Below are 71,833 nucleotides of genomic sequence, written 5' to 3'. Positions count from 1 at the left end.
TAGCTTCTCGCAGTTCATAGACAGATTACTTAAACCTTTGGATATCTCACTTTTCTTATACAAAGAAAAAGGAAGGAAGGAAGGAAGGAAGAAAATAATAATATTACCTTCCTAAAAGTATGTTAAGTCACTCAATCCTCACAACAACTCCATGAAGTTGATATAAGTAAGCCCATTTTTATAATGAGAAAACTTTTCTAGGTTATATCAAATTGTTTACCATAAAGGTTGTACCAATTTTATATATGTCCTTTTTGCTTCACTTGAAATGATCAGACTTTTACATTTGCCAGTATGGTAAATGTGAAATAAAACCTCTTTGTGTTTTACTTTGCATTTTCCTGGTAATGAATGAGGTTGAATATCTTTTCATATGCATATTCTCTATTCTTGGTTCCCCTGGTCTAAAATGCCTGCGGGTGTATTTTACCTATCTTTAAATGGGCTATTTGGCTCATTCCCATTGATTCATAAGTTGCCTTTATATATTCTGGACACATGTGAGAAGTAGTTTCTCCTACTTGGTTTTTACTCTTTTTGTTCTCTTTGTACTGATACTTGATATAAACAAGTTTCTAATCTATATATATAAACAGGGAATAAGAGTCTCTGTGGCAAGTTTTATTCTCCTTTTGTGTTGAGTGGTAGTTTAACTGAGTATGAATTTCTAGATTGATGGTTATTTTGCCTCAGTACTTTTGTAATATTATTCCTTTGTCTTCTGACATCTATTATTTCTTACGAGAAACCATTTGTTCATTATATTGTAATTTTTTGTAGATAATATGTCTTTTAATATTTTCTACTTTATTATTTTCTCATTATCTATTATGCAATGTGCCTACTGTGTGGATTTATTCACATATATACTGCTTGGTATTTGGAATGCGGTTTCATTTAAGAAATGAAATGAATGCAATTTCATGTACATCTTTCTATAGTTTTAGAATTTTTGAAAATTATTATCTCATCAGATATTGCTTGTTCGTAATTTCTTCCTTTCTTTTCTTCTGGAACTCTTATTAGATATGCCTAAAGCCTCCAAAATGTTCCCTTCACATCTTTAACTGATTGTTTATATTTTTCTTTACATAGGGTCCTGGGTGAATTCCTCACCACTATTTCCCAATTTATTAATGCTCTAATTCTTTCTCATCTAGATTTTGTCCAGCTATTGACTTCTCTTTATAGAATTATGTCTTTATTTATGCTCATTTTTAAAATGAATATTGTTTCTTAATTTATCCTTTTGAGTAGATGATGTTTAAGTTGAGAAAGTAAAAGCCACATAAAGTGGCAGGTGTAGAGCATTCTAGGCAGAAAGAATGCTTTGGGAACTTGACATAGTAATTTTCCCTTGAAAATCTGTCTGCTCCTTAGCCAGCATTTATTTTCAACTTATAAGCACAACTGATTATAACCCAATATGGTGACTGAATCTGGAGGCTTCTGGTACCTAAGTTTAGGATGTGAACAATATGATGCACAGAACTTTAGAGTGGCTGACTGAGATAGTCTGAGCTATGCTTATACTAATGTTTTAGAGCAGTGGTTCTCAACCTTGGCTGCACATTAGAATCACCTGGGAATCTTTTTAAATCCTGATTTCTGGGCCTCATCCTCCAGAAATTCTGTTTCTTTGTTACTAATGTTGTGGCCCCACCCCATAGCAAAGAAACAGAATTTCTGGAGGATGAGGCCCAGAAATCAGGATTTTAAAAAGATTCCCAGGTGATTCTAATGTGCAGCCAAGGTTGAGAACCACTGTTTTAGAATATGATTTAACTTTCAAGAAAAAAAAAATATGTAACCCTGGTTAAATTTAAAGATCCCCAGTTAACTATTGCTCTCACTCCCTACAGGTGGGGAAAGTATTTGGGGTGGTGGTGGTAGTAGACAACCTTGATGTTCTTTTCCTCATGCCCCATCACCTTTGATGATACAGTCGATCCATTTATGCTTCTTCTCTCCCTCTTCCCCTCCTCCTTCTAGCCAACTGCCATTCTTACAGCTGCCTGTTTTGAACCAGGGTCTAGTCTTGTATTTCCTGTCTGGAAAACTAACATGTTCCCATATCTTGCATTATCTAATGAATTGAGCTTTACCATGATCCTGTTACACTGTTACTGATGCACAGGTAGGTAAGGAAGGCCCTCTCCTTGGTACAACCACACAGTGTGTCCAACATATCATAGCACAGTGGGCTCACCATAGAGTCACACCGAACAGGTTCCTTTTATAAACTTAGCAGTGTTGCTTTTGTGTAGCTTTCATTGTCCTCATTTCTTTTTTCTTTTTTTAAAAATATTTTTTATTGATTTTTTTACAGAGAGGAAGGGAGAGAGAAACATCGATCAGCTGCCTCCTGCACACCCCATACTGGGGATGTGCCCGCAACCAAGGTACATGCCCTTGACTGGAATCGAATCTGGGACCCTTGAGTCCGAGGCTGACACTCTATCCACTGAGCCAAACCGTTCAGGGCACGTCCTCATTTCTCACCATGCTTCTTCCAAAGTAAGAAATATTTAGATCAAAAAAGGCTGACTACTCTACATTGGGCTTTCAGTTTGAAACTTGCTTCTGAAATTTTTTGACAAAGTATAAGTGATCTTAAGTTTTTCACATTGCAGAAGAACTATCATATTTTTGGCTTGGCTAATTCTAGTAAGTCTTCTTTTTTGGATGAGGCAGATCAAATATGGAAGTCAGGCTCATGAAAAGAGAAAGCTCTGTCCAGTTTCTCCCCAGGAGGAAGCCAGTCCTTGAATGTGATGTTCACTTCCTTAGAGAATAATATCCCACGTAAGTGAAAATGTTTTTCAACAAAGAACCTGCTGTTCTAATTCAATATCCTGTTCCAATTCCCTCTAAATGCCCGTACAGAAAGAATGTTTAGTGCCAAGGAAATACATGGTCTGATGAGCCAACAGATCAAATCAGTTATTATGAAACCAAATTCTCATTTAAAAATATCTCTCCCATTATCATCGCTGAACTCTTGATGGCTTTTGAGGTTGCCCATGGCCTACAAGGGCTGGCCCCTGCCATCTCCTTCAACTACAACTCATGCCTTATGTTACTTGCTAATTTTGTTCCAGTTGTGCCAGTCTTCTGTTAGCAACTAGAGCAGGCCAGAGTCTTTCCCATCACGCGGCCTTTTCACTTGTTGTTCGAGCCCTGAATATTCCTCTGCCTTATCTTAACTTTCACGTCTTCAAAAATGTCTTCCCTGACCACCCTGTCACAACATCTGTTACTTCCTGCATAGCACTAATCGGAGGCGGCAACTTTCTTATTTGCTGTTTTCCCACACTAGAAGGTAAGCCCCATGCGGGCAGGAATCTAATTTGTCTTACACTCCACCCTCCAGACCTTATGTGCCTGGCACAGAAGTCTGCTACCCAATGGCATCTTCCTAATGCAGCCAACTCAGATTTACAAATATCATCAATGCGATTCAAACAGTAAATGCCTATAGGCCTATATGGAGTTCATGTAGAACTTATTTAAACACTCCAAGTCGCAAACCCTAGCTTTAGGGATATGAGATTTTTAATTCATTTTTGCTAATTCTGCATAATGGCCACTAGAGGGAGATATAGCCAAATACTAGACTCTCAAAATGTTAAGATTTTTTTTTTTTTCTGTTAGAATTTTAGAAGCCCTGAAGCCTCAGTTTCCCTGAAAAAATGCCATCCAACTTCTTTTTAAACAAATCAAAAAAAATCGTAGTGGAGCATCACTACCCCATGGGACAGACTATTCTACAGCTGGGCACCGCTCTTACTGAGAAAGTCATCCTCCTTGTGATCTCTCGGTATCTGCCCCTCCTTGCCCTCCTCCTTGCTAGCTCAGGCCCCAGTCTGAACCTCATTATCTAGAATGTTATTTGGAAACTTACAGCCAGCCAATCCCAGCTTGCTTCACACCCTCTCCTCCTTGGCCATCACTCCATGTGGAAAGTCCCTGTGTTTTCTCTCCTTTGACCCACTGCTCCCTCCCTCAAGCTTTACACCAGTGGTTCTCAACCTTGGCTGCACATTAGAATCACCTGGGAATCTTTTTAAAATCCTGATTTCTGGGCCTCATCCTCTGGAAATTCTGTTTCTTTATTACTGGGCGAGGCCGCAACATTAGTAACAAAGAAACAGAATTTCCGGAGGATGAGGCCCAGAAATCAGGATTTTAAAAAGATTCCCAGGTGATTCTAATGTGCAGCCACGGTTGAGAACCACTGCTTTACACTAATAGTACAGTTTGATTGCCCTGCCTGGAGTCCTGCTAGGACACCGCAGTTTGACCCAACACCAGTACATATAGCAACAGAGTGAAAAAGCAAAATGTCCCAGTATTGTTATGAAAATAGTTTTGACTTCATAGATCTCCTAAAGGCCCTTGGGAATCCCCAGGGATCTGCAGACAACACATTTTGAGAACTGCTGAACTAGACTATAAAGCAAGTCTCAACAAATTGAAAGGAATAGGTACCAATAATACAGACCACAATTGCTGCCCCATAATGTAGTTAAATTGAGACTCAATTACAAAAAATATAAATGCCCCCTTACATTTGGAAATTTTAGAACATTTTAAACAATGCATTGGTCAAAGGAGAAATTATAACAGAAATGAAAAGACATACTTAGAAGTGGAATAATAACAAAAATGCAGCATGCCAAAACTTCTGAGGTGCAGCAAAAGTGATACTTAAGGGAAATTTGTAGTCTTAAATGCTTATATCAGAAAAAAAAAGAAAGACTAAAAATTAATGACTTAAATACTAAAGTTAACAAGTTGGAAATAGCAAGAGAATGAGCCCAAAGAGCATAGAAAGAAGATAATAATATGGGTAAAAAATAAAGAAGTGGGGGGGGGGTATATGAAGAATCAATAAACCAAGAAGTTTTTTTTTTTTTAAGATACAAACATGCCTTTAAAATATCCTTTGTAGTAAATTGGCAATAGCAAGCAAACTGCTTTCCTGGGTTCTGTGAGCTGCTCTAGCAAATGCTTGAACCTGAAGAAGGGGATGTGGGAACCTCCAATTTGTAGCCACGTTGGACAAAAGTTGTGGATGTCCCAGGAACTAACTACTGTGATAGGCATCTGAAGGGCCGGGGGCCGGGGGCGGGGGGTGACAGTACTGACAGTATTGTGGATCTGAGTCCTTAGCCTGTGATGTCAGTGCTGACTCCGGTTACCTTCAGAATTGAGTTGAACTGTAGGACATCCAGCTGGTGTCAGAGAATTGGTCGGTGTGGAGAAGAAACCCATGCACCTGCTACATGTGGGATTGAAGGAAAACTGTGTTTTCCCTAGACAGTCCCTTATTAAAACCTCTTCCAGCATCTTCGTTTAACAGTGCCTTCTATTTCTTAGCACTCTGCCTGATAAATACATGTGTTTTTCACCTTTGAACCTAACCTCTGGGTAAAGTATAATTCCTTACACCAAGGGCCTGGGTCAGTGAGGAATCGTAAGTTCAAACCTCACTCTGAAAATTCTCAAATGCAAAGAAAGTATAACTTTTTCTACAACCCAACTTAATTTCGACGTTAGCCCTACTCCTCCAGGGTGGCAGAGACGTCAGCTGAACCAGCTCAGGGTCACCCCTGACAGTTACAGCACCATTAATAAGTGTAAGAATAGGACACACTAGACATTTGGGAGCCAAGAGGAGGCCAGCCTAACAGCCTCCGAGGAGGAACAAAGGGCTGCCAGGGAACTGCCTGGAGAGTGTGATGTGTGAGATGAAACAAAAACGATGAACGGAGGTAGCCCAGCAAAGAAAGAAAGAAAACCGCACGCATGGCACAGGGTCCAGAGGCCAGAAATAGTGGCCGCCTAGGAGACTGCAAGCCATTCAATGTTGTTGGAGTACGAGGCTCAAGACAGGGAGAGGGGACAGATAAAACAGGAACCGGACCTTGAAGGGCTCCATTACATCGGGTGAAGGAGCTTGAACTTTATCTTGTAGGTCAGTGGTCCCCAACAGGGTGTGTGCACCTCCCAGTGATAGGATATGCACGAGAACCCTCCCTAGAATACAGGAAGAACAAGTTCCAGGGGTGGGCAAACTTTTTGACTCGAGGGCCACAATGGGTTCTTAAACTGGACCGGAGGGCCGGAACAAAAGCATGGATGGAGTGTTTGTGTGAACTAATATAAATTCAAAGTAAACATCATTACATAAAAGGGTACAGTCTTTTTTTTTTTAGTTTTATTCATTTAAAACGGGCCGCATCCGGCCCGCGGGCCGTAGTTTGCCCACGGCTGATTAGACCTTTAATCCTGTACTGTAATCATTTTGTTTCTGTGTACGGTTTATAACGTGTATAATATATGAGTGTGACAGGACAGATAAAATAAACAAAAAATATGCGTACCCTGAAGTTTCAGTTCAACCTCGAAATTCAACCAGACTCTGACCGAGTGGCCACTTTCGTGCCATTTCTGACATCCTGCACCTCTGTAATCAGTGATCTTGTCAAAGTATAGATCACCATCCTACCAGTCAGTGTAACAGCAACAATTCTATAAACAAGGCAAGTGATTTGGTTTATCGTTAGTATTAGGATATGTTTTCTAAAACGGGTGAGCATTCTCTTTCCATAAGCGGCCCGAGGTGACCTCTGAAAATGGTTTGCTGCTCACTTGACCCACAAAACCCCACAAAACCGTGCAAATCAAGAGGTACAGCATAAAATAAATGCTAATAAAAGTTAAAAAAAATATAAAACAAAATGAGTGAGCATTCTAGAATCTAGATGTAATTTTGAGTAAATTTTACTTCTGTGTTTTATCAGTGGAAATTCTACCTGTTGGACGAATATGTATACATGTATATTCATGATTGAGAGAGTAGAGCGCTACTAAATTGATGGTGACTGTGAAGCTAACAATTTTATATATAAAATCAGTTTAAATTTTTTCAATTGTGAAACAAATAGGAAAATAGACTGGCACATAATATGAAGATTTAGAAAGAGTGCAGAAGCTGGGTAAACTTTTGAAGAATTGTATATTCTTTTTGAGCCAACATATTTATAAAATTTATTGATTATTATAATGCAGAATAAAAGGCATTCTATTATATAATAATGATACTATTTGCAGAAGTATTTGGTGTACTAGCCTGTATTCAGAACACAAGATAACCAATAAGAACTGTGTTAACGTTTTAATTATTTAAATTTGGCCATGAGACTTTCCAGAAAAGAATATTTACTTGCGTAAGTATTCTTGTAAGCATGAAATCACAGCATAGTGTCAACGTTGCCATTTCAAAATGCCACGCCTGTCTCAAGTACCATAACATCCATGTAAGGCCTCATATCTTACTTGCAATATACATTAAATATGTCATTAATTTCATGTGAATGAGGATTGCATAGAGTAAAGATTTCTTTTTACTATTACACCTTAAATCTATTAAGGTTACCTAGGCAAATCCTTTATTCTTTAGTCTAAATTCTAAAAGTTGCCTGTGGTCAAATGGTTTGGTACCAGAACAAGAGCCAGAAACCCGAGTCTCATCCCTGGCTCTAACGTTACACCGAGCACTTAATTTCTTCAACACTTGCTCTTTCATTTACAAAGTAGGACTAATCGTTCTAGTCTGCAAAGTGCTTTCCTCAGGAGAGAATCATAATTTGAGTGCAATTAACTGCTTCTAATTTTTTTTGAACATAAAATTCCACTTGATGTTCACCTAATAGTAGAGACACAATGTCTCAAACTAACTGTTCCATAAAAGTGATTTTTTTTTAAAGCCATCAGTTCATTTTGAGGTAGCTTTATGGAATGGAGATTAAATTGGAACTAAGGCAGATAAAAATAATAGTCTTTAACATTAGCCATCATAACAGCTTGACATAATCTCAATAGGAGGGTTGTGCAGCATGAGGAGGGTGGGGGGAAAGGTAAAGCAACAAAAAGTCAATTCTTACGTAACTTGCCACAGTTTCAATAACTATTGGTATCTACTCCTCCTGTAAGTTTCTTCAGAAAGCCATAGACGGAAATAGATACATAGTCCCAGCATGAAATTAATGAACTCATGACAAGAACACCACAGACACCATAAGGGATTCTACATTGGGGTGTTGGTGGCAGACTTTAATGTTGAAGACCAGACCTGGGAACATGCCTTAACTTAAACGGGCTAACAGGGAGACAGAGCATTTGGGTCGACGCTAGTTCCAAACAAGATGCTTTGGTTTGCTCATTGTCGAGCCCCTTCCCCCACCTCTTCAGAGTGTTTTTCAGGTTGTTCTTTGGAAGACCAGGGAAACCGAGGGAGAAAAAATAGTACATGTAATCATCACCTCTCCTCACAGAGAAACAGTGGCTTTTATAGTACCGTAATTTTTAATGTTATTCCCCTTCTATTTTAATGTGAGTCTGTAGTTTAAACAGACAGACTCGTAAAATGATGATAGTCATAAAATCTTGAACTATGCCTGTAGTATCAGAAATGGAAGAAGCTGGTGTTCAGAACACACCTGAGTAAAATTCTACAGTCCCTGTGCAGGGTTTGAGGGGCCCTGGGTCATAGAGTCATTTTATTTTTTTTATTTTTTTTTTTTTAAATATATTTTATTGCTTTTTTACAGAGAGGAAAGGAGAGAGATAGAGAGTTAGAAACATCGATGAGAGAGAAACATCGATCAGCTGCCTCCTGCACATCTCCTACTGGGGATGTGCCCGCAACCCAGGTACATGCCCTTGACCGGAATCGAACCTGGGACCTTTCAGTCCGCAGGCCGACGCTCTATCCACTGAGCCAAACCGGTTTTGGCAAGTCATTTTATTTTTTAAAAATTTATTTAAGTATAATATACAGGAAGGTGCACAAGTCCTAAATGTACAGATGGATAAATAATAATAATAATAATAATAATAATAATAATAAGTGACCACATCTATCTAGTCAACAATCAAGTCAAGAAATAGTAATCCATGAAAAACTAATTCAGGGTAAAAATAGGTCAGAATAATGGTTAAGATTGGGAGTTCTTGTCTGGGGGGGGCGGGGGAGCATGTCTGCTGGGATGTTCAAAATCTTGATCTTAATGATGGTTATCAGGAGCATTTACATATTTAAATCCTGTGCATTTAAGATTCATGCATTTTCTCTTCCTACATTATAATTCAACAACATTTCTCAAAGGATTAGTTTTGCCTGTTTTTGAACTATATGTAAATGGAATCATATCACATGTGTTCTTTTGTACCTTGCTCAACATTATGCGGTTGAATATAGTTGCAGCTCATTTTTATTGCCAAAAGTGTTCAATTAGATGAATATGCCACAGTTTATTTATCCCTTCTACTTTGGGGTTATATCCAGGTTGGGGCTAATATAAACAATATTTCTGTTCATATCCTTTGGTATATATTGAACACATTTCTGCAGGGCATATAGTTGGGAGTGAAGCTGCTAGATCTTAAGATGTGTGTATGTTCAATTAGATAAAATGCTAAACAGCTTTTTCCAATGTAGTCGTACCTGCTTATATCTCCACCACCAATGTAGTGAGAATTCTCACTAGATCCACATCCTCAGCCATATAAGTATTGTCAATCTTGGTAATTTAGTCATTCTGGTAGGAGTGTACAGTGAATTGTATTGCTTTGGAGGGTGAGGGGGAAGCCCAGTGGGCTGGAGAAGTAGGTATCACATGTCACCTAGGCCAGAGGTCCCAGAGAAACACCATTATACACTTGGGACAGCTGGACAGACCCCTGAATGCATCTTCATAACAATGTGCCAAGATGAAATTCTTTCCTTAATGCTCCCAGCACCTCGGTGAGGAGCTGGTAGCACAGTGATAAAGGGGGAAGGAATTCACAGTGGAAAGATGCATCTAAAACCTTGTCAGAGCATGCTCCAGTGGACATAGGGAACGTTAAAGGATGTTAAGCCAAGAAGCATTATGATCAGGTTTGCACCTTAGAAAAATCATCACTGTGTTAAACAATGCTATCCTTGTCCCTTTACTGTGGCACTGTGTATACAAGAGCTCCATTACAATGTATAAACCTGGGGGGCATGTCTTTGAAGGGTCTTTGAGAGAGAATCAAGGCCTAGCTTTTTTATGTACACACTGGGAAGCACAAACTAAAGAAAATGTGCACCGGAATGGAATTTGCTTTCCTCATTTCAGAAGACAGAATTAGCAATTGTAGCAGCAACGACCTCATCTTCTAATGAATTTACTCCAAATTCTGGATTAATCTTCACCATCCTATCTAAAAGTAAAAATTCCTGAGCTATGAAAAATGGGCACAGCAACATTCTTTTTTAATATATACATATTTTTTATTTCTTTCAGAGAGGAAGGGAGAGGGAGAGAGAGATAGAAACATCAATGATGAGAGAGAATCGGCTGCCTCCTGCACACCACCTACTAGGGCATATGTTCGGAATCGAACCCAGGACACTTCAGTATGTTCTGTCCACTGAACCAAACAAACTAGGGCCACAGCAACATTCTTTTGTAAAATACTTTGGAAATGTCTCTGATTTATCAACAATGTCAGGGATGCATCCAGTAACAACATCCTATAAGCCATTACAAAGGTGCTGCTTTCACAATGCCGTTCATGGAATTCAGAGCAGTAGCAACAGTTCCTGGTAGGACTGTCTTTGCCCGAACCATAACCGATACTGGACAAAAAAATTGTATACCTGCTTGATTCAGGAAATCAAAGTAATAAAACTGCCAGCAACAGTGCGGCCAAGTGATTAGAAGAAGGCTGGTTAGAAATTTAAACACCCTTTTTACTCATTAATCTCCAGCTGCTAAAGACAAACAGAAAGCAAAATTAACGTGATTGTAAACGAAGCACTTGTGTCCTGTGGCTACCGTGTTGGCCTGCTGAGAGGGAATGAGTTGATCAAAGCCAGTGAGTCCACGGAGAACTGTGGGATTAGTGCTGCTTCGGGGAGCACACAGCCAGGATCCATTACCCAGCCTGTTTCAGGAACAGGTGAACGCCGTAATTAATCTTGGCTTCAATTTGGAGGGAAGCAGGGACCCTACCTGCCCTGTCCACTGAGTTTATGTGTTAATCCCCCGAGCTCTGAAGAAAAGTTTTAAATTGGCATAAAGACTTTTTCTGCTCTTCCAAATGTGTAGAGAAGAAATAGTTGGGAGGGGTTGCTGAGTTCCCTAACTTCAGGCTGTGAAGATGCCTCCCAGGAAAGCGGTTGATTGCCACCTTGCTTGATTTGATGCATCTCAGCACACAGAGCAAATGAGCCTAGCAGGGTTTTTAATGCAAGAAAATAGTCAGAGCCCTTGGCTGGTTTGGCTCAGTGGATAGAGCCTTGGCCTGTGGATTGAAGGGTCCGGGGTTTGGTTCCAATCAAGGGCACATGCCTGGGTTGTGGGCTTGATCCCCAGGGAGCCTTACCCACCAACATAAACCATAAAAATCCAGGTATTTGGGGTTGGAGTTGCTCTTGGGGGCAAACTCACTTAATCAATGGGCTCTTGACTTGCTTAAAGCATGTCCAGGGCTTTACATATTATTCTAGAAAATGAATAGGCACTTCATTTGCATTTGCATTTCTTTAATGACTAATTACGTTGAGCATCTTTTCATGTGTTTATTGGCTATGTGTATCTTCTTTGGAGAAATGTTTAAGTCCAATGTCCATTTTTAAATTGGTTTGGGGTTTTTTGTGTGTGTTTTGGTTGTTGACCACAGATTTTTTTAATTGTCTTTATACTTTTGCCTTTTTCAGGATGGTTCAGAGTTGGAATCATTTAGTATGTAGTCTTTTCAGTTTGACTTCTTTCACTTAGCAAAATATATTTCCTCCATGTCTTAAATGGATTGCTAGCTCATTTCTTCTTAATGCTGAGTAATATTCCATTGTATAGATTTACTATGGTTTGATAATTCATTCACCTATTGAAAGATATATTGGTTGCTTCTAAAGTCTAGCAATTATGAAAAACGCTGTTATAAACATTTAAGTGCAGGGTTTTTTGTGTGCACATACATTTTCAGTAAATTTGGGTAATAGGAAAGAACACAATTGCTGGATCCATATGGTAAGAGTACTTTAGTTTTGTAAGAAACTGCCAAACTGTTTTCAAAGGAGTAGTACCTACCATTTTGCAATCCCACCAGCAGTGAATGAGAGTTCTTGTTGCTCCACATCCTTACCAGCATTTGGTGGTGTCAGTGTTCTGGATTTTGGCCATTTTAATAAGTGTGTTGTGGTATCTCATAGTTGCTTTAATTTTCAATTCTCTAATGATATATGATGTTGAACATCTTTTGATATGCTTACTTGCTATTTGTACATATTTGGTGAGGTGTTCAGGTCTCTTGTCCATTTTCAAATTGGGTTGTTCATTTTCTTATTATCAAGTTTTAAGAGTTTTTTTTTTGTATATTTGGGGTACCAGTCCTTTATTAAATAGGTGTTTTGCAAAGATTCTCTCTCAGTATGGATTGTTTTTTCATTTTCTCTTAACAGTGTCTTTTGGAGAGCAGAAGATTTTAACTTAATAAAGTCCAACTTTTTTTCATGGATTGTGCTTTTGGTTATGTATCTAAAAAGTCATCACTAAACCCAATATAGATTTTCTCATAATCTCATTCTTGAAAGAAAAAATGTATGTATAGCTGTATTTTTCATCTTTTCATTAATCTATACTTTCTAATTTCCTTACATTGCAATTTAATTTTTTGTTAGGTAATAAAATAACCTGGGTTGGCAACATAGTGGCTTTTTTTAGTTTTATGTATAACACTCTGTGACCCAGAAAACAGCTTTACTGCTCTGAATTCCATTTTCTCTATCAGTGAGCATTAGAGCAGAGAGTCAGCGTTACCTTTCTGTCATAAACATCCAGAATGCTCATGCTTTAAAAAATTATTTTAATGGGCCTAATTGGGGCAGAGGAGTATGTGGGTATGTATAAACTTTCTTAGAAGTTTCTTTTCTTTTCCTTTTTAAAAAAAAATCCTCACCTGAGGATATGTTTTGCATTGATTTTACAGAGAGAGGAAAGGAGAGGGAGAGAGAGAGAAACATCAATGTGAGAGAGAAGCATTCGATGGGTTGCCTCATGCATGTGCCCCAACCAGGGATGGAACCCACAGTCTGCGTAGATGCCCTGACTGAGAATCAAGCCCACAAACCTTTGGTATATGGGATGATGCTCTAACTACTGAATACCAGCCAGTGCTCATATAGAAGTTTCTTAAAGAGAGAGATGGACCTATAGTCCCTAGACACTGCCCAGATGCCTCACAAGCGCAGCTGTACTCTATGGTTAGGTGGGAAAGCAAGTTCTCAACATGCTGTGAGAGGAACAGGCATAGGCACACCACACCAAGAGGGACAATGCAGCCCTGCTCGTGTGGCTCTGTGGTTGAGCATCGATCATTCCATGCACCGAGAGGTTGTTGGTTCAATTCCCAGTCAGGGCAAATGCTCAGATTGCAGGCTGGATCCCTGACAGGTGGCATACAGGAGGCAGCCAATTGATGTTTCTCTCTCATCAATGTTTCTCTCTCTTTTCCTTTTCTGAAGTAAATAAAAATATATTTCGTTAAAAAGAGACACAATGCAAAAGTGATACACAACCCTTCACTGTAGACCTTCCTCATAAGCAATTACTAATTCCAAGATCACAGTATTTTCCTCAGAAACCTTCAGTGGTAGGTTTTTCAAACTTTTTAACTGTGACCCATAGTAAGAAATATAGTTTACGATGTGACCCTTTATAAACACATGTAACTTGAACCCAAAGTTTTGTAAAACAATCCCACTTTTGCTAGAGATTTTCTATCCTATTTTACTAAAATGACCCTGACCCTCTAAAATGATTTCATGACTTGCTAATGGATCTGGACCTGCAATTTGAAAAACACAGCCTTAGGATCATTTTACATTTTTGATTTGAGAACCACACTTTTGTCCTTTTTTTTTTTTTGTATTTTATTTTTAAAATTTCCTTCAATTACAGTTGACATCCAATATTATTTTATATTAGTTCATGTGTACAGCATCGTGGTTAGACACATATAATTTACAAATCCCCCCCAATAAGTCTAGTACCCACCTGACACCATACATGGTTATTACAATATTATTGACTATGTTCTCTATGCTGTGATTTACATCCCCGTGACTGTTTTGTAGCTACTAATTTGTACTTCTTAATCCCTTCATCTTTTTCACCCAGTCCTCCTCCCATGTGGCAATCATCAGTCTGTTTTCTGTATCTATAAGTCTGTTTCTGTTTTCTTAGCTCATTAATTTTGTTCTTTAGAGTCCAAGTATAAGTGAAATCATAGGATATTTGTCTTACTCTATCTGACTTATTTCACTTACCATAATACCTTCTAGGTCCATCCATGTTATTGCAAATGGTATACCCTTTTGTCTTTTGATTTAAAAACGGTTACCTATAAAAGACAAGGACAATATTGTGGGTTATAAGGTAAGTTTACCTCTCGGCGGGAGTGATGTAAGAACAGAATTCTCAAGCTTATCTCAAAAGTGTGTGTGTGATTGAAAGATCTAGCAGAGATTGATAGCTGTTAATATACCAGCTTTTTTTTTCTTCATTTCAATTTGCATGAAATATCTTTTTCCATCCCTTTACTATTAGTCTGTGTGTATCTTTCTTTCTGAGGTGGATCTCTTGTAGACAGTATATATAATGTGGGTCTTGTTTTCTTATCCATTCAGCTACCCTATGTCTTTTGATTGGAGCATTTAAGCCATTTATATTTCAAGTGATCATTGAGCCGTGGCCAGGGTGGCTCAGTAGGTTGAGTGTCAACTCATCACCAAAAGGTCACCGGTTCAATTCCTGGTCAGAGCACATGCCCAGGTTACGGGTTCAATACCCAGTCGGGGTGCATACAGGAGCCAACTGCTCGGTGTTTCTCTCTCTCCCCTCTCTCTCCCTCTCTCCATCTCCCTTCTTCTCTTTCTAAAATCAGTTTTAAAAGCATATTAAAAAATAAAGTGATTATTGATAGGTATGTATTTATTGCCATTTTATTCTTTTAACTACGTTCTTCTGTGTTTTTCTTTTCCTTCTACTTCTTAAAGCAGGCCCTTTAACATTTCTTATAATACTGGTTTAATGGCAACAAACTCACTTAGCTTTTTCTTGTCTGGGGAACTCTATATTCCTCCTTCAATTTTAAATGATAGCCTTGCTGGGTAAAGTAGTCTTGGTTTTAGGTCGTTGCTTTTCATCACTTTGAATATTTCATGCCAGTCCCTTCTGGCCTGAAATGTTTCTGTTGAGAAATCAGCTGACAGTCTTATGGGAGCTCCCTTGTAAGTAACTAACTGCTTTTCTCTTGCCATTTTTAAGATTCTTCTTTGTCTTTAACCTTTGCCATTTTAATCATGATGTGTCTTAGTGTGGACCATCAGTAGATGAGTGGTTAAAATTCTGTGGTACATTTATACAATGGAATACTACTCAGCTGTTAAAAGATAAGGAAATCTTACCTTTTGTGACAGCACAGATGGACCTGAAGAGTATTATGCTAAGTGAAATAGGCCAGTCAGAGAAAGACAAATACTGTACGTGGAGTCTAATGAACAAAATAAACGAACAAACAAAGTGGAGACAGACTCGTGGATATGGAGAACAGACTGATCGCTGTCAGAGGGGAGGAGTTTGGGGGATGGGTGAGAAGAGACAATAGTATGGCGATTGCCACAGGGAATGGGGTGGGGAAGGTAGGAGGGAGAGAGGGCAAAGTGGTGATGGAAAGAGACTTGACTTGGGGTGGTAAAGACACAATACAATATACAGAAGATGTATTATAGAATTGTATTCCTAAAACCTATATAATTTTATTAACCAATGTCACCCCCATAAATTCAATTTAAAAAAAAGATCCCAAGCAAAAAAAAAAAAAAAAAGAATATAAAATTCTGTTTAGATTGTTGGCTCTTTCTTCTTGTAAATTAGTCTTATCTTGGAAACTACATTAAATATCTTGAGAGCAGGAAAGCAACTCCACTGAAATGCCTTTGTACACTTGACACTACCCAGCTTAGGGATGAATACAGATTGGGGGTTCACAATACTCCATACATGAGTCTCATTAGAGTATCTCCATGGAAGACTGAATACTGGGGAAAGGACCAATTAGCCTCTTTATATATTTTGAGCTCAAGGATTTTTAGCTGCCAGACCAAGTCACGTAGGGCAAGACTCTCTCAAGGAAATTCAGAAATCCTAGAGCAGGGTGGGCAAACTTTTTGTGTGTGCCAAAATCAGCAAAATCTCTGACTCAAAATTCTTCTACGTGCCAACATGTTACGCCTACTTGATATCTCTTAAGGTGTACATATGTGAAGAACCTTGAAGAAATAATAAAATTCGTTCAAGCGACAAAAACACAGTATATGATGATGAAAAATACATTTATTTTTTAGTGTATACATGTACACTGGTAGTCCGACAGAAAACTTTATGACTCCGTTTGACTTTATGACTCTCTGCTGGTAGTCATCTCTACGACCAGATAAAGTTCTATAACATGGTAACAAACAAACAAAAAACCAGCTCTAGAAAATCAACTGTTAAAAGTACTCCATACATGAGTCTCATTAGAGTATCTCCATGGAAAACTGTTGGCAATCTCTTTCCATTCATCTGCAAGCTTAAGGCCACACAGACTGAGGGGCACTCCTTCCTGCCTCCCACAGTGGCATTTAGAGATACTACCACCTTAGCCATACTGAGGAGTTTTCAGAGATACTTTCCCTGCCATATTAGCCACGGTCCCCTTTATGCACCTCTGATTTCCCATCACACATTGCTTATATCAAAGCTCTCCATTTCCAAGCCATCACCAAATTCTACCCACCCTAAGTTTCTGTATGCTTCTTACATACATTTCAGTATAGATGGGGGTGAAGATCCTTCTGTACCTCTTTCTCAAGAGGTGTCCTGTGTCCCTAGACACTCAGTTTTCTGGGAACAGGTGACCAGAAAACTGTCATGACGGAGAGAATCAAGTCATCAGGCTGATGTAGAGTGTGGAAAGTGAAGACAAAGTGGGCACATAGACACTGCCTATGCATGGGTACCTTTAGTCTCTGACTCTGTAACCTTTACAGACAACCAGACACGCTCATCGACAGACTGAATCACTACACAAGCTTTCCTAAGACATAAAAGTCTTTGCCACTTTGCCTGTCTGGTGAAACAGAAAGGCTTTGTGATGCAGTCGGGTGACATGGTTCTATCCTCTGTGAGGTGGAAATGACAAGGCATGGCATTGGGGGTCATTAGGTACTAATGACCTAGATATAGGGAAGGGTCATCTCCTCGGACTTGGGAGCTTTAGACCATGTTGAATCCTACTTTTTTCCTATGGGATTTGATGTATCCCTTATATACCTATGGCTCCATCTTTATTATTGTCCTAGTGATCTGGCAAGTGAGAAGGAGTTACCATGGATTAAGGTTAGAACCTAGAAGGAGCTGCTGTCAGGTAGGGAAATACTGACTATGATTAAACTAATTATGCCTCAGATAAGAAGCTTTTAAGACCTCGGAATCTCTCCTTTTACCCTCCCCACCCATTATTATACCACACATTTCTTTACTTTAATATGGTACTTTTCTTCTCAGAGACTAGAATAACTCCTTACCAGACTATCCCGGCAATGTATTCTAACGGAAAAATCAAGAACCTTTCTATCAACCTTGAATGGAGACCTAGATTAAATGAAATCTATATCCCTAGGTCTTAGAAAACTCCCCAGTATAAAGGATTCTTTCCATTAGTGGTCCATGAAGGTACTTGTTGGCTATTAGATCTACACACCCTTTAATTTGTTCCACTCTTCTTTTTTTCATGCTAACACATAAAGGCAATATTAGATGAAAGTCTATGTGTTTTCACAGAAATCCTGGTGAAGCCCCCAGCTTGTTTGCATACATCATTTTTAAAAAAAATAATTATTGTTGAAAGTATTACATATGTCCTCTTTTTCCCCCCTTTGACCCCTCCACCCTTCCCTTCTTTCCTCCTCTCCCCCAAGCCTTCAGCATCCTATTCTCTGTGTCCAAGGGTTATGCATATGTACATACAAGGTCTTTGGTTGATTCCCTCCCACCCACCCACTCTTCCCTGCCTTCCCTCTGAGATGCCACACACTGTTTCATGCTTTGAGTATGGAAGAGTCTTGAAATGAACCAGAAGCAAGTAGAGAAGGGAGATGTTGGGGTGAAAAGGATGGAGATAGAAATGAAAGTAAATAAAAATATAGACATATAAATAGAAAGGGATTAGTAAACATATATTATTTTTGTCTCATTTTGGACATAATAAAAAGTGTCCCAGTTTCACACTTTAACTTTTTTGTCTTTAAGCGTCACCGAAAGCTCAGGCAAAGGGCTATAGATGCAGCAACAAAAGGTAAAGTCCTGGTCTCTTCTCTGCCTTCCCTCCACTGTGGGCAAGGTTCCCATGGATTTTGTCCTCCTTTGATCTCTGGTACCAGGGACATGTACTCTAACCCAGCCATGGGCAAACTACTGCCCGCGGGCTGGATCCGGCCCGTTTGAAATGAATAAAACTAAAAAAAAAAAAAGACCGTACCCTTTTATGTAATGATGTTTACTTTGAATTTATATTAGTTCACACAAACACTCCATCCATGCTTTTGTTCCGGCCCTCTGGTCCAGTTTAAGAACCCATTGTGGCCCTCGAGTCAAAAAGTTTGCCCACCCCTGCTCTAACCACTAAAGGTGCCAATTCTCCAAGTCAACAAATTCTCCTAATAACTTTCTTGGGTGGGAAATCAGATCTTGGGAATGTTCCAAAATCATCCATTTTACCCCAAAGAATGAAGAATGAGAAAGTGGGGCAGAAGCGCTTAACTGAGTAATATACTGCTTTTATGAACCAATGGAAGTCCCTTCATCTCTCAGTCTTTTATTCATTAAACTAGAGGCCTGGTGCATGAAAATTCATGCACTGGAGGGGGGGATCCCTCAGCCCAGCCTGTCCCCTCTCACAGTGTGGGAGCCCTCAGGGGCAGGAGGTGACCTGGAGATCAGGGCAAGGTGACGCCACATCACACCTCTGCTGCTGCCACTGCTGGCAGCGCAAGCCTTGGCCGGCCCTGGTTACCAGCTCCTTGGGCTGGCCCTGGGCGGCTGGGCAGGTGCCATCTGAGGCTTGCCAAGCGCCTGCTGCCCTGGCAGGGCTGAGGGGACTGGGCGCCACCATCTTGTGGCTGTGGGTACTGCCATTTTGAGGGCGTGGCAGTCAATTACCTTATTCCCTCCTTATTGGCTGTGGGCACCACCATCTTTGCAACAGTGTGAGGGTCAATTAGCATATTCCCTCTTTATTAGATAGGATAGGCACTTGAAGATCCTGCTCACAGTGTGATTGTGAAGCTCCAATGAGATTAGGTCTTGGACAACCCATTGTAATTGGTTAAGTTGTATGCAGACGTGCCTTAGTGAATTGAGTGTTGGGATTTCCAACCTTCTCTTATTCAAAGGCCTTCATTTGAATGCCCTATAGGATGCCCCTCAATCCTTTCCCATTCCATGTAACACTGTCTCCTGGTTTCTTTTTCCTTTTATTTTTTTGTCTCCTGGTTTCTCAGCTAGAAAACATTCCTTCAAAGAAGATGAGAAGCCATGGGAGCTGCTCTCTGTCATGAAAAGGTGATTACTTTCTCTTTGTAGTCTTCCAACTCCAGCCTGAACTGTGATGATTTCTCTACTTGGCCTGGGACAGGGATGAAAAAAGGGGTGATGACTGGGAGGGAGTCAGATACAGTGGAGGCTGGAGAACTAGTTGAGAGGGTTGCCAGGACAAGGAAGGTTCAGACATCTCAGGAGAGAAGAGTCTCCTACTTCTGCTCTGGGCTAAGCTCACAGTGCTTCTGGAAATCAGAATTCGACTTGTACTTAATTTATAAAAAGCTCTGCATGGGTTGGCACTCAGCTACAAGACAGTTACTCAGTCAAGAGAATGGATAAATAAGTGCATACATAAGTCATCACTCTCATATTCTTACAGCTACACCCTTTCAAGGGCAGACCCCTGGACCCTGACGACATTACCTCCTCTGGTTCTGTCTTCAGGGAGCCCAGTTCCTGAGACAGCCCCCATCCAGGAGCCAATTATCTCGTATTCTTCTGAAAATCTCTAGAGAAAGGGATTGGCTAGATATAGCAACTCATCAGAGTCCCTAGAATACAGAGTTTCCACAAGTAACTTATTTTCCAGAGTTTGGAAATATTGAATACCAGTCTGTGGCCTTTTTAACCCAAATGAGACTGAATCCAGGTTCTATTTGGTGATATTCCAGATGATGCCCCATCAGCTAAGCATTGGCTCCCCCATCTGCCATATTTCCTTCTCCTGGTCAACTTCCCCATCTGGGTCAGCCGAGAACTCACCCCACCTCCCAGTTGTTCATGGCCCTGTGTTCTCTTGAATGGTCTGAGACCTTGCCTTAAGGCCCCAGACCCTCAGTTCAGCACACTATAACCTTTCAAATGGCATTTTCCTATGAAGAAAAGTTTAGGAGTAAACACTAGGGTCAGGGAGAGGCCCCAGGGTGTACAGGACTAGGAAGGACAAGACCAATCTTCGGGTCACAACTTCCAAAGAGGAAGATGTCATTCCATCATTAACAGTAACCATGTTTTCTCTTCCAGCCACAGCTGGCTTCCTCAGGAGGGAAGTGTGCGGAGCCTCCTCTGTGCCGATGCCTACTGCCAAATCTGCAATGACATGGTGCTGGAGATCCAGCGGTTGCTTGTGGGTGAGAACAGCCTGGACTCTGCCACTTCACCAGGACCATTAGAGGGCTCCCCTTGCCTAGAGATTCTGTCCAAGTCCAACGTGTCTTTTGAGCAGAGTCTGGAGCATCATTCCATGTACCCGAAAGAGCTTTCATTTCTTTCTGCAGCCCCTTCAGTATCACAATGTATGGACCAGAAATCCTTAACCTGGTCAGCTGCACAGTCAGTCAGTTCAGATAGCATCAAAGATTGTGAGGCTGAACAGTCCCGGCTAGAGCAGGCATTTCAAGTGCAAGAAACTCCAGTGGATTCAGAGACGATAGTTTCTTCAAGGTTTGAGGAGCCTAGGAATACAGTGAACCAGCAGAACCTATTGAAGAGCAATCTCAACCTTGTGTATGGGAACGAAGGTCAGCCACCCTTGCATCCCCAGGTCCCTATGCTGATCTTGAACCAAGAAATCACTACCCTGACACATTCTGTGGCCTTGCCTATGGCCACTGTCCTCCCTACCCACCTGCCATTCTCCAGTCCTGAAGTCCTGTGGCTTCTTGAGGCGCATGTAAAAAAATGGATGCATTTCCAGAGGTGGGGGCTGCCTAGACGTGTAGAGAAGTCTCTGAGGCAGTTTATGCCAAACCTACCATTGTTTTACCAACTTGTAAACAACCAACCCGTTTCTGTCATCCAAAATGATATTGCTAAATTCTCTGTAGAGAAATTTGCAACTATTTCTTATCAGACCTGGGGTTCATATATGGCTGGCCAGGCTACCCAGGCATTCTGGGTTTCTGAATGGTCCATTATAAACCCAGTACAAAGACACCACTACCAGCAGAGCCCAAACCATGTGGTGCCTCTAGCCTTCCCGTTTCCACCTGGTAGAGACATAAGTAGCCTCTACCTATTTCCCAGACAACAGGCTAATGACTCAGTGAGCCACTTACAGCAGAAATACACCCAACTGTTCTGTGGCTTACCTTCCCTGCACAGTGAGTCTCTGGCTGACACCTCCTTGGGCTCTCAAGATCACTCCACACATGGGAGCATGTCCAAGCTCTCCTTGGAGGATCCTTTTCTCTTCAAGGAGCTGTCCTTCCTCCCTCTGTTGCCTAGAACTCCACCCCAGTCAGCCCCACCCTCTTCCTCATCTTCCCCAAATTGGGTCATGCCATCTGATCATCAACTAACTCAGACCCATGTCCCGTTTCTGACTCTGGCTGAGTGTGAAGCCTTAGAGTGGCACCTGCTGCAGAGGCGGCTCCAGCGTCAGTGGGGTTTGCCAGCTGTTCTGCAAAGAGCTCAGCACACCCAGAACCCTGTGCAATATAAGTCTTGTGGTACAGCCCAGTCTCCTCGGACTGTGAAAACTTCCTGGCCAGGAAAGCCCATTTCTGTTCTCACAAGGGAGCATGCCCGGAGGCTGCTGGACTTCCACCTCCAGAGGCAGCTGATTCACCATCGCTGGGGCCTACCCCAGATGATCCAGCAGTCCTTCCAGTTGCTCCTGGCCCCCACTCACCAGCAGACTCCATCCTGGAGCAGCACAGCCCTAGCCAATGTGAGTGTTGCCCAACACTCAGCCCTAGAGGCTACTGGTGCAGATGACCCTTTCTCACCATTTAAGGACCCAGTGTCAGTCCTCAAGCCGCACTTATTTGACCAGGTCAAGGCAATACTGCAGAGCCACATCAACTCCAAATGTGGGCAGATTCATGAGGGTAAGGTCCCTGCCCATGTGTATAGGTCTTGTGAGTGCCTACTTCCTGGGGATCTCAAAGTGGCTCCCTTCACTTGCATCCCAGAAAGCAAGCTCTTGGAACTACAGGCAGCAACCCACCCTGACCTACAACAGAAAATTAGGCCCTGGCTGCCAACAGTCCTTGATCAGCAGCAACAGACCACCCCAGATGCTGTCACTGAGCCTCGTAAGCTAACTCAAGCCTTGTCCAAGGAAGTCCTTGAGAAACTGGAGATGATTTTACGGTACAAGTATCTGGCCTTCTTATCAGGGCTGAATCCTCTTTATTACGTGGCTCCCTCCAAGGCCACGGCCCCAGCGATCACTACTCATGCTGCCACCACAGAGGTGGTGCCTGAGGCTGTCAAAATCTTAAGAGAACCTCTGACTCAGATGTTCTCACTTGAAGAGCAGTGTCTAGGTTGTGAGCCATTTTTTCAAGATACCAAAGAGACTTGTGAAGAAATCGCAGGTGATATTCAGTCTGAAGTGCAAGTGGAAGGAATGATTGAGCTGGAGCCGCTAGAAAGGCAGACAGGGTCTGCTCAGCCCTACTTACTCAAGAAGCCCATCTTGTCCAAACTAAATTTCCATCTGAGAAGGAAGGTCTTAGAGATACAATGGGGAATCCCCACAACGGCAAGGGAGTCCAGGGAACAAACTGGAGCAACCCCAGAGAACACATCCACACAGGAGTCTCTTGGGAGTCTAAACAACCAAGGAAAAACATGCCTCCAGGAACTGCCCATCCCACCAGACATTCCCTGTGCCCCACATCCAGAGTGGCTCTGCCTTAAGGAACAGTTGTCCACTGAGTTAAAGGCAGTGCAGCAGAACCAGAAGCAACCTAGTTCCAGAGCAGCACCCCATGGTTCTGCCCATGGGCCCTGCAAGACGACTCAACCCTGTAGAGACATGACAGAGGGCCCAGTGTTTTGTGTTCAGCTGGAGACCAGTGTGAACCACCCCAGCCTGGAGGAGTCCCAGATCCCTGAGTCCCAAAGCCCTGGCAAGAGCAAGTACTCAGCCCCAGTCCCCATGCTGACTGAAAAGAAAGAGGACCCAAGGAAACCCAAATCGTCAGGAAGACGTAGAGAAGGAGGTGCAGGGTTTGTGCTCTTCTCAACAAGAGAGAAATGCCAACCTGCTGGAGCCCAGAGGCTAGAAAGGATGCTTCTGAACAGGACACCCCAAAGCCCCTGGCTACGGAGACATGGCTTTCACCTTGATGCTCTCTGTCAACACAGTTCCCAGCATCGCCCTCAGCTTAAGCCCCCAGTCCTCCTTCCAGGAATCCCTGGAGGGAAGGAATCTAAGAAGAATGACCTGCAAGACAGTCGAACCAGGCTCAATGTCAGCCTCAAGGGAGCAAGGATTCCTAAGAATGCCCAGCCTGTTGGGCCCCAGGCGTCACAGGCCCAGCCTGTCCAGGCCCAACTCATTCAGCATAAGCCATTACAGGGCCCAACTTTGCAAGGTCAGGTATTGCAGGGGCAGGTGATGCCAGCCCATACTCACAAGAGGCCCAGCCTTCCAGAATCAGACTTGAGATATAAGATGAAATCCTTTCTGCAGTATATCAACCTCAAGGCAAAAGGCAAAGAGCACAAGGAATCCATGTTTTTGACAGCTGTGAACATGGCCAACACCAGAAAAGAAAATGTAGCAAAGAGGCTGGCTCCAGCCAAAAGTCCCACGGAGCAAACTAAGATAGAGAAGAAGATAAAAGGGGACCCCAAAGCCCCATCTCCCCCGCACTGAGAGGCAAATGGGCCTGGTCTCCTTGGAAGGCTCCCATCGCCCAAACAGTAAGCTCAGGCACCGCTCCTGCTCCCATCAACTCCAGTCTTCCTCAGGCTTAGCCCAACCCCACCACTGCCCTGGCACTCTCCTCAAGTGCCTTGTTCCACCCAACCAGGACCCTACCCCAATTCTCAACTCTCACCTCAGAGGGAAATGTTGGCCTGCTCAGGAAGACCCAGCACAATCAAAGGACTTTGTAGGCTCTCCCATGTCTGCATCCCTTAAATGGATAGTTACTGTCTTTTTCATTAATGTATAGTGGGGCAGCACTCCACCCAAAGTACAGTCTGTATCTCTAAGCAAAGAATTGTCTGTCTGTTCCTTCCCTCCACTGTGGCGTGTTAAGGGAAGGCATGAGGGAAGCTAAAATGTCCTTCCTATCTAGGGAAAGAGCTTTAACCTACACTTATGTGGGGTCAGCATTCTACACAACTCCTCCCAGCCCCTCCCTGGACAGTGGATAAAGGGACTTGGGTAGAAAAGGAAGACCCTCATTTAAGGTACATTGAAGGTAAAGGTCATACTTGAAATCCAGCATGGCTTCCCATGGTTTCCTTGAGCCCAGAGGAGCAATGTGGACATGAGGATAGTACTGACAAGAAGGAGTGGCCAGGAATCCCACAGGCAAAATCCACTGATGACTTCTATACATGGCCATCTCTGGAGAGGAGCTTTTTAGAGAAGTGTCACAGTGATCCAGCCTGGAGGAGGTGCTTCGTGTTTATCAAAAGCATGTAGCTAATGTGATGGAATGTCCAAAGCTAATGACAGAATCTCCCCGTTTCTGCTCCCTCTTGGTTATTGCTTAGATCTTTCTGGAGAACTCAGCTGGGAGGCTGCTGTAGCTGTCTTGCCTATATCCCACCTCCACTGCCTGTTATCTGCATGGAGTGAGTCCTGCAATGAAGATCCCAGTAGGATATGGGAGAGGGGCTTCTTTCCCACCCCCAAGGACAGGCAGGGGGAAGGCAGGGAGGGGAGCATATATAGACAAACAGAGGTCTGAGTATTTGGGATAGAAACTGACATGTTCTGACCAGGCCGTGTAATGGAACAAAGCCAATTTGATTTGTACTCACAAGAACCTACAGCCAGGAAGCCAACCAAGGCCCAAGTGCTTTGCGGGGAATTAATTAAATCTGAGCTTCAATCTGCTTGCCAATGGTGTTATAAAGGGAAGTGAGTTTTGGGAAAGAACCACAAACCGAAGGGGCTTTCTAACTGTCTGGGCTTGTCAAGTTACCACCAGCAGCTTGTACTTGGCCCTACTGCTGTCTCATTCCTACATCACCTACACCTGGGATTCTGCTCCACTTTCTTCTTTTCCACCAACCTTGCCTCCTTGGAGGAAAAATCATAGGAGATAGATAGATAGATAGATAGATAGATAGATAGACTTTAATGTACTTCATGTATATTACATGGTGCTGAACTTAGCTATATCCCCTTCCCAGGATGTACCTAATGCAGGGGTGGGCAACCCCTGGCACACATGCCAAACATGGCACATCAGTAACTCTTGCTGGCACGCGAAACCCTCTCTTATAATCTTCCATTTACAATGTTTTTCTTAATATCGACTTTTTTATTTTTCAGATAAATTCTGTGTGGGTGCATCTTAGATAAATAAATAATTTTACATAACAAGTTATCTTAAAGACCATAGACATGGATTGACGAGAGAGGGGAAGAGCAATTTCAATAGTGTCAAAAACGAACTGTTGAGGACTTGGAATGCCATTCCAGAAAATTTTTTCTGTTTAAAAAACTTTGCAACAGCGTTACTCTCCATGTTTTCATCCACAGGTGCTTGTGAATCTGTGAATCTTTGTTCTCAGTGATGAATTTTGTTAAGTCTCGTAATAGGAGTAGCCTGACGGATGAAAGTAGTAGCTTGTGCATATCTCTGAAGGTCACGAAATATAAAAAATTTTCTGGAATGGCATTCCAAGTCCTCAACAGTTCGTTTTCGACACTATTGAAATTGCTCTTCCCCTCTCGTCAATCCATGTCTATGGTCTTTAAGATAACTTGTTATGTAAAATTATTTATTTATCTAAGATGCACCTACACTGAATTTATCCGAAAAATAAAAAAGTCGATATTAAGAAAAAAATTGTAAATGGAAGATTATAAGAGAGGGTTTCGCGTGCCAGCAAAAGTTATGGCATGCCATGTTTGGCACATGTGCCAGGGGTTGCCCACCCCTGTACTAGAGGCTCAGTGCACAAGATTCATGCACTGGCCGGGGGGGGGGGGGTGGCTCCCTCAGCCTGGCCTGCACCCTCTTGCAGTCTGGGACCCCTTGGAGGATGTCTGCCTGACAGCTTAGGCCTGATCCCCAACAGGCAGACATCCTCTCACAGTCCAGGGCTCTCACAGTCCGGGACCCCTCGCTCCTTACCACCTGCCTGCAGTGGAGGCAGAGAGGCTCTTGTTACCGCCACTGTGCTCGCCAGCCATGAGCCTGGCTTCTGGCTGAGCAGCACTCCCCCTGTGGGAGCACACTGACCACCAGGGGGCAGCTCCTGCATTGAGCATCTGCCCCCTGGTGGTCAGTGCACGTCATAGTGACCAGTCATTCTGCCATTTGGTCAATTTGCATATTAGGCTTTTATTATATAGGATTCTCTATACATTTCTGTATATTTATAATTTTCATAATAATTATAAAAAGTATTTTTAATACCTAGCATTTGTGAGGGTTTGAGGAAATGACCATTCCATACATATTGTTGGTTGGACTGAAATTTGGTATAAGCTTTAGAGAGGACAATTTAGAATATATAAATTTTGTTTTAAAATATACATATCCTTTGTCATAGTAATCCCATCGGTAAGAATGTATTCAATGAGTCATGACACAAGCATAGAGGATGTATCTACTAGTATGAGTTTATTATAGCATTATTTACAATATAAACAAATCTGAGACAAGGAAAATGGTTGAATACATTTTGACAATATAGTATATATTATCTGTGACAAAGAATACCATGTTACTGTTAAAAAGAACAAAGTAGGTGCATATTTACTGTATAGGTTTGCTATGGCTGTCATAAGAAAGTATCACAGACTGGGTGGGTAGCTTCCAGTGGTCACCAACCTTTCGGACCTCACAGTTGGCAACTGCTGGAAACAACTGAAATTTATTTTCTCATGGTTCTGGAAGCTAGAATTCTGAGACAAGTACTTCATGCCATTCCCTTCTGGCCTGTAGAGTTTCTGAAGAGATATCTGCTGTCAGCCTTATGGGAGCTCCTTTTAGGTAACAGTTTGCTTTTCTCTTGCTCCCTTTAAGATTCTCTTTTGGTCTTTAATTTTTGGCATTTTAATTATGATGTGTCTGGGAGTGGGCCTGTTTGGATTCTTCTTGCTTGGGGTTCTCTGTGCCTCTTGAACTTGCGTGACTTTTTCCTTTACCAGGTTATGGAAGTTTTCTGCCATTATTTCTTCAAACAGATTCTCTCTTTCTCTCTTTCTGCCTCTTCTGGAACAGCTGCTATTCTAATACTGTTATGTTTCACATTGTCCCACAGCTCCCTTTGAGCTGTCCTCCTGTTTTTAAATTGTTTTTTCTCTTTGGTTGTCTGGTTGAGTGATTTTTTTCAGCCCTGTCTTCTAATTCACTGATTTGATCCTCAGCTTCCCCTAATCTTCTGTGTATTCCTTCCAATGTGTTTTTCATTTGTGCTATGTCATTCTTTATTTTCCACTGTTCTTTTTTCATAGTTACTATATCTTTTCTCATGCTGTTGAGCATCTTTACCATCATTACTCTGAACTCTGCTTCATATAAATTTCTTTTTTAAAATATATTTTTAGTAATTTCAGAGAGGAACAGAGAGGGAGAGAGAGATAGAAACATCAATGATGAGAGAGAATCATTGACTGGCTACCTCCTGCACACCCCCCACTGGAGATCAAGCCTACAACCTGGGCATGTGCCCTTGACTGGAATTGAACCCAGGACCTCCTAGTCCACAGGCCGACATTCTATCCATTAAGCCAAACTGGCCAGGGCCATATAAATTTCTTATTTCTGCTTCCTTTATCTCTTCTTCTGGAGAATTTTCTTGTTCTTTCATTTGGGGGTTGTTTTTTTGTCTTCTCATTTTGGCTGTCTGTTTAGGTTTGTGTTTGGTAGGTCCTCTATGCCTCTCAATTTCTAGTGCAGGACAGTATCAAACTGTGTTTCTGACTAATTAGATCAGGCAAAGACTCAAAGCCTCCATAGACTGATTCTGCCTACAGACTGATAGGATTCCAACTTGAATTGTCCCCAGGTAATCATTCTTAGGTGTGGTGAGAGTGTTTTTCAACAGGGTGGGGTAGTCGCTTCTGCCTGGAGGCCAATTGTTATTTTTAGTGTCTTAAGTGGCCTAAGGGCAAGATGTTTCTCAATAGGGTGGGTCAACTGTCTTCCCCCCAGGAAAGGCAAATATCTATGTGGAAAAGATCTCTTCTGCTATGTGAGGGAATGACTCAGCACAGGAAATGGGGGTGGAGGGGATGTCTGCCTTCTGATCTCCAACCCCTGAGTCCCTAAAACTGACTTCAGTTCACACAGCTCCAGTCCACTCTGTCCTCCCTCTGCCAGAGCACAAGGTGGGTGGCTCCAGAGGGAGTTTTGTGTATTGGCCCTTTAAGAGGGTGCCTGAATTTCCAGCCATCACTCCCTGGCAGACAGCAACCTTGCTGTTTTTCACAGATGTTATGTGGGTATCCTTCTGAGTTCTGGTGCTCTCTGCTCGGGGGACCAACTTGGGGATTAGATCCTGGAGTTCTCAGTGGCAACCCCCCACAGTTTAGATATCTCTCTTGGACCTCAGTTGCTGTCTGTGGGTGCCCAGCCAGTCCTTTTGCTCCTCTGGCCCTCCCACCAGTCTCTATGTGGTCTCCACTTTCAGTCCTTGGATATCAGGGCTCTCTCCAGCAAGTCTTTCATTGATTATTCAGGAAGTTTTTCTGTATTTTAGTTGTAATTCCATGTTTCTGGGAGCATGTCCGCACAGCATCCACTTACTCTGCCCCCATTTTTAATCTCCCCAAATTTCCTCTTCTTATAAAAGTCACCAGACTTATTGGAATAGGAAACACACTAATGACCTTTTTAAAACATTTATTTCTTTAAAGATCCTATCTCCAAATACGGACACCTTTTGAGGTACTGGATGTTACGACTTCAACATGTGAAATTCAAGGGGACACAATTCAGTCCATGACATTTGCTGCCATTGAAAGATGTCCATGATTTTTAGGCTAAAAAAAAAAAAATCAAGGAGCAGAACAACATGTACAATATGATCCCCTCCCCCCCCCTTTTTAAATTACAAAAACAATAAAAACAAATACCCTGGTACACATTTACATGCAGTTTGGGGTATATTAAAAACATTCCAGAAAGATAGATATCCAATTGTTAATAACAGTTCCCTGAGGAATAAAACTATGAAAGAAAGGGAGGGACAGATTTCTACTCTTTTTTTTTTTTTTTATAAACATGCGTTATTTTTGTAATTGGAAAATTTTAGCTTAAAAAAATATAGCTACAATGTCGACACCCTCCCCCTCAAAAGTAAAATGTTATTCCTTGAAAATGTCTTTATTGAAATGGGGTTAGGGACTGGCATTCAACCCCAGGTAGATTCATAAAGAGAAAAAAATTGGAAGAAAAACAACTAAACACAACACCTTAGCACCATCTTAAACATTGGGGAGGGAGAGACACAGGATGGCCAAGATTGTCTTTGTCTGCCAGCTCAGAAGAATGAGGGGCTCAGGGTAAAAAAAAATTGTTAGAAAATAAAGTAATATTTCTTCTGTGTCTGAATTTTGAGAATCATGTGGTTATACACACTCTTCTCCTTTAATTCTCTTGTAATCTATTATTTTGATTTTACAGTTGAGTAAAGAGCTTTTTAAAAAATATATATATATATATGTTTATTTATTTATTTCAGAGAGGAAGGGGGAGAGGGAAAGAGAGATAGAAACATCAATGATGAGAAAGCATCATTGATCGGCTGCCTCCTGCACACCCCTACTGGGAATCGAGCCTGTAACCTGGGCGTGTGTCCTTGATGGGAATCGAACCTGGGACCCTTCAGTCCACAGGCCGATGCTCTGTCCACTGAGCCAAACCAGCCAGGGCAGAAAGAGCTTTTTAAGGTTAATTAAAAGGTCACATAACTAGTACTAGCAAAACTATAACTCACATTTGAGTCTCCCTCACCCTGAAGTATGTCCTAGCTACTACTCTCTTCTGCTTGGAATAGGTTTTGCCTCCTCCCTACCACCTGCATCCAATCTCTACCCCAAATATTGCTAATTTAGGCAGCATCCCTTCCTCTAGGAAGGCACTATTGAGCACCCCTCCCCCCAAGTTTAAGTGGCCCTCTCTATGCCTCCCTAAGTTCCCTGACTGCATCTGTATCACAGACCATGTGGAGTCTAAGGAACTCTGTGTATGATTTTTCCCCTCTACCAGACTGTGAGCTCTTGAGGGCAGCAATTAAGTATCGCCCCTGCCGGATACATTGTAGTAGGTGCTTTAGTTCTGCAACAGAAGAATATTATTTATATTTGATTGTTTCCTCACTCAACTCTGAACTTCATGAAGTTAAACAACACGTCTGGTTTTATGCACCATGAAATCACTGGAGCCTAAAACATTGCTTGGCACAGGCTAGGCTTTCAATAAATATTTTTCAATAAGTGAATAATTCTATAAGTATTCTCCTCCCTTTGTCTCTGAGTCACACCCCGAGAGGGAAAAAATAGCAGCTTCTTGACATCCTTTTTCTTGTAATGATTTAGTATTTTACATGATTTCCACGCTTCAACATTTTAAAATTCGTCATTATTTTCCCGTTTTCATCCTCACACTCACATGGGACATGATCTCCACTATTAGAGTAAGATTTTTCGTCTGCCTTACATTTATCCTATTGCAAACTGCGAGCGATTCCTCTCAACCTCCCTCATGAGGGGAGTGGGAGTGGGACTTGGAGCTGAACAATTAACCTGCAATTTACCAGCTTGCTTTTCCCTGGGATAATTGCAAAGTTACACGTTCCTGGGAGTGACCCTCTCACGACAGAATCCCAACAAGTGGATTGATGACGTATGACTACCACTAAAGATGTGGAATACTAGGAGAGTTAAAACAGTATGTGCTAGGCAAGGTTCTGATCTTTTAAAAAATATACGCTACAGGCTCTCATTAGAAGAACAAGAAAAATATGTTCCAAATTACTTTTCAGGCAATTTGCCTGGATTAACAGGCCCACAGACAAAGAGAAGAACCAAACGCTCTCTCCCACCGACGGCCGCAGCCTGAGCCCGCGCCCCTGTGGGCGGGGCCAACGGAGCCTCCCGCGCCCCCAAGGAGGAGGGGGCGGGGCCAGGGCCCGCGGAGCCTCCCGCGACCCCAGGAGAAGGGGGCGGGGCCGGGGGCGGGGCAGGCTTCCAGGGGCGGGGCCTCGCGGGCGAGGGGCAGGCTGGGAAGCGCCGCCATGTTGGCGTCGTCCGCGCTGTATTGTCATAAATAGAGCCGGTTATGTAGTGTTTTCACTACTCGGTTGGCTGCCTCGGCCGTGGTGAGTGAGAGAGTGTGCGAGCGAGCGAGCGAGCGACAGGCGACCAGAGGAAAACGGACAAGAGGAGGGGAAGGAGCCAGAACGGGACTCCGGAGCGGGAGACACTCGCGGTGAGGGAGGCGCAGGAAGCGATGAAAGAAACGTCTGCGTAAGTAGTTGGGGGGGCGGCGGTTGGGGGTGAGGCGGCGAGGGGTGGGCTGAGGTGGTCGGCCCGGAACTCCGGGTGCTCTGCCGGGAGTTCACCCGGGGTCTCCTTCCCCGCCCGGGTCGGCAAGGGCACCTCCCCGACCCCCGGCGGCTCACCTGGCTGCCCCTGCACATCGCACGGACTCGGGGACTCCGGGAGTCCCCCCACCTGCCCTCGGCCGTCGCGGCCCCGAGGACGCCCCGCGGCGAGGATGCGGTGGGAGCGAGGCGAGCGTGTCCGTGGGGGGACATCGTGGGTCCCTCTCCCGCCCCAGCGGTGCCTGGACCGGTCTCTCCTTCCGTCTGCATTGGCGCAGATACCACCCCCGGCGCCCCCTCCTGCCTTCCCGCCCCGCAGTCTCCGGGTCTCGAGGGTGAAGGACCGACCCAGCTCGTTCCTCCTTAATCGCGGCTCAGGTCTGCACGCCCTCCCCACCCACCCACCCACAGCACACAGCACACCTCCCGGTCTGTGACTCCCGCTCGCACTTGGGCAAGTCAGACGCGGATTCCGCGCTGGGCGGAGGATTTTGCTGTACCTTCTTACACGGTGTTTCATTAGGAAATAATGGGGGAATGCAGAGTCTCACATGAGCATCATTTGTGTAGACACCATCCATCTTTCCCAGAGCATAATATTATGTGTGCGCGCGCGTGTGCAGGGCATATTTTCATGTAAAAGAAATGGTTCCAGACACCTCTGAAGGATGCGCCTACCTCCTCCTGATTTGGTCCCGCTCGCCTCTCTCCCCAGAGTTCCCCCGCGGCCCTGAATTGGGTGGTTTTTGCCGCATGTTTTTAATGCTGTTACTACAGACTGTGTATATGCATGCCCATAGCTGGCATTGTTTTTTACGCTTTATGTAACCTGCATCACATTGCTCATTCTGCAGCTTGCTTCTTTAGGGCAGCATAGTATCTTCGAACTTTGTCCCTGTGCATTTTAGATCCAGTTAATTCATATTGGCTAATGGATTGTATTCCATTGCAGGGATACACCTTAATTTCATTCTTTTCCTGTTAGTGACTATTTTAGGTTGTTTCTAGTTCGGATTTTGTGTGTGTGTGTGTGTGTGTGTGTGTGTGTGTGTTTAATTGATCTTTTATAGAGAGCGAGAGGGGATGGGGAGGGGAGACTTCGAATTGTTGTTTCACTTATTTATGCATTCATTGGTTACTTGTACTTACCCTGACCAGAGGAATAACCCGAAGCCGCGGACATGTTTCTAGTTTTTAATGTTACAGTGTAGCAGTGAACATTCTTGTACCTGTCTTTTTGTACACTTGTACTAGAATTTCTCCAACATGTTTAGCCATAAGTGAACTTTATGTCTTAAGAGGAATGTGGGATTCTTTTGCCTTCCCCCACCCTGTCTAGATGAGGGAGGTTCAGAATCGTAGATTTGGAATTTTAGTGCCAGTAGGAACTTAGAAGGTGGGACACAAGATCATAGGTAGTGTCAAGACCGAAGTAGTGATGGAAGGGAGAATGGAGTGGTGGAAAGATCTTGAGTTTTAGAGTTCTGATACTTCCTATCTTTTTCGATCTTGGGTACTTTGTAATGTGGCACTTATTCAATACCCACCTCTCAGGGTTAATGCTACAGTTAATGGAATGATCATATTATAATTAGCCTGTCCCATTCATTTACCATACACATACACACTCCCAAACAATACCAAATGCCTCTCTATCTCTCTTAGAGGTAAAAGAGCTAAATCTTTAAAAAAGAAGTTACAACTTGAAATAACTAATGGAAATTTTATTTTTTCTGCAACAAGATAAATAACCAGAAAGAAAGTCACTAGTATTGATGTTTCTCTTTTGTTTGCATAATTTTAGAAGGTACTGTATATAGACTATTTTATCTTCCATTTGATTGTCTCTCCCTACCTAATGAAAATTTTAACCAAAGAGCATGTGATAAGTCAATGTTTTGACCAGTTAAAATTCAAAAACAAACAATCATGTATTTTTTGTGTGTTAATCTTTACAAGGTTAATTTATTCATTTAAAAGACTGCTCTTTGAGCTCTAGCTGGTTTGGCTCAGTGGATAGAGCGCGGGCCTATGGACCAAAGCGTTCTGGGTTCAATTTCAGTCAAGGGCATGTACCTTGGTTGCAGGCTTCTCCCTGGCCTGGGCCCTGCTCAGGGCTCGTGCAAGAGTCAACCAATCGATGTGTTTCTCTCATATCGATGTTTCTGTCTTTCCCTCTCTTTTCCACTCTCTCTAAAAATCAATGGAAAAATATCCTTGGGTGAGGTTTAACCACACACACACACACACACACACACACACACACACACACACACTCAGACTGCTCTTTGAGATTACATTCTTTTTTTTTTTCTTTTTAATTCTTTATTGTTGAAAGTATTACATATGTCTCCTTTTTCCCCCTTTGCCCTCTCCCAGCCTGTCCCCACCCCCCAGCCCTGGCCTTCACCCCCCCACCCCATTGTCTGTGTCCATTGTTACGCTTATATGCATACAAGTTCTTATCCCCTCAACACTCCCCAGCCTTCCTTTTGAGGTGATTCTGTGTCTCTGGATCTGTTTTTGTCCATCAGTTTTGTTGTATTCTACAAATGAGTGAGATCATGTGATACTTATCTTTCTCTGACTGGCTTATTTCACTTAGCATAATGTTCTCCTGATCCATTCATGCTGTTGTAAATGGTAAGAGTTCCTTTTTTTACAGCAGCGTAGTATTCCATTGTGTAGATGTACCACAGTTTTTTAATCCACTCATCTGCTGAAGGGCATTTAGGCTGTTTACAAATCTTAGCTATTGAAAATTGTACTGCTATGAACATTGGGGTGCATATGTTCTTTCTGATTGGTGTTTCTGATTTCTTGGGATGAGATTACATTCTTACTGTAGGTGTTAATGGTCCTTCATGAAAGGATACAGATAGGTGATAGGGTTAGTTGGTTATTTTGTATGTTGGTTTTTACTTTCCTTTTTTAGCATAATTACAAATTACTAACCCATGTTGATCCCAAATTTTATTTTGAAATTATTAGTCTGTGTAAATCCAAAATCTCAGAAATTCTGTTGTGCTGTATTCAAGACTGTAATTTCCTGATGTCTAGGATCTTTTCAAGAGGAGCTTATATTCTATAACTGGCTGCCATTTAGTGTAAAGAATTTGATAATTATTTAGTGTGAAAATGGTCTGGGTACCAGTCTATATGAAGGTGTTCACAAAAAGTTAGAACTATGAACTCTGATTCAAGCAATGGATGTTAAGTTGGGTATCTCAAAGACAAATCTATTTGTGATTTCTTTTATAAGTCAGAATATTTCACAAGGACCTTCTAATGGAATGTTTTTATTTCTTTCCTGAGGGAGGGAAAAACATTGTTTTTACTTACTTTCTTTCAAGTGGCGGACTGCTTCAGAGATTGACTCTAGATGGCACTTGACTTAGGTCTGTAGGGTATAGTAGAGGTGGCCCTGGCCCAACTCCTATTCAGGCTCTTTGAATTTGAGCTGAGTGGTATTGGCACAGTTGTCCTGATGCCAACACATGCTGCTTTTGACTTGAAAAGACATGCTAGCCATGAAAGCTGAAGATAGTGTGAATAGCCTTTCATCAATACAAACACAAAACACCCTTTTTTCCTTTAAAAAAAAAAAAAAGTGCCCACACTGACTGTTAGTACTAATAAGTAAACTTTTAAGGTAGCTAAGTTAACAAGTGAATTGAGAGATTCAATGTATCAGTATGATATGCTTTAAATTTTTTCTGCTATTTAATTTTTCTTGAACAGAAACACCGTGCTGGACAGCCAGCGTAAACAAAAGCATTATGGAATCACTTCTCCAATTAGCTTGGCATGTCCTAAAGAAATTGATCACATTTACACACAGAAATTAATTGATGCCATGAAACCATTTGGAGTTTTTGAAGATGAGGAAGAATTGAACCACAGGTATGTCACATAAAAATGCAAAGTATTTTACAGTATATTATTTAATCATTAATTCTATAAACATATATCAGGTACCTATTATGTCCCTGCCTAAACGTCTTTTTAAAAAGGACAAATAAAGAGAAACCTTGGCGTTCCTGGAATTTATATTTTAGGTGATTGTTAGGGAAGGAGACTAACATTTAGCCAAATAAGTAAAATAAATACATGTTACATGTGATGAATACTGCTGGGAAAGAGTAGTGATGCTGACAAAAATAAAGCTGGGAGTGGAGGTTGTCAGTGAAGTCTTCATTGACATTTCAGGAAAAAATTGAAGATGAGGGAGCTGTGTGAATAGTTGAGGGGAAAGCATTCTAGACAGAAGGCTTGAGGTGGGAGTGTACCTGCTTTAAGGAATATATAGCAAGGTAGCCTGGTGTCTAAAGCGAGTGAGTTAAGTAGGGGAATGTGGGCTTAAGAAAGTGAGGTAGAAAGGAGTTTGGAGGGGAAGGTCACTTAGGACATTGTAAGCCGTTACAAGTTTTGGCTTTGCCCTGGCTAGTGTTATCAGTGGTTAGAGCATCAGGCCCTGCACCAAAAGGTCTCAGGTTTGATTCCCAGTCAGTGACACGGACCTGGGTTCAGGTTCCATCCCTGGGGCACATACGGGAAGCAACCAATCAATGTGTCTCACATCCATGTTCCTCCCCCTCCCCTCCCCCCTTCTCCTTTCCTCTTCCTTCCTCTTCCCCTCTCCCACTCCCTCATGTAAGGATTAACAAAAAACAAAACAAAAGTTTTGGCTTTTACTTTGAGTAAAATGGGAAGCTATTAGGGTTTTGACCAGAAGGTTGATGTGATTTACTCATATTTTAACACACTCTGGTTGCTATATTGAGAATAGTCTGAAGAGAGATCAAGTCTGAACTGGAGAAATTAGTTGGAAGGCTAATATAATCAAGGAAGAAATGATGGTGGCTGGCAGTGGTGATGATAAGTAGTAGAATTTTGGATATGTTTTAAAGGTAGGGTTGTCTGATGACTATGGAATGTGTGAGAGAGAAAAGATGAGAGAGGATCAAGACTGATGCCAAGGTTTTTGGTCTCAGCACCTCGTGAAGGATGAAATTTCATTACCTGGGGAAGGCTGAGGGAGAAGCAAGTTTGGACAGATCCAGGAATCCAGTTTTTCATGTTATCTTTAAGATACTTAAACTCTACTTTCCTTCTTTCTTTTTTTTATTATTTTTTTTTAATCCTCACCTGAGAATATTTTTCCATTGATTTTTAGAGAGGGAAAGAGAAATATCGATGTGAGAGAAACACATCAATTGGTTGCCTCCTGCATGTGCCCCGACCAGGGTCTGGGCCGGGGAGGAGCCTGCAACCAACATACATACCCTTGACGGAAATCAAACCCGGGACACCAGTCTGCAGGCTGGCACTTTATCCACTGAGCCAAGCCATCCAGGCTCTTTTTTCTTCTTTTAATGTGGATTTGGATATGCCATTGTTTGCAAATTTATTTTAATATCAGATTGTGTTTATTAATATTATTTCATAAAAAGCAGCCAATGATTAATTTACCCATTTTAATTATCCAAAAACCTATGACTTTCTATGAGAGAAGGCTAATCTCTATTATTATATTGAACTAGAGGCCCGGTGCACAAAAATTTGTGCACTCGGGGGGTGGAGGGGGAGAGGGGGTCCCTCAGCCCGGCCTGTGCCCTCTCGCAGTCTGGGACCCCTCGGGAGATAACAACCTGCTGGCTTAGTCCTGCTCCCGGGTGGCAGAGGGCAGGCCCAATCCCTAGGTGCAGCCCCTGGTCAGGCTCAGAGCAGGGCTGATTGGGGAGTTGGGGCGCCGCCCCTTGTCATGCACAGAGCAGGGCAGATCTGGAGGTTGCAATGCTACCCCTAGTCACGCTCAGGGTACGGCCGACTGGGGGGTTGGGGCACCGCCCCCTGTCACACTCAAGGCAGGGTCGATAGGGAAGTTGCGGCGCCACCCCCTGTCACGCACAGAGCAGGGCGTATCAGGGGGTTGGGGCGCTGCCCCCTGTCATACACAGAGCACGGCCCATCAGGGGGGTTGGGGCTCCGTACCCTGTCACACAGAGCAGGGTTGATCAGGGGGTTGGGGAGCTCCCCCTGTCACGCACAGAGCAGGGCCGATCGGGGGGTTGAGGAGCTCCCCCCTGTCATGCACAGAGTAGGGCCAATAGGGGAGTTGAGGCACTGCCCCCTGTCACACACAGAACAGGGTGGATCAGGGGGTTGGGGTGCTGCCCCCTGTCATGCACAGAGCAGGGCCTATCAGGGGGGTTGGGGCACCGCCCCCCGTCACACACAGAGCAGGGCGGATCAGGGGGTTGGGGCACCACCCTCTATCACCCACAGAGCAGGGCCGATCAGGGGGTTGGGGCGCCGCCACTGTCACACTCAGGGCAGGGCCGATGGGGAGGTTATGGCTCTACGCAGTCACACACACAGCAGGGCTTGGGGGTGGGGGGCACCGCCCTCTATCACCCACAGAGCAGGGCCGATCAGGGGGTTTGGGCGCTGCCCCCTGTCACGCTGATCCCGGTGCCGGGAGGCCTCGCGGCTCCGCTGATACTGGTGCCGGGAGGCATATTACCCTTTTACTATATAGAATAGAGGCCTGGTGCACAGGTGGGGGCTGGCTGGTTTGCCCTGAAGGGTGTCCTGGATCAGGGTGGGAGTCCCCACTGGGGTGCCTGGCCAGTCTGGCTGAGGGGCTGAGGGCCGTTTTCAGGCTGACGGGTGACTGAAGCTCCCAACCGCTCCTTTTTTTCTTTTTCTTTTTTTTTTTTATTCTGGGCCAGCTTTAGCTCTGAGGCCTCGGCTGCTGCAAACAGGTTTCTGGCCTTTATTTACCGTCTATATTTGATACAATGTTGTGGTCCGGCTGGCTGAAGCCCAGCTGAGTAAAGCAGGTTTCTGGGTTTTTTTTAGCTTCTATATTTGCAACATAGTTGCTTAGAGTTGCAGCTGAGAGGCTGGCAAGTCAGGCGGGGAACGTTGGAGTCCTCCATCACTGAAGCAAGCAAGCCTCCCTGTTCGCATCAGCTGCCTGGCTGCCGGTCGCCATCTTGGCTGGTGGTTAATTTGCATATCTCCCTGTTTAGCCAATGGGAAGGGTAGCGGTCGTATGCCAATTACCATCTTTCTCTTTTATTAGATAGGATTGATTTTTATTCCAGTGTAGGGCCAAAAAAGTTGATAACTCATTTGGCCTTTGCAGCCTTCTTGAAGGTAATTTTGACTTTATTAGGCTTCTTGAATTTTGAAAATAACTCAAAGACCGAAATACTATTATCACATATATCATCTCTTTGAAACTCTTAGGGACCTAAGAATGCCAAAGAGATGTGATAGCATCAATCCTATCTAATAAAGAGGAAATATGCAAATTAACCATCACACCATCACAAAGATGGCAGCATCCCGTCCCCTCAGCCCCGCCGGAGTCCCCTAGCCCTTTCAGCACCACCAGGGGGTGGGGGAGGTGGCGGCAGGCACATGGTGCGGCTGGACCTGCCCTCAGCCCCCCAGCCGCCCAGGGCCAGCCCAAGGCACAGGCAAGCCTTGGATGGCGCTGCCCGAGACTCAGGTAACCAGGGCTGGCCGAGACTTGCGCTGCCGGCAGTGGCAGCAGCAGAGGTGTGATGGGGGCGTCACCTTCCCCTGATTGCCGGGTCACCTCACACCCCTGAGGGCTCCTGGACTATGAGAGGGGGCAGGCCGGGCTGAGGGACCTCCCTCCAGTGCATGAATTTTCATGCACCGGGCCTCTAGTGTGTGTATAATATGCTTTACCCTAACACCAACACAAAGGTACTGCCTATATACTTAGTTGCTTTTTAAGATATTGTTTGTTTGTTCATTTGTTTTTTAATCTAATGCATGCTATTTTTTTTTATTATAGGCTGGTTGTTCTTGGTAAATTAAACAATTTAGTAAAAGAGTGGATTTCCGATGTTAGTGAAAGTAAGGTAAGGCTTTAAAACTGCATTGAATTCATAGTTTCATTACATCCTGTTCTTTAGTCCTGGTAATAAGATATAGGAGTTGAGAATAAGCTGAAATACATTAAAACTGGCTCTTTGGTATACTTGGTAATGAATTGGTCTGGACAGTGGAATCTAAAAAAAATGAGGATTTACCTCAGAGGTAGCCAATTAGCTAAAACTTCACATAAATATCTTGCATGACTCACAGTAATGGACCACAATTTAAATATCAAGATACTTTACTTAAAAAGCCAGATTTTGGACTTGTGAAATATCAGCTCTGATAATACTGGGCCTGCCTTTGTGGCAGGCAGGAAGAGGCTTGAATGGAATTGGGCTTCTGCTCTGCAGGAATGCCTCTCAGCTTCCCCACTTCCTGCCCTTTCTGAAGCAGCACCTGTCATTTATCAGTCAGTTTCTATGTGTCTTATGGATACTTTCCTCAGTTTCATACCTGCGTGACCCCTGAGACAGGAGTTTGCAAACCCTAATTTATAATTATACTTTTCCTCCTGTGGTGGTTTAACTATTTTTCTTATAAAATTAATTATATATATTTTTGCTTTCTTAAGTATTTTTAATATAATTGTATTTTCATTTGTCTGAGAATCATCATCATGAATATTATATTACTGCCTGTACTAAAATGAGGTGGGGATGTTCAACTGGTGATACTTTTTGTCCCTTGACTAAGTGGCCCAAACTGTTGTATATTAAGGTTTTTGTTTGTTTTTTATAGTTTTTCCATCTTTCCCTTAACAGCAATCAGCTGAAAGTTAGTGTCTCAGAGCAGTCAATGTGTCTCTGCAAACTCACTTTCTATTCTTTAATCTGCATGGATTTAGAAATTACATAAATGTCTGTTAGACTTCTTTTTTTTACGACTTTTATTATTTCTTTCTGTACCTATGATACATATTTAAAATTGAGTTCTTTTAAACAAAATTATGAATAAGGTTATGAGGGACTCTGCTAAGTTTGTAGTCATTGGGTTTAAATAAATGGTCTTCATGCTGTTTACTTTTGCTGCCAAATGGCTATTGGCTCATTTTTCTGAGCTCTCATTAGGGTTATCAATAGTTGAAATTTTCAGATAAGTTGTATTTTGAGCAAGTTAAATGCTAGTCATGAGTAATAAAAAATTCATATTTATTTCTCTGCTACTAGGTGATAAACTCCTTAAGAAAAAGGCCCGTCTTGTTCACCTGCACCACCCAGGACAGGGCTCAGGCATTAAATAAATGTTAGGGAAACCTGTTGTCCCTCTCTAATCAGTCCATAATTTCAATGGGTGTGCAAACCAAATACCCAACTTGCTAGAATTATTTTAAAATCAGAGTAACCAGCTTCATAACTTCTTGTGTATGATCTTTATGTCAACTATTGTGGTTGTGCAGAAGTCTTTGCTTCCATCCCCATTCAAGGGTGCATTTTTTAGCACAAAGAGATTAATTTGTTAAGATGACCTAATTTTCTCACTTTATAGTTTCTTTGCACTTAGAAAAATCCAGTAGAATTTAAAATTTTCAATGTCAAATGTTTTTTTTAATTAATAAAATTGCTTTTTATTCCATTTTAATCAATTAGCTCTTTAATCTGCAAAAACCCTGTGGCTGGTTTTCACTCAAAATCTAGGCATAAAACCATTGTTAAAATTTTGAGACTGCCACAACTTGGCTTTTTTCTAAAGCAAAGTAAATAAAATATCTACTTATTTGAAAATTTATATTGGTTTTAACATCTTCTGTTGCATGGATAAGGTGATTGGTCATTTTATGTATCAATTATAATTCCCTTCATTTATACATGCTTTAGTTTGGAAAATATCTGAAGGATTTGAGTTAGATCAAAGATTATTTGAATAGTCTATACACAATTGGGTTATTTAAACAGCCTAGAACTCCAAATCAGATCATTTTAGTTAATAGGTTTGTGGCAAAAATATTTTACTTGGAGATTTTGTGTGTTACTTTCTAATATATCATGCAAGAATCATGTTTTTCAAATTAGGAAGGTCTTAAGAGGAGGGTAAAATAAAAGGTCCTTGCTTCTCTATCCTTTGATTTACATTAGTCATCAATAAATTTACTAACTTCATTCTAGCTATAAATTTATTTATGATACTCTTGAAACATTATTTATTAAGCAGAGGAAATAACAATATCCTATTATACAGATATTTTTATTCAAGTTAATCAGATATTATTCTTTGGAATTTGCACTGGGCATTGTGGGGAAATAAGAGTTGTAGGAGACACTATTCTCATCTTCCAAGGAATTTAAATATAGTTGAAGAGGTGGGACTTAAAGAACGATCACTAAATATAGTATAAAAGGGGTTAAAGATAATAGTAGAAGAGCAGTGAGGGGGGAGCAGAAGATAATTAGGAAAGGCTTCACGAAAGAGGTGGAACTTGAAGTGAACTTTGAAAAATAGATGGTATTGAGGTACTCAGAGATGGGCAAACATTCAAGGCAGGGAAAATGGCAAATGCAATGGGAAGGAGACTGGATTGTGTGACATGTTGGCAGTTGGAGCTTCAGAAGGGAAGATCAGGAGACGAGGCAGGAAAGATTCATAGGAGCATATTGTGAACTTCATTAGGATCCAAGGATCCTTACCTCAGTGGTCAGGGAAGAGTGTATTGGGAAGTTTTGAGTAGAAGAGTTATAATAGAGTAATTTAAGAATATCAGTAAATTTTGTACACAGTGGAATAAGAGAAAATAAAGACTAAGGGCAAAAGGTTAGCTTTATGCTACTGTTAAATATCCTAGAATTAAGGGGGTGGTAGTTGAATAGAAAGTAGGTGACATGAGGGATATAAACTAAGAATTTTAAGCCAAAAAGAAGAATGAGTATAGGTATGGGCAGAAAGGTTGCTGAGCTAGGATCAAGAAATTAAGCTTATCTGTCACAAAAAACAAAGGGCAAATGGGATGAGTCAGAGTATCCTTATATAATAAAAGGCTAATATGCAAATTGTCTTGTGGGAGTTCGACCAACCGGGAGTTGGACCACTCACTATGACATGTGTTGACCACAAGGGGGCGGCGTGGAACGAAGGAGGGCCCCAATTGGCCCTAATCACCTGCTAGGCCTAGGGACCCTACCCATGCACGAATTTCATGTACCAGGCCTCTAGTGATAATATAGAGAGCTGAAAGCATTAATTAGTTTGGTAAAATTCCTTGTGGCTATTGAGAGTGATGGAGCCAAAGGTATGCAATTGGAGGGGACAAGTAGGGTCAAGTGATAAGAAGTGTTTTTCTTATATAGAGATGTGTGTATGTGTAGTGGGCATGGATTTGTTTTGTCTTCCCTCCTTATTTCAAGCTGCAACCAAAAGAGCTCCGAAGTATTTTTACAAACCTCAGCTTACCAAAGTTGACAAATACAGTATGTATTTGTAGCAGTTAGGTGATTTTTATGCTAAATAATTTGAATAATTGAATGCCTTTTGTTTAATTTTATTTTAGAATCTCCCACCTTCTGTTGTGGCTACTGTTGGTGGTAAAATTTTCACTTTTGGCTCCTATAGGCTTGGAGTACATACCAAAGGTAACTACTTTTCTGTGTTCTACTGATAAAAATGTTCACTAACAAACTTTTATTTGTTCATAATTTAAAAATACAGAAGAAAAAATTCCCATTATCTCACTACTCAGAACTAATTATTATTAGCATTTTCTATAGCAGGGGTCCTCAAACTTTTTTAAACAGGAGGTCAGGTCACTGTCCCTCAGACCAGGGCCGGACTGTAGTTTAAAAAAAAAACTATGAACAAATTCCTATGCACACTGCACATATCTTATTTTGAAGTAAAAAAACAAAACGGGAACAAATACAATATTTGTATTTGCATGTGGCCCGTTGGCCGTACTTTGAGGACCCCTGTTCTATAGTCATTACATATTTTCTTTTACATGTTTGTGTGTACTTAACAAAAATATGATACATAGTATGCTCTTCTTGATAAGAAATACTTTGATTTGTAGGAGCTGACATTGATGCACTTTGTGTAGCTCCAAGACATGTGGAGAGATCTGATTTTTTTCAGTCTTTTTTTGAAAAATTGAAGCATCAAGAGGGCATTAGAAATTTAAGAGTAAGTATCCTCTGCTATTTAGTATCTTGAACTTGTTAATAAATAGCTGTAAAAGCTAGGGTTTACAGTTGTTGAAATATTTCTTAAGAAGTTGCTCTATCTTGTTAAAATAATGGATAATGATTAATAACATGGGCTTTATCGTTTTACACATCTGGATTTGAATCTAGAAATCTACCAAATATTAGCTCTTAAATTTTGGTCAAGTTACCCATTCTCTCTGAGCCTTCGTTTTCCTCTCTTATAAAATGGATATAAAATGGAGATGGCATATAATAACATTTTTATAAAGTTTTTCTGAGGATCCATGAGATAATTTACATATATACAGTTTAATTAGTAGTAACCCTTTATATGTGTACTAGAGGCCTGGTGCATGGATTCATGCACTGGTGGGGGCATGGCCTGTGGTGATCCGCCCGCTGTGGGAGCACCGCTCATCCTGGTCAGCCGAGTGGTGCTCCTACTGTGGGAGTGCACTGATGACCAGGGGACAGCTCCTGTGTTGAGCATCTGTCCACTGGTGGTGAGTGCACGTCATGGCAACTGGTTAACGGTTGTTCTGGTAGTTCCACCATTCAGTCACTGGGCTTTTATATATGTAGATATGTAGCCATTCATTCAGCAAATTAGTTTCAGCACTAATGATTCATCAGACACTGGCCTTAGTCCTACAGACAGTAGTGAACAAGACATTGTTTATGGGAAGGAGGGATTAGGGGAACTAACCAAGTGAATAGTTTTAATACAATCTGAGATGCTAGGGTAAGATGAAGTTCAAAGGATCTGCATTATTTGATTGTGTGGGAATAGAGAAGAAGGTTAAAAATTTATATTCGGATTAAGGAAGACTCAGACTTTTCTACTAAATCTAAACTATATTGACTTTATTATTTTTTGATAGGTTAATCATAAGTTCTGATTGTATTTTAATTTCTAACACAAGTGCTCTTTGTCAATAATCAGTTTTCAATTTGATCAACAATAATAAGTACTCAGATGATAGCAATTCTGCCTGCCAGTTTGTGATGAATATTTTTAGGAGATTAAGTTAGATAACAACTGTCATAGACATTTTGTGCATCTTAAATAACACAGTCACAAAGTAGAAGTACTAACCTAGAATGTGAGTCCAAGAACATTTTCACTTTTTCTGTCGAGTTTAATACAAATTGGGAGCAAAGGAATTCACATTATTGGCAATTAGGAAGGATTTAGAAAGGATTACAGCTTATATATATGGAGCAGAGGTATTCATATTATCGGCAAATAGGGAAGATGTAGAAAGGATTATGCCATATATATATATAAATTTTTCTTTTTTGTAGGCTGTAGAAGATGCCTTTGTACCTGTTATAAAATTTGAATTTGATGGAATTGAGGTAAGTGTTTTTAATATTTTTCTGACTGTACAGTTGAACTATTTAACCCATAAGGGCTTTTTGAGTTATTTTCTTTTTTTTAAATAAGATTTAAGAATCTATTTTAACTAATCAAATAGTCTTTAAATAGACCCTCACATTCCTCTTTCCTATATCTGTTAATTTCTCACCATGGAAAATGAACCAACTTTCATCCCTACCCTAGTCTCATTTCCATAATCTAACATAATTATATTATGTTAATTGCTTTGTGGTTTATTTGCTTAGGCCTTATTCTTAAGACTAATTCAAACCCTCCTGTCATAGTTGTCTAAATCTCCTTTAAATAGATTTCTCGGTATTCTGTCATCATTCTGGGAAAATATCTCAGAATCTTCTCACCTGTCCCAATTCACTCTGATTATTCTCTATGGCTGATATATACAGCTGACATCCTAACATCTTTTTTTTTTTTTTAAACTATCATCCTGGGATTTCCTCTTGCCTCTCTCTAGAGTTTTCTTTCTTGACTCTCATTTTAGTGGCACTTATCCACTAGCTTCCTGAGAAAGAGCACATGGTTTTGAGATCTTGCATGTTTAAAATATCTCTTTCTCACACCAAAATGGTAGTTTGGCTAAGTAATGGTTCTCAGAATTTTGAAGGCCTTGCTTCATTGTCTTATAGCTTCCATGCCGTGTTGAAAAGTGTGATGTCATTTTAATTTCCTCATCCTTTGTATGTGATCTATTTTGTCTCTTTGGACACTTTATGATTTTTCCCGCCCAGTCTTCACAGTTGTAAAATTCATGGTGATATACTTTAGTATATGTCTTTTCAATTAAATATGCTAGGTATTCAGTAGTCCTCTTTCAACTTAGAAACTCCTGCCCTTCAGTTCTTGGAAATTGTATTGACTTCCATTGGGTTTCCTGCCTTTGCTTCCTCTCTCCTTTCTGGAGCTCCTAATATTTGTATGTTGGACCTCCAGGATTGCCGCCCCCCCCCCCCTTTTTTTCCTCCAAATTTTTTCCTTCCACTTAATGGCCACATCTTCATATTTTTGTTTTGCTTTTTGTGATTTTTCTCTTCCAAACTTTCTATTGTTTTCCATTTCTGTCACATACTTAATTTCTAAGAATTTTTATATTCTCTTAAATATTCCTCTTTGTTATGTATGTATTTATAGCCTCTTGTCCTTATTTCCTGGTTATAAATATTTTTAATCTTTGCTGTTTGAGATCTGCTGAGTCTGTTATCACTTACCCGTCTACTTTCCAGCTTTCATAATTTTTGCTGTTGTCTCATACTTTCCTTTGTCCTAATGCATTATGTGTTTAAAAACAAAATAAAACTAAACAAAACAAAATTTTGCTGGTATTTTAGAGGGGTTTCAAGAGGGAGTGAATGTAAATGTGTGTTGGATCTGCCATCTTTATCTAGAAATTCACTTATAAGGTCTTAAGTTGGTTTTTTGGTGTGTGTTTTTTTAAAGCTTGGCATATATGTTAAAATTAAAATACTTTCCCTTAATTTGAAGATTCAGTTGCCCTCACAAAACTTTTGGTGATTTTCGCATCTGAGATTGCCTATATAGGCCTTTTGAAGTTTTAAAGAACTTCTAAAACTAATAATTACAACATTTTAAATTTTTGAGGTGGGGAAGGGGGAGAATGAACTAGAAGGAGAAAAAGTAATATTTTTCTCTTTTTTTTGCATCTTTCCAAAGATTGACCTAGTTTTTGCAAGACTGGCAATACAAACCATATCAGATAATTTAGATCTAAGAGACGACTCTCGACTGAGAAGCCTTGATATAAGGTGTATTCGCAGCCTAAATGGTAAGCTTCTAAAAAGAAATCTTAGCCATCTGCCTGAAAACAATTTGGCATATAGAGATCTTTTTGCAGAACTAGTAATGGACCTTTAAAGGGATTGAACTAAATCGTTTTTAAAATGATGTAATTTTCTCTATGCACATTTCTCTGACCACATTTAAACATCTTTAAAAGAAATTTGTTTGAATGTTGTTTATGTTTGTAATAGTGGTTCTCAAACATATTGGTCTCAGGACTCGTTTACACTCTAAAAATATATTGAGGACCCCAAAGATCTTCTGTTTATGTGGGTTATATCTAGTACTGACCATCTAATATGGTCAATATTTACCATATCAGAAATAAAAACCGAGAAAATTTTAAAGGGTGTGTTAGTTCATTTTTAAATAACAGTAAACATTTTTGTGTGAACAATGGCTTTGTTTTGCATTTTTGCAAATCTTTTTAATATTTGACTTAGTAGAAGATAGCTAGATTTTCATATCTGCTTTTATAGTCAATCTCTTACAATATTTTGTTTTGATTGAAGCATAGGAAGAGAAACTGGCCTCTTAAAGATATGTAATTGGAATAGGAAGGTGTATTTTAATAATCTTTTCAGATAATTGTAGATATTCTTTGATACTACACTAAAACTTGACCAATAATAGTTTTTCTTTCTTTTCCATAGTTTTATTGAGGTCTAATTACATACCATAAAATTCATTCATTTTAGGTATACAATTTAGTAGTACATAGTATATTCAGAGTTGTGTACAACAGTTGAATTTTGGAACATTTTCATCATCCTCAAAAGATCCCTCATACCTATTTGCAGTCATTCCCTTTTCCAAGTCCCCAGTCCTAGGCAACCACTAATATACTTTCTATTTCTATAGATTTGCCTTTCCTGGACATTTCATATAAATGGGATCATTAGTTTTATGTGTCTGGCTTCTTTCACTTGTAATGTTTGTGAAGTACCTCTATGTTTGTAGTATATATCTGTAGTTTCCTCCTTTTATTGCTGAGTAAAAGTGATCTTTTTAAAAAGGTTAGTTAGAATATCTAATCTAAAACCCTATCAGTTAACTTTTTGAACTATTACATTAAAAATCCATTGGTCTATCTTGTTCTTTAATTGGATTTTTTATCCATGCTTGATTTTGTACGATGATGACTTCATCATTTGGAAAATTTTGGTTCACAAAATTATTTGGCTTTTCTAAATGTTAACTCACATTTTGTTATAAAATCAAAATTACATTTATTAATATCTCCAATATCGTCAGAAAAGTCTAAGTATTAGAAAGCTGTCAAGCTCACAGTAACACATACTAGTTATCCAAAATTCTAATTTTTACTTGGAAACTCAAATGTTACTATTGGCAACAAATTTTTGTCATTTGTTTTCCTTGATATAAGGTTCACTTTGTTTTGTTTTTAGAAAGTATCTGCTAAATACTCAAGCATGAATAGCCATAGTTTCTGTCAATCATTATTTCAAGTAAAGTTGGTATTCCTTAAAAAAAAATGGGTAGCTCAGCTTGCCTCGAACATGTTCAAATATCCGCACAGGTTCCTTAGCTCTCTTCTAACTGCAAATGTGTGGCAGTAAACATGTCTGCTTAGTACAGTGTTGCTACAGCTTTAATTTACTGCTAAGGTACCAGCAGTTTTACCCACCACTTCTTTCAGTGCAAATGTTAACACAGTGAAACAGGCAAAGAAAGCCTTAATGCAATTATAAAAATAGGTTTGATCTAACAGATTAGATTCCCAGGGGTCCTTAGACCATACTTTGAGAACTACTGGTTCATAGTATCTTTTGTTTAACAATCATTGTGTTTTGCTGTCCTTCTAGAGCAGGGGTGGGCAAACTTTTTGACTCGAGGGCCACAATGGGTTCTTAAACGGGACCGGAGGGCCGGAACAAAAGCATGGATGGAGTGTTTGTGTGAACTAATACATGTTAACACTGCTGCTGGTGAAGAAGCGGAGGGGAGAGCAAGAGAACCCTCCGCTCTTTCGGCTCCGCGGGCCGGATAGAACAGCCGAACGGGCCGGATCCGGCCCGCGGGCCGTAGTTTGCCCACGGCTGTTCTAGAGTGCAACAGTAAATCACAGTGTTTGTGAATAAGGTTTGCATTAAAGCAATAACACTCTTATAACTTGGGAGCATTTAATTAAAAGTCAAGTCAAATGTGGAAGAATGCTAAAAAGATAGACCTATCCCTTATTTTAATATTGGATTGCTTTACCCATGTGCTTTGAATTCTTTAATTAAATTCTTTAAATGAAAGTCTTTGAATTAACTGGGTTTTGTTGCATAATGAAATATGAATGCTTTATCTTTTTCAGGATGTAGAGTTACTGATGAAATTTTGCATTTAGTGCCAAATAAAGAAACTTTTAGACTCACCCTAAGAGCAGTCAAATTATGGGCAAAACGTAAGTATCCCAACTCTTTTATTGAATGTTTGCATTATAAAATTATAATTTTCTTTTTTATTGTTGACAGTGTTACAGATGTCTCCTATTTTCTCCTTTTTGCTTCCTTCTACCCAACCTCTGCCCCACTCTAGGCCTTCCCCATACTGTTGTCTATGCCCATGGGTTAAGCATATATGCATATATGTTCTTTGGTTAATTTCTTCCTGTCCCCTCCCACTCCCCAACCTCTACTGAGATCTGTTATTCTGTTCCATGCATCCATACCTGTGGATCTATTTTGTTTGTCAGTTTTTTTTGTTCATTAGATTCCACATATAAGTGAGATGATGTGATATTTGTCTTTCTCTTACTGGCTTATTTCGCTTACATAATAGTCTCCAAGTCCATCTATGCTGTCTCAAAGGGTAAGAGATCCTTCTTTTTCACAGCCACATATTCCATTGTGTAAATTACCACACTTTTTATTCACTCATCTACTGATGGGTGTTTGGGCTGTTTCCAGATCTTAGCTATTGTAAATAATGCTGATATGAACATAGGGGTGCATATGTTTTTTCTGATTGGTGTTTCCTGATTCTTAGGATATATTTTCAGAAGTGGGATCGCTGGGTCAAATGGCAGTTCCATTTTTAATTTTTTGAGGAACCTCCGTACTGTTTTCCACAGTGACTGCACCATTCTGCATCCCCACGAGCAGTGTACTAGAGTTCCCTTTTTTCTACATCCTTGCCAGCACTTAGTGTTTGTTGTTTTATTGATGCAGCCATTCTGGCAAAATTATCATTTTTAGTTGCTAATGATAGAAGCATACATGAAAACTCTTGAGCCTATTGATACCTTTTGAGGTCCAATAAGTTTTGGAGAAGCTACTTCTTTTTCAGGTGCAATAGTTATGGTGCTATAATGTGTAATTATACTTCTTTCTCCCATGGGTGAAAACTGAAAAGCCCCTGACTGTCCATCTTGGGTTTCAGCCAGGCAGTCAGAATGAGTTAGGACTTGAAGAGTATACTCTTCACTGATCTTTGAGCTCTTTTTGGGCAGGAGTGTCTTACTTATCTTTACTCCCCATCACCAATAAAGTTTATAGTAAGTGTTCAGTAAATTTATTAAATGAAAAGCCTACAGTGATAGTTTTAACTTGTTTTTGTTTTACGCTATAACACCCTTCTAATAAAACCTGGAACTGCACTAGTTTAAATGTATAGGATATGGTTAGTAAAAGGCCCAGTCCTGAGCTGGCATAGCACATTTGTACTATTTGTAACTACATTTAACTGCTACACTTCTGGCACCAGGTTTTATATAGTCTGAAACAGTGCTCTCCAATAAAAACTTTCTGTGATGATGGAAATGTTTCCTATTGTGCTGTCCAATACAATAAACTTGTAGCTACCAAGTCCTTGAAACATGCAGGTGAGAAACTAAATTTTAAATTTTATTTAATTTAAAATTAAATAGCACCTAAGAGAAGTAAAAAGGTATGTCCACACAAAAACTGATACACAAGAGTTCATAGCAGCTTTATTCATAATAGTAAAAAAGTAGAAACAACCACATTATATAAACTGATGAACAGGTAAACAAAAAGTGCTATTCCTATAATGTGGAGTATTATTTGGCAATAGAAAAGGAATGAGGTATTTATTGATATATGTTACAACATATATGAACATTGAAACCATTATGTTGAATGAAAGAAGCCAGTCATAAAAGACCACATATTGTATAATTCCACTTATATGAAATGTCCAGAACAGCAAATCTATAGAGACAAAGTAGATTATAGGTTGCCTAAGTTATGGAGGATTGGGGGGGGGGGGCGGGTGGCCCACAGGAAATGTGATGTTAAAGGTTTCTTTTGAGGGTGATGAAAATGTTCCAGAATTGATTATAGTTGATGATTGCACAACTCGGTGAAGAATATATTAAAAGCCATTGAATTTTATACTTTAAATGGATGAATCCTAAGGTATGTAAATGATGTCTCAATAAAAGCTGTTACACCCGCCCCCCCCCCTCAAAAAAAAAATAGCCAAATGTAACTAGTAGCTACCATAATATTAGTGCACATCTAAAAAGACCTTAAGCAAGTAGAATGTGTCTTTTGGCTCAGTTACCTTGTATAGTCAGGATAAAGTAATTTACACTGAGAGGATATCACAATAATTTGTCTTCCCTTACAGATTAAATGCCATGTTTTGTTAATTCTTAGATGCTTATCTTTCACATTTAATATATCTGAAATTGATATATAAACATTTGTATTTTTTCTCTTGTTTGCTTAATGGGATATAAAATCATGCTATATTATATAATTGAAAAAGGATCTTAAGTTTGCTGAAATATGGTAATGCTTTTTTATAGATTGCTATAAGAAACAATCATACGAGAATTGAGTAATATCAGTGATGTGCTGTGCTTTATGGAAAATTCTAAAGATATGCAAATTATGCAGAATAATTATGCAAAATACTAAACTTAGTCCCCAGCTTTACACTTGATTTTAAAATGCCAATGAATATGATTACTAATGAAATGTTTATTCTTCCCTACTTATAGAACTCTCCAGATATCTTGCCTTTTTTTCATTTCTTTCTCAACCGTAAATATTGAAATGTGGGAGATTCCAATGTCATATCAGTGGAGTCTAGTTGGGCAGTCAGAACGGAGATAGGGAATAAGGGTTTCTGTATTGGAGGGCAAAGTAGGGGGCTATGGTAAGCAGGTTATGGTTTACCAATAAGACTAGGCCTAGCATGAAGGTCTACTTGTTGATTTTAATGTGGGGTTTTTTTTTTCAATATATTTTTTATTGATTTCAGGGAGAGGGGGAGAAACATCAATGATGAGAGAGAATCATTGATCTGCTGTCTCCTGCACGCCCCCTACTGGGGATCCTGCCCTCATCTCGGGCAGGTGTCCAGACCTGAAATCAAACCCTGATCTCCTGGTCCATGGGTTGATGCTCAACCACTAAACCACACTGGCTGGGAGATTTTAATGTTTCTATAGAGGGAAAGAGTTCTAAGCAACAGTCTTATGAAGGAAGTAATCCTCTTCTTTACAGTTGAATGACATGGATAGTAGGTCCTAACAATAATTAACAAATATATTAATTTTATAGGACGTGGTATTTATTCCAACATGCTGGGATTCCTTGGTGGTGTCTCTTGGGCAATGCTAGTTGCAAGAACTTGCCAATTATATCCAAATGCAGCAGCTTCTACTTTAGTTCATAAGTTCTTTTTAGTTTTTTCCAAGTGGTAAGTATTCATGTGCATACTTTCACTTATTTACTAACCTCTGCCTATTTGGAACTTTGGAAATTTAAGAGCTATGTATAGATTTTTTTTTTTATTGTCTTAACATTTTCTTTCTATTTATTTATTTTGGTTAATCCTCACCCGAGGATATTTTTCCATTGATTTAGATAGAGTGGGAGAGAGGGAGGAGGGATGGGGAGAGAAAGAGAAACATCAGGGCTGGGGACTGAACCTGCAACCCAGGTATGGCCCCTTGACCGGGAATGGAACCCGAGACCCCTTGGGTGTATGTGCAAATGCTCTAACCATTTAGAAACGCCATCCATGGCTTATATTCTTTTTTTTCTTTTTTGTTAAAAGTTTAAAAACATCAAATTAGAGGGAGTGTTGGGACACCAGATGTCACTTTCCAGGGGTCTGTAAATGCGCATCTTTAGCTTGAGAGAGTGGTCACAATACTTAGCCAATTATTATGTCGAGGTCATTTAAGATCTTCTCATGTAAAATAGAGATAATAATAATAATAATAGCTGCTGCATGGGTTTGTTAGGAGTATTTTCAGTAAATATTAATTGTTGCTGTTGTCACAGTTAATACATGAAAGTAAATGAGAAGGAAAGGAAAAATTTAGATTTAAATTAGATACAGCTAATGGGCAAAGCTGTATTTACCCTTTCAGAGAACACTGCTTTAAAATGATCCACTTTTTTCCATTTTTTTAAATGCCCAATACCCAAAACATTTGCTATATGAAAGTTGGAACAAAGTCAAATGATGTTAACATTTCATATGGTTGCCGAGATGAGGTCCTATGTGAGCTAATCTGTCTTATGTTAGGGAATGGCCAAATCCTGTACTGCTGAAGCAACCAGAAGAAAGCAATTTGAATTTGCCTGTTTGGGATCCTCGGGTAAGTGACTTATTATAGAATTTCATTAAGTCTTTTATGAAAAGGACAGTTCTCTAAATTATAATCTAAAGATAATTCTCCTTGTGCCTGCTCATCTTCTTTCTAATGTAACTATAGCCCTTCCCTTCCTCTGCTGTGTTTTTTGGTGCAGATGATGTGTTTTTCCAATGATAATCCAAATGTTATGTCATTAAAAATCACCCATATAAGACTATGGGAGTGGGTGTATCAACCAAAATGTCATAATCTATTTTTAAAACTGTCTTACAGATAATTTCTAATACAGTACTGAAGTATATATGTAAAAGATTTGCTTTGCAGTACAACTTAAAAAGCAGATTCATGGTTCCAAAATAGCATAAGTCTCACTCACATTGCATTTTAATTTGCTTTTAGAGTTAATTGCTCATTTCTCTGAGTAACATAGGGGAAGTCACTCAATGAATAGGTGCAGAAAGAGGATTGAGAACCATTGGACCAGATAATGCTTATTTGCAGCTATGATACTGTATTTCCCTGGTTCTAAGAGACTATTGTTTATAAGGTGCACCATCAATTTAACAGCTTTTCAGGGGAAAAATAAACTTCTGCAGAGTTTCCATTGACTGTCAGTCACATCTGACTTCAGAAATAAATGTAGTTGGGGATGGGATATGTACTTTTTAGAATTGAGGAAATGTAGTATTAAATTTATATTTCATATTCTTCAGACTTTTGGGGAAATGAAGTGAGGACAACTGAAATAGGAGAATAGATCAATTATTCTGCTTCTAATTTCACAGGTAAATCCATCAGATAGGTATCATCTCATGCCCATAATCACCCCTGCCTACCCACAACAGAATTCTACGTATAATGTGTCCACATCAACTCGAACAGTAATGGTAGAAGAATTTAAACAAGGTAAACCTATTGGCCCTATTGCCCTTACATATTCCCACAAGATTTTGGTTGACAACAATTTTATTCTATTTTGTAGTTACTTATGCCTGTTATTTCTTAAAATTCTTTGAAATGTGTATTTATTTTTTCAGTACTTGGTTTTCCAAAATATAATATTAAGGCCAGAAATAGAATCAGCCCAATCTGGTTGAAGTTGACTTTTGTGTTCTGAGAAAGAACATAATAAATTTATTTTTTTTTTTTTTTTTTAATCAAGAATTTGGTGGGGTTAGAGGTTTGCGGGTAGCATAATACAATAATGCAGGAGCTGATAATATGATAGTCATTGTTTAAAATCTCTCTCTCTCTCTCTTTAAACTTAGGTCTTGCAGTCACAGGTGAAATTCTTCAAGGGAAATCAGATTGGTCCAAACTACTTGAGCCACCAAATTTTTTTCAAAAGTATAGGTATTTGAAATTTTCCATTTTGTTTGTGTGTGTGTGTGTGTGTGTGTGTGTATAAAGAATAACATTAAACTTATTACAAAGTTAATAAATGATAGGTCACAATTGTCACATATATTTCAAATGAGTGAGAGTAGGTTACCAGAACTCCTAAGTGATGAGTTTCTATATTGTAGTAGTACAGTATATAACCCATTGTTAGTGGTTTTTTTGTTTGTAGTGAATTATTTTTTTCATTGCAGTGTCTAGAATTAATTTTGTAAAAATTAAAGTATGTTTTGATTTTCATAAATTGTGTGCTTGCATTAGCTCTTTTGTTCATTGGGAGAAAGAAAAAGTAAGATGGAAAAGCAGACACTAACAATTTTTCTTGCTTTTTATTCCCCTGATTGTTGCTAAAAATTCTTCATAGACATTATATAGTATTGACTGCCAGTGCATCAACAGAAGAAAACCATCTAGAGTGGTAAGACTTATATTTCAAGTTCTCTACCTACTGTTATAAATGGTAAAGCACCATATAAATATGTTACCACCATAAACACTTTCTCTATTTTCAAAATTATTAAATCTGATTAATGACTTGTACATGACCATGGAGCATCACCCACTGATTTATATATTTATGGGTGCTTTCCTGCTACAAGGCAGAGTTGAACATTTGCGACAGAAACAATGGAGCACAGAGGCTAAAACTTTTATCTGGCCTTTTATAGAGAAAGTTTGCCAACCTGTCATTTAGATTACCTTGAGGAATAATTCAGTGTTTTGTATACTACTGTTGGAGCACACAAAATTAAAATGTGTAAGCTTTTTCTAGTGCTTAAAAAAAATATAAAAGTGTTCTTGTAGCTAGTCTTTCTAATTCTTAAAATCATTAAATTAATATGATAGCTGACAGCAGTCACATTTCTTAAGTGAGATAGAAAGTTGCAGATATCTGATGAAACTTTGGATATTTTAGGAGTATCTGATCTGATTTTAGTGAATTTTTAAAAGTAATAACTAGTATCAATTCTGTGAAAATCTTAGCCTTTTTAAAAAAATCTTTATTGTTAAGAGTATTTTATGTGTATTTCATAAATTAAGGGCCAATTACTAGCTTTTTTGGGTCACATTATTTAAACATATCTTACCTTTTTTAAAGAAATATATCTTTATTGATGAAAAAGTATTACAGGTGTCCCTCCCCTTAATTCCCCCCTTTTCTCTCCTCCACCCAGATCCCACCCCATACCAGGTCTTCACGACCCTATTGTCTGTGTCCATGGGCTATGCATAGCCTCCTATATAATAAAAGGCTGATATGCAAATCGACTGAATGGGGGAATGACTGGTCGCTATGACACGCACTGACCACCAGGGGGCAGACACTCAACACAGGAGCTTCCCCCTGGTGGTCAGTGCGCTCCCACAGGGGGAGTGCTGCTCAGCCAGAAGCTGGGCTCATGGCTGGTGAGCGCAGTGGCCTCCCGCCACCGTGGCAGTGCTAAGGGCCCCTTGGGGGATGTCCACGACTGCCAAGCAGACATCCCCTGAGTGGTCCCAGGCTGAGGGGCGCGCCCACATGAGCGCGCGCGCACCGCCCCCCCCCCCCCCCCCGTGCACAAATATCGTGCACCAGGCCTCTAGTATGAATATAAGTTCTTTGGTTAATCTCTTCCCATCCCCCCTGCCCACTTCCCTCTGAGATTAGCTTTAGAATATATATATATATATAAAGCCAGCGGCTGGAACAAGTAGTCGCTATGATGCCCACTGTGGCCAGCGAACCAGCCTGATCAGGGGTGGGGCCGGCCAGCCAACCTCCCGCAGCACCTCCCCCCCCTGATCATATTCTCCCACCCTGATCAAGGGTGGGGCCGGCTGGCCAAATGCCCCTCCCCCCCAGCCAGCCTCACCCTTGATTGCACCCCAATGGGGGGCGAGGCCGGCCAATTTCCCGCAGCCCCTCCCCCCAGCCAACCCCACCCTCTATGGGCCCCCACCACCTTGATCAGCTTGCAGTCCCTTCCCCTGGCCAGCCCTGCCCCTGATCGCCCCCCCCAACAGGGGGCGGGGCCAGCCGGCCAAGCTCCTTCGTCTCCTCCCCCCAGCCACCTTGCCCCTGATCACACCCCCACCCCAATAGGGAGTGGGGCTGGCCAGCCAACCTCTTGCAGCCCCTCCCCCAGCCGGCTCCACCCCAGATTGGCCCCCCCACCCTAATTAGGGGCAGGGCCTACTGACCAACCACCCATGGCCCCTGCCCCAGGCTGCTGGCCCTCGATCAGCACCTGCCACCCCTCGATCAGCACCTGCCACCCCATTCGGGGTGGGCCAGCTGGCTCACTGCCCACAGCCCCTCCCCATAGCTGGCCCCGCCCCCAATCGGCCCCTTAACCCCAGTCAGGGGTGGGGCCCGCCAGCCAATCGCCTGCGGCCTCGCCCCCTGCTCGCCAGGCCCTGATCAGGCCCCAATCAGGGTGAGTCAGCCAGCCAACTTCCCGCCATCTCCTCCCAACAGGCTCAGCCCCAATCCACCCCGATTGGGGCCAGGCTGGCCGGACCCTACTGTGCATGAATTCATGCACAGGGCCTCTAGTTTAGACATAAAATTTGAAAGTGGAAAAAGATTTAGAAACAAATTAACCATGTTCAAATCATGACTATTTTATGGTCTTTACAGGTAGGTATTTTAGATCAGGAATGCATTAAATAAATGAGTTCTTTTTAAAAAAGGGAAAAAAAGAAATTGACTAACTTGTCATTTTTACTTGAATAGTATTTTGAAGTCACTAATATATTGGATTAAATTTTTTAAATGAATATATAAAGCATCATAGCTGATAATGCTGTTTGGTTTACCTGGATGTATTTCCAAATTTATATGGAAAAATCTTGTCTTGTATTTTAGGGTTGGATTAGTAGAATCTAAAATCCGTGTGCTTGTTGGAAACTTGGAACGGAATGAATTTATTACTCTTGCCCATGTAAATCCCCAGTCATTCCCAGGAAATAAGGAACATTATAAAGAGTGAGTTAATTATTTTTTAATATTATATTTTTAAAATAATGTTATTTGACATACACTGTTTAAGATGAGTAGTGAACCTGTTGTTTAACAGGCATTGCTGGGGCATGATACATTATGTATTTGAGTAGTAATTCATTAAAACAAAGTACATGGTAGCCCATGGACCCCAGCAAAAACTCCATCACTATAATTGGGGCATCTTTAAATATATATTCAGTATGTCATTTTCAAGCCATTTAATCCTTTTAACAAAACAGTGTAATTTACCAATGTTCTTGGCATCAGTTTTAAGAATTTGGCCAAACCATTGAAATTTGTATTTATACTTTTACAGAACCCCAAGTTTTTAAATTACCAAATAGCATTTATAAAAGTGTAAAGAATTAATGGAAATTTAAAATTTTTTTTACAGCAATAATTACGTATCAATGTGGTTCCTTGGAATAATTTTTCGGAGAGTAGAGAATGCAGAAAGTGTTAACATAGACTTGACATATGATATACAGTCATTTACTGATACAGGTAAGACTTTGTCATCATAGAGCTATGGTTCTCAACCTTGGCTCTAATGCAGTATTATCTGCCTAGGATCTGGCTGGCTGAATTTTTAAAGTTCTACAGTTGGTTAAGTGAATATGATACATCCATTTTATGAAAATCTATGCTATTAAAGTGAAGGCATGTTGAAACAATTTCCATGACATATTCAGTAGGAGAGGAAATTGCAGAACAGTGTGTATAGTACACTACCATTTATATAAGTAAAGAATATATGCATGCTTGCTTAGAAATAGAATATTTCTGGAAGGATATATACTTTTAAAAAAGAAAACTAACAGAACTGGTTGATTCTAGGTGTGTTCAGGGGACAGGGATGAGGAGACTTTATTGAATACCCTTGAACCCTTTGAGTTTTGTACCATGTGAATGTATTATCTGTTTTAAAATAGAAAGAAGATTAAAGAAACTCTACAGGTGATTCTTAGTGTGCACAGCCAGGGCTTGTAATCACAGTCATAAAAATGACTTAATTTTTAATTTTTTTTTTTTTTTTTTTTTACATAAAATATGTATTAGTCAATGCAGGCTTGCTAAATGTTTCACAATTATTCAAGAGTGTCTTTCACATTAAGCTCCCTAATAACACCTCTCTGGAATATCTTAATATATCTGTTATAAATTTGGAGTTGTCTTAATCTGGAATAGTGTACATTTATACTATCAGTATTCTTGATTTGACTTCTCTGAGATTTCCAAATTCTTTTGAACTAGCCCTCACGTTTATCATGAAAGTGCACATTCCTTATATCACCTTAGTACTACTGAATCACAACTCTGGGAATGGAGCCAGAGAATCTGCAAGTTGAAAAGCACTTCTGGTGATTCTTTTATCAGCCATCTGGAATGAAAACAGATATAAATTTTCCCATTCTAATTTGAGCTCAATTTTCAAAAATGAAGAGGTTGGGAAACTTTATTATAAATTTATAAAATGTTCTCTAGGTAGAAATACTGAAACCCCAAGAGATAAAATGATTTACCATATTTCACAATAGTTACCATGCAATAGAAGCTTTCCATCCCTGTCTTCAGAAAGTTTATAATGTAACTAGAGGCCCAGTGCACAATATTTGTGTACTGGTAGTTTCCCTAGCTGCTGGCAGTGGCTGGCTGTGTACTCCCTCCCTTCCTCCAGCCAGCCCAGCCCCCTGGTCAAACTCCTGGAAGAACTCCTGGGGGGGGGGGGGGGCAATTTGCATACTAGCTTTTATTATACAAGATTGGCTAATCACAGTTAACATACATTACATTATTTGGTAGTTAATAAAACTGGTTTTCTTGTAAGGTATGAAAAGCACTAGGGTGGGAATCTAGGATTGTGTGTATTCTGATCCCAGCAAAGGTGTCCAGGGCTGACGAGCCTCATTGCCCCATCTGAATAATAAGGATGCACTTCTAGATGGTTTCTGACATTCCATGATTGGTGTAGTAGAAGAAGCTTCCTGGAGGGGGAGAGCTTGGATTGCATCTTGGATATTTGGTATAAGGATTAGCTTAGACCTTGTAGTAATTTTGAGAAGAGATTTCCTTTTGGGAAAATAGCAGAAAATGATTTAAATAAAACCCTTTTTTCATATTTTTATATTGTTAATGAGATATTATTTGGAGAAAGTCTTAGAAGTTGGACATGATAAAACCAGTTAGTATTTGATTAGGATTGTGACCTGGTGAAAATGTTTTAGAAATATTTGTTCTGTAAAAGGGGTTATTTGTGTTTGTGTAGTAATGAGTAGTATGCATTTCAGAAAAAGAAAACAGTTCTTGGTTCAGAAAGAAGTTTCCATTTAACCTATTGATATTGTTACAGTGTACAGACAGGCAAACAATATAAACATGCTAAAGGAGGGAATGAAAATTGAAGCAACTCATGTTAAAAAAAAACAACTTCATCACTATCTTCCAGCAGAGATCCTTCAAAAGAAGAAAAAGGTGAGTTTGTAATTTTAACTCTCCAGTATGGTTCCAGGGAACCACTTGATTTGCATTCTTACAGCTCCAAAACCCATTGAAAAGAAAGAGGGGCAATACAGACAATTCAATCTAAGACCAAAATCTCACCTTCATTCATCACAAAAGATAATTTGTTTTATATGTATTTCAGAATTGAAAAGTTGTCTCATTTGCTTTTTGAAATCCTAAAAACTTTCCCCCCCTTTCAGCAAAGTCTTTCTGAAGTCAATCGTTCAAGTGGACCTCAATCCAAAAGATCATCTCTGGATGGCAATTGTTTGGATAGCTCTAGAGACACTGATAATGGAACACCTTTTAATTCCCCAGTGTCTACAAACAAACCTTCCAAGCCTGATATTTCTCCTTCAGGAGAAACAGAAAGGTCTGTATTTCAAAATTGTCCTTTCAGTCTTCAGTTTATTTGAGGATAATGTAAACTTTTCTATACCTTTTCTAAATACCTTTTAAAATTGTTAAATTATTTTATTTTTACCAGTTAGTTTAGAAATACTGGAGAATTTTTGATAATCTTATGGGACATGCTATTGGTTTATGAATATTTGGGACTAGATTAGTACACAGAAGTGCACATTTTTGAAAATTTTTTCTCTTAATTCTCACTAGGTCATCTGCCTTTTTCTCCCCTTTTCTCTTCTCAATGAAATATTAAAGTAGGAGTACTTGAAAGAAGTAATCCTAAAATGTTAAAAGTGTTTTTAAGTAAGTAAAATTTTAGTCATTTAGTGATGTTAATTTAACACTGTTAATAGGAATAACACTGAACCTGCTGCTGTGATTGTGGAAAAGCCATTGAGTGTTCCGCCAGCTCAAGGACTATCTATTCCAGTCATTGGTGCAAGTAGGTATCTACACTTTTGCTAGTAATGATTCTACTACATATATATTTAATTACTACAGTCTTTCTTTTTTTCCTTTTCAGAAGTTGACTCTGTAGTAAAAGCTGTATCACCCCCAGCTGTGTGCACCATTCCTACTGTAGTAGGACGAAATGTTATTCCTAGGATCACAACACCCCACAACCCTATCCAGGGACAACCACATCTAAATGGGATGGCAAATATAACTAAAAATGTTGTGCCCAAAAGGTCCCATTCCCCATCTATAGATATGTCTTCAAAGAGATTAAAAGATATAGAAAAGGTAAAGTTGCAACTTTAGTGGTGATTCAGTAGTTGATTTTTTTAAAATTAAGAGAGTACTAAAAAAATTTATAATTCTCCATAGCTATCTTAGTGTTCTATTATGATTTGACTGTTCAAAAGAATATTTATGCTCACCCTAAAGGAACAATTCTAATTGTTCATCCTAAATTCAAATTATTAATGTATCTGAAAACTTGAATGATTAACATAAGTTTCTTCTTGACTTCCACAGAAGTCATTATTGGCAACTAAACAGTCGTATTTGTGTGTTATAATGTAGATCTCCTCTGCCTCCAGTAGAGGGTGGCAAAACTATTTTATTTGTTATAAACTGAATTGTTTTAACCAAAAGATCACTCAAACTAGAAATTAAGGGTGGTCGGTTGAATTCAGGCTAATATAAATTCTTATATGTTTGTAAGTAGTTTTGATGATAGCCTAATCACTAGTTTCTTAGTTTATATAGGTTTTTGTATATTTTTTTGTAGGTAATAATAGCAATCATTTTAATGTTTATATTTTAGTTTATTCGACTTGAATCAAAGTTTAAGGAATCACGTGCTGCTGAAAACAGAAAAAGAAAATCAGTGGTAAATATATTATAATGGTGTGCTTCAAAATACTTTTTTTTTTTAAATATATTTTATTGATTTTTTACAGAGAGGAAGGGAGAAGGATAGAGTTAGAAACATCGATGAAAGAGAAACATCGATCAGCTGCCTCCTGCACACTCCCCACTGGGGATGTGCCCACAACCAAGGTACATGCCCTTGACCGGAATCGAACCTGGGACCCTTGAGTCTGCAGGCCAACGCTCTATCCACTGAGCCAAACCGGTTAGGGCCAAAATACTTTTAATGAGGCATGTACCAGGAAAAGTACTGTATTTGAAAGTGGGTCAGATCTATCTGTAGAGTTTTATTATATTTTATTTCATATAGAAATAAGCATTTGTATATCAGAGAGAAAGTTTACACTTGTATGTAATTCTTCTTTTTGTTTAGGATGCCATTGGAGGAGAATGTATGCCTATTCCAACTATTGATACTTCACGCAAAAAGGTAAAACAGTCTTACTGATAGGTGATATCAATAGGTTAAAATGCATAGTTAATGTATAGGTACAAAAAGCTTATTAAGAGCTTAGCACTGGGTGAAGGGAAAAGGTAATTAGATTTTGTCCCTATCCTCAAAGACCAGCAGTATAGTTGAGAGTGGAAATAGCAAACAAGGTATATGATCCTAAATATATGTACCTCAAAAGTCTAAAAAAGACGAAGTAGTTTAAGACTTCATGATTTATTCATGTTATGTTCAACCTTTGTTTTTTACTTAACCTTTAAAGAAGTAGTTTAGTGCCCAGCATAGTAATTTCTTACCAACACTTGATAATATATCTTTTGTTCACACTAAGTTCTTAAAACATGAGCTAAAGAGCCTCTAAACCTCAATTTAAAAATTATTTTTCAAAGAATACCATTTGAAACTAATAATGTAGTATAAGTAAGCATGGTAAACTGATAAGCAGGTCCTCAAAAGTCAGCCTTGTGTAAATCAGAGATAGTTCTTCTCTGAGAGTTTATAGTGAACAAAGAACAAAATGGCTTATTTTCACACGCACAATCCCCCATTAAAAAATACAGTGCTTCTTCTCAGTCAGCTGTCACCCTAGCAGGTTCTAAAGCAAAATGGAAAGTATCATCATGTTTTGTATTAGTTGTAGAATTTGTAAAATTGCTTTTAACATAAGAGTGGGTTACAAAAAATGTGGGTGTGATAATGGAAGAAAAAGCTTTGAAATGGATATTAAAGTATGAAAGCATGAAATGACATGTCTGGGTTTTGCTTTAAAATATTTCATGTACAAAGGGTAAGAGCATAAACCAAACAAATGTGGCAAAATGTCTGAGTCTTGGCTGTGGCATCTAAGCCTTCATTGTCCTATTTTCTACTTATATATATGCTTGAAATTGTTCATGTTATTTTGAGTGGATGTGGATATCAGGTATTTGTTGAGCCAAGGTAACATGAGAGAAAATTTAACTCTTGCAATCATCTTTGACATGAAGCTAGCATACTGTTTCCATTACACAAGTGTCTGTGTTTTAGGTGTCTTCATTTCTCAATTTCTCAGACTTTGCCTTCATTATTTAATAATCTTTAGTATTCTCAAAATCCCTAATATACATGTCCCTGAATTTCACCATCATTGAAGTTACCTTGGCTCACTATAAAGTCAGTTGTCCTGAAAACTTTAACAGTGTTACAGCAACCAATTGAGGGATATAACCGCGCATCAAATTTTTACACCTCACACCCCAAGAGTTCCCTATTTAGTGACCAAGCTCTTCTTATTTCTCTGTACCATTGCCTGACTTTGAGGACTATGTTCTTTATGTATTTCTCAGTCTAGAAGTAGTGATTAATTTAACAAAGTCCTCTTTCATATACATCACACTCTTTGTACTTTTATCCTTCCTATCCCTCTGCTTTTCATCTCTTACTGTAAAAAAAAAAAGTCCCCCAAACAAGAAATGCTATGAACATTGGGATAAAATATTCAACACATACTTGAGTGTTGAGGAGATTAAGGATTTGGGAAAAACTCAGTTATGACTGATTTACTAGTTGGGCCTTACATTTGCTTTCCCTTCTTTGTTTCTGTTTCTTTCTATAGAGACTGCCCAGTAAAGAACTACCAGATTCATCATCTCCAGTTCCAGCAAATAACATTCGTGTCATCAAAAATTCTATTCGACTGACTCTTAATCGGTAAAAGCAGTGCCTCCTTATTTAGGTGAATATGCAATCATTAGTGATACAGATGCAACCACTTTTTTAAAAATAGAAGTGGCTGTCATACATAAAATAAGGTGAAAGTTATAGTCATGGATCTGACAACCTTCAAGTGGTTTTTGAACTCTCACACTTTGATCTGCAGATGCTGTAGCATCCTCTCATTGATTGCTACATACACTTCTCTGAGGATCACGTGCTGTCAAATTGTCATCTATAATATTATGGCTTTGTGTTGGAGGTTTTACTGCCTTAACTTTTGATGCTTAATTCTCTACTATGGGAACCAGTTCTTGGCTCTTTGGACACTGATAAAACAAGTCCTGAACTCCCTCTCCCCCCTTTTTTTCCTTTTTTTTTTCTTTTTTTTTTTTTTTGGTCTTACATTGTAATCATTGTATAAAATTGAAAAAGTTGAAAAAAAAAAGTTGTCTTGTAATTTCCCAAATGTTAACACATTTACTTGAGCATTGAAACCACTTTGTGAAACATGAGATGAATGAATGTGAGGTATCTTTTCTGCTTTCCTCATTTGTGTAGATGTACTTAATGTCTTCTATTGATTTAAGTTATTTTTTCCAGATTGGCACATGGAATATTTAAAAAAAAATTTTGTGTGTGTGTGTGTGCCTTTCTGTCCAAATGTTCCATAGCTACCAGGGAGGATTAGTCTAGTGATTACATAAATTTTCTATATTTTGCCTCCCATGGAGGCCTTCAAAATGCATCTTTATCAAAATAGAACCAGGATACTAAAAATCAGTATATGAATGGTGAAATTGTTACATATCATATCTCATGCCATTCTTGTTAGCTGGCTGGTATTTTTTTACTGAGTAGCAACTCATTCCAGCATTAACAATAAGATACCTTTAAGTATGGCAAACTTGTATTTTTGAGGTGTAAATTTAAATTGGCATGATAATTCCTGACCATCACTTACCCCACAACTTCACACATTTTCTTCACGGACTAGGCATGCAGAAATAAGCAGTGGATTTTATTGGAACCCAAAGGCATTTTTGAATAACATTGTTACCAACCATTAATTGGCTCAGGACCTTTGTAATTTTTATTTAATTATATGAGTTGTCTTTTTTTACACTGCTTTTTTCAATGCATTTCGTAATATTTTTTAAGTTTCATGAACGCATGCTCAGTTTATTAAAATCCATAACCATGTAATTCTTGTAATATGTTGATTCAGTGTTTTGTAAATGAAGTCGTATGTATTTTCAGAGTATTTTTGTATGTACTGTAAGATACCATCTTTTCAAAGAGAAAACTTTAAAACCTTTATTGTCTCTCTAGTCTAATTTTTAAAATATGGATTATGCTTGAATTTTTCTTAAAATGAAAATGTATAGATTACACAGCAAGGAATGGCTGGTATATATTATTCAGCTTTCACTCCACATTCAGTAGGTCCAGTAGGAAAAACAAAATGGTACATTTGAATAATGCAGGGAGAATACTTGGTTGTGTATTTTATAGGACTTATGGGACAGCTTTTAGCCAATGGAGTAATAATAGTCCATTTTCTCTTGTGAGCCCTTTACTATTGATTGAAATACTTGAATTCTGGTCAAAGAACAGTATCCTTCTCCCAGTCCTGTTCTGTGACCCTTGTGTCCCTGAAATGAAAAGTCTAGTGTTTCACTTGTACAAAGGAAAACTTAAAAGTAAAGAAGATCAAGAAAAACATAATCATTCTGTTATTCACTTTTGAGAAGAATGTATATTCTGCAGCTTTGGGGGGTGAAATGTTCTACAAATGTCAATTAAGACCATCTGTTCTCATGTGTCATTTAGGGTCACTGTTTCCTTCTTGATTTTTTTTTTTGGGGGGGGGGGGGGTCTGGAAGATCTATCCAGGAAGTCAGTGGAGGTGTTAAAGCCCTTTACTGTGACTGCATTGCTGTCAATATCTCCCTTAAAGTCCTCCAAAAGTTTTTTTTAATAGAGTTAGGTGCTCCTATATTAGGTGCATATATGTTTACCAGGGTTATATCCTCTATTTGGATATTATGTAGTGACCTTCATTGGCTCTTGTTTTGGCCTTTATTTTGAAGTCTATTTTATCAGATATTAGTATTGCTACCCCAGCTTTCTTTCATTTCTATTTGCATGGAAAAATTTTTTCCATCCCTTCACTTTTTTCCTGTGTGAGTCTTTTATTCTGATGTGGGTCACTTGTAGAGAGCATATATGTGGATCTTGTTTTCTTATCCATTCAGCTACCTATGTCTTCTGATTGGAGCATTTAATCCATTACATTTAAGGTTATTATGGGATAGGTACTTATTTATTGCCCTTTTCTTTATGCATGTGTTTCTGTTTCTTATAGCAGTCCCTTTAATATTTCTTACAATGCTAATTTGGTGATGATAAATTCCTTTTGCCTTTCTTTTTGGTCTGGGATGCTCCTTCACCATCTATTTTTAATGATAGCCTTGCTGAATAGAGTAGTCTTGGTTTCAGATCCTTGCTTTTCATTACCTTGAATATTTCTTGCCGTTCCCTTCTGGCCTATAGTTTCTCTTGAGAAATCAGCTAACAGCCTTATGAGAGCTCCTTTGTAGGCAACAAATTGCTTTTCTTTTACTGCCTGTAAGATTCTGTGTCTTTAATTATGTGTCTGGGTGCGGACTCTTTGGGTTCTTCTTGCTTTGGACTCTGTGATTCTTTAACTTGTGTGACTTTTTCCTTCACTGGGTTTGGGAAGTTTTGTGCCATTATTTCTTCAAATAGGTTATCTATCCCTTGCTTATTTCTTCTGATACCTCTATGATATAGATATTGTTATGTGTTATGGTGTCCCACAGCTCTCTTAAACTGTCCTCTGGTTTTTGTTTTTTCTTTCTGGTACTCTGACTGAGTGAGTTTTTTTCTACTCTATCTTCTAATTCATTGTTCTGATCTTCAGCTTGCTCTAATCTTGTGTTTATTCCTTCCATTGTATTCTTTATTTCTGACTAGTTGTTTTTCAAAGTTTCTATATCTTTTTTTATGCTGTTGAACATCCTTACAGTCATTACTTTGAATTCTATATCTAATAAATAGTTTATCTCCATTTCATTTAGCTCTTCTCTTATTCTTTCATTTTTGGCTTCTTTGTCTCCCCATATTTCTTTTGGCTGCCTGTTTGGGTTTGTTTCTATATATCAGGTAGATCTGCTACAACTCCCAGGTTTGGTAGGTGGCCTTACGTAGTGGGTAACCTGTGGGATCCAGTGGTACAATCTCCCTGGTTACCAGATCTGGGTGCTCTAATGTTCCTTGTGCATGTTGCATGGACCCTCCTGATTTAATTTAGCTTTGATTGCTATTGGCTCTTTAGTGCATGGGTTCAATCCTCAGGTTGGCTGACAATGAAGCTCAACCCCCAACACAGCATGCAAGCTGCTGTGCAGTTACTTATCACACACAAAGCGGAATTCTCTGCAGGGTTTGGAGCCTGCCAATATCTCTCTGTTGATATACTGCTTGTGGAGCTTATTAGAACCTACTTTGTTGTCAGAAAGCTGGCCACTGGGTTTATTGGTTTGAGGCTTCTTCAAATGGTCTCTGGTTCAGGCCAATGTCAGATGCTGTTTGTGATGGGCCTTGAGTACCCTGTTTAGAGCTATCAATGATCCACAGCTTGTGGCTCCCTCTGCTGGTCAGGATGCATGGGGGAAGGACCAAGCTGTGCACCCAGGTCTGCTTTTCTTAGCCCAGGGCCCAAAGGCAGGTCAGGCAAAGACTCAAAGCACCCAGAGATCCTCCTGTATCTATAGGGTGATTGTTAGTCACTTAAAAAGCCTCCGACTTTAGAGCACAGCCCAGCCTAAACCGTAGGGTGGGGTAAGAGGGTTTCTAACAGGTGGGGCAATTTCTTCCCCCCAGGCTAAGGCTGCATTGATGGGAAAGGTCTGCCTGAGATAGGTGGCTTCTGCAGCGTGGGGGAGTGACTCAGCACAGGGATCCCAGCGGCTGCCCTCTCTGCTCTCTTCCTGCTGAGTCATCAACTCCAGACTCTCCTCACACAGCTCTAGTCCACTCTGCCCTCCCACTGTTGGAGCCCCAGGTAAGTGACTACAAACGAAATTTAGTGTGTTGGCCCTTTAAGGGTGTGTCTGTGTTTCTAGCTCTCTGTCCCTGCCCAACAGAACCCTGGTACTTTTCACAGCCAGATGTTATTTGGACGCCTTTCCCAGTTCTGGTGCTCTGGGCTGGGGAGCCCAGTTTGGGCTTCCCCAGACTTCTCAGAGGGAAGCCCCCGCAACTGAGATATCCCTCCGGAACCTCAGCTGCTGCCTGTGGAGCCTAGCCAGCCTCACACCTCTACACCTCCTATCAGTGTTGAGGTTGTCTCCTTTTCACATCTTTGGTTATAAGGGTTCTCTCCAGCTAATCTTCAGTTGGTTATTCAGGATGATTTTTTTATATTTTAGTTGTAATTCCAATTTGGTCCTGGGAGAATGTCACTGTAATTTCCACGTAATCCACTGCCATCTTGGTATCTTCCCCCTTTAATTCACTTTTTATAGAGGAAAAGACAGGAACAGAATCCCACAACCAAGTTGTAGTTTCCTTAGCAAAGCAAAGCTGTTCTTTTAGCTGAACGTTTTCTAAGTCACTGTCTTCCTTTTTAGTTTTCAGTGTCTTCACTTCCCGGCCTCGGAGTCAGCTTTCACATGGCGGGGCCCTGATTATGGCTGTGCTTCCCTCTTGAGTCTTTGTATTTTCCACTGTTCCTCACTACATTCTTCATGCTGGTGACATATCTCTTTGAACTTCCACCTCGGTTTCTGTGTTCACCATTCTGACCACATCCTGCGCTCGGCAGGTCAGTTTGGGGGATGGCCCACACACGTCCCAAGTCCCACAGGTTGCGGCATGTGGCCTCCAGCTTGGACTCCTCCCGTGCAGGCAGTGCTCTTGGTCCCTCTCCCAGTCTTTGCCTCGGCTCTGGGGCTTTCCAAGTCATGCCCTCAGGCTTTGTCCCTCAGCTTTTCTCTTCCCCCATGGCTTCTCCTTGTCTCTGTCCCTGCAAGTATGATCCCTGGAGCTGTGGCTGGTCTCTGTCCCCCACCCCCTCTCTGTACTTGGCCTCCTTGTTCTGCTGCTTGGACTTTGTGACATCCATTTCCAAGTCCTTGTGTTTCTTACTTCCCCTGGGAGTGCCCGACTGTGTAGCCCAAAGGTGTTTTCTGAGGTCATCTGCTTTCCATGTATCAGCTTCGGTTCTTCTCTTGCTTAGGAAAGCTGTTTTCTTAGCTGAACTCTTTCCTTTATCTAAATATTTTTGTTGTTTTTGTTTTTGAAACAATGAAAATCTGTTTTTCAATATCTTACACAAATTTCCCAGGAGACCAAATTTTGCTTAAGGGCCTGAGTCCTGACTCTTTTGACAGTGTGAGGCAGTTGCAAAATCCACAAAAATTCCACAAATGGGCTCTGGAATTGTGTACATCAGTCTTTTCATTTTCTGCATTAATGCATTTTGAATTTTTTTGTCTCCTTTTTCTCTGGCTGAGGAAAGTTCTTCAATTCTCTCGATTCTGGCTCATTAGTGCAAACTAATCCTCTCCATCGCAAACCTCAAAGTCATCTTCATGGTCTTCAAAATCTTCTTCAAAATTGGCCGTGTAGTTGTCAGCTCAGACATTTTCTAAGTTGATGTCTTCCTTTTCAGTTTCCACTGTCATCACTTCCCAGCCTTGGAGCCAGCTTCCACATGGCAGGGCCCTCGTCGTAGCTGTACTTCCTTCTCAAGGCTTTATCTTTTCCATTACTCCTCACTACATCGTCTGCATGATGGTGCCAGTCCCATATCTCTTTGAAATTCCACCTCAGTTTCTTTGTTTACCATTCTGACTGCATCCTGCACTTAGGAAAGTCAGTTTGGAGGGTGGCGGCCTGAGCATATTCAGGTCCCACAGGTTGTGGTGCATGCCTGCCAGCTTGGGTTCTTCCCTTCACACATGGTGCTCTCAGTCAGACTCTGGTCCCTCTCCCAGCCTTTGCCTCAGCTCTGGTGCTTCTCCAAGTTATGTTCTTGGGCCTTGTCCTTCAGTTTCCTTGTCCTGGTCATCCCTTCTTTTCCCCCATGGATTCTCCTTATCGCTGTCCCCATGAGGATGCTCTCTGGAGCTGTGGCCAATCTCTGTCCCCTGCCCTCTCTCTCTGCACTTGGCCTCCACTCTGGGTCCCTGAGTTTCTGCTCCTTGTACTCTGGGATATCTGTTTCCGAGTCCTTATGTAGTTTTTTTTTCCTTATGTTTCTTTTACCTTCCTTGGGAGTACCGACTGTGCAGCCCTGAGGTCATCTGCTCTCCATGTATCATCTTTGGGTTTTCTCTTCCCAGGCTCCATCACCGCTTGCTGGCCCAGGAGGCCGCTCTGAGCTACGCACCCCGGGAGGAGAGGCCCGCAGCGTTATATCTTCCTGTATTCAAATATTTTGAGATTTGCTCTACCAATTCTCTATTTGAGTAAAGGTGAATGCTTATGAAAGGACTAATTGTCACCTGACTTCAAACTTTGAAAAATTCTTTAGTAAGGGATTTGATTAAATTTTATATGTGATGTATTTGCATTTTTGTATTTAATATCTACCTATTCTCCCCTTCTATTATCAGTCTTCAAAGTCTCTTTAAGAATTCCTTGTACATCCATGTTTACCTTAGTATATAAACAGATTCTTTGGAGTGATTAGTGGAGTTTTTCTTTAATAAGAAAGCAATAAGCCTAAACCTTATACTATAGTGTAGTCATTTCTCTTGTTTTAAGGGTCCATTCAACATAGGGTTAAGATATAGTCAGTGGTTCAAGTTGGACCTCTCAAAGATAGCATTCTTCCACCTGTTTGGTAACTGGGAGTTGATGAAATGCTTTTAAGATGTGGGTTTGGTCAAAAATGAAGTGTTTTTATCCAGAACAGTAGGTAGAATGTTCAGTACATTTTGTTACCATTGTAGGAATCGTCCATTGTACTGGTTCCAAGTAAGAAT

General features: G+C 40.3%; 2 protein-coding genes across 12 annotated transcripts; both read left to right on the top strand.

Annotated features, from left to right (window-relative positions):
* The first annotated feature begins 17,367 nt into the window (after positions 1-17,367).
* LOC118669423 (protein FAM205A-like) lies at positions 17,368-24,297 on the top strand. The gene is made up of 4 exons (XM_036335532.1): positions 17,368-17,511; positions 18,396-18,441; positions 19,646-19,706; positions 20,709-24,297. The coding sequence occupies exons 1-4, from the start codon at positions 17,368-17,370 to the stop codon at positions 24,295-24,297; spliced, it is 3,840 nt and encodes a 1,279-aa protein (XP_036191425.1).
* A 7,529-nt stretch (positions 24,298-31,826) lies between these two features.
* Positions 31,827-71,408, top strand: PAPOLG (poly(A) polymerase gamma). Of its 11 annotated transcripts, XR_004971828.1 has the most exons (24): positions 31,827-32,088; positions 35,907-36,068; positions 40,003-40,069; positions 43,567-43,648; positions 44,086-44,195; positions 45,524-45,577; positions 47,286-47,397; positions 49,735-49,824; positions 52,955-53,093; positions 53,931-54,003; positions 54,786-54,906; positions 55,269-55,353; positions 55,763-55,816; positions 58,247-58,366; positions 58,779-58,888; positions 60,735-60,856; positions 61,087-61,259; positions 61,648-61,736; positions 61,818-62,038; positions 62,565-62,630; positions 63,045-63,101; positions 64,717-64,836; positions 68,724-68,904; positions 71,189-71,408. XR_004971828.1 is itself a non-coding variant. In XM_036334468.1 (23 exons), exons 1-22 carry the CDS (start codon positions 32,072-32,074, stop codon positions 64,813-64,815), a joined length of 2,223 nt encoding a protein of 740 aa, XP_036190361.1. In that variant the 5' UTR covers positions 31,827-32,071; the 3' UTR covers positions 64,816-64,836; positions 71,189-71,408. The 11 variants fall into 11 exon arrangements, 10 of the variants coding, with proteins under 10 accessions (XP_036190361.1, XP_036190360.1, XP_036190358.1 ...); XM_036334468.1 differs by lacking the exon at positions 68,724-68,904; XM_036334467.1 differs by lacking the exons at positions 68,724-68,904; positions 71,189-71,408 and adding an exon at positions 64,981-66,132.
* The last annotated feature ends 425 nt before the right edge of the window (positions 71,409-71,833 follow it).

The sequence above is a fragment of the Myotis myotis genome, unplaced genomic scaffold (genome assembly GCF_014108235.1).
Source record: "Myotis myotis isolate mMyoMyo1 unplaced genomic scaffold, mMyoMyo1.p scaffold_m19_p_14, whole genome shotgun sequence".
In the NCBI taxonomy this organism is placed as follows: domain Eukaryota; kingdom Metazoa; phylum Chordata; class Mammalia; order Chiroptera; family Vespertilionidae; genus Myotis; species Myotis myotis.
The sequence above is the reverse complement of the archived record's forward strand: the minus strand, read 5'-3'. Positions and strand labels throughout refer to the sequence as shown.

Excerpts from the sequence above, each read along its gene's own strand:
- LOC118669423 (XM_036335532.1), top strand. The coding sequence starts at position 17,368 with ATGTTGAATCCTACTTTTTTCCTATGGGATTTGATGTATCCCTTATAT. Across the intron at positions 17,512-18,395 it reads CTAGAAGGAGCTGCTGTCAG|CGTCACCGAAAGCTCAGGCA; the intron begins GTAGGGAAATAC and ends TTTGTCTTTAAG. Across the intron at positions 19,707-20,708 it reads CTGCTCTCTGTCATGAAAAG|CCACAGCTGGCTTCCTCAGG; the intron begins GTGATTACTTTC and ends TTTCTCTTCCAG.
- PAPOLG (XM_036334468.1), top strand. Across the intron at positions 54,907-55,268 it reads GGTAGAAGAATTTAAACAAG|GTCTTGCAGTCACAGGTGAA; the intron begins GTAAACCTATTG and ends CTTTAAACTTAG. Across the intron at positions 61,737-61,817 it reads TATTCCAGTCATTGGTGCAA|AAGTTGACTCTGTAGTAAAA; the intron begins GTAGGTATCTAC and ends TTTCCTTTTCAG.